Genomic DNA, 72,089 nt, shown 5'->3' with positions numbered 1-72,089 from the left:
TGTCTTACAAGGGCTTCTCTCTGGTTTGAACAAGTGATATGTTCTGATTTTCATAATATGAGCACAACGTGTGAAGACATCCATAAAAAAAATATATAAGAAAACAGTCTCAGTAGAAATCCCCTATATATATAGTATGAGGGCATAGCCATTGAAGTCAGTGGAGTCCTATTCAACATAAGCTGTAGATATTACTTATTATACAGTGTGAAACATCTAATTATCACATTTAGTCGCACCAGCTGTATTCATATCATGACCGAAACTAAACCCTGGCTTCTAGTTACAAGACAAATATTGCATGTTACATGGGTAAAACAGAGATATCATGATAAGGCCCGGGATAAGTTATTTGTGAAGCCATTAGTGGCCATATGGAAGCCATACCCTGCTGAGATCACTGGTGATCAATAGGTTTCACCCAGAATCCCCTCAGTAATGGTGAAAATAAGCAGGAGAAAGAGCAGGACCACAGGAGGCAAAGTAAACACAGTAATGGAAACATCAAATAGTGTTGACAACAAGCAGTGATTTATCCTGTACCCAAACAACAGAACACAGATCCACCAGAAAGTTATCAGGTCTGGGATCTAGTACAACTATTCATGACATAGTGTTGTCAGTCCGGATTATCCACCAGGAAACTGTTACCACCAGGATACTAATAAACTCATCAACACCTTGGCTGAGTTTCAGGTCTCACTTGGCCTTAGATTAGACGCATCATCCACTAACTAAATAAATAATTAAGCTTCATTTTGATCCTTTCTATAGATACACAAATCACTATTTCGTCAATGGACCTTTGGTCAGGAAATAAGATCTCTCCTTATGGAGACTTTGCCAATTGAGGCCGCCTTATAGGTGTGTGGAGTCTATTTGATGCCATTGATGCTTTACTTCAATGGACCTTGTAATGTACCTTTATGCAGAGGGGCAATTATCTAACTGCAACAAAAGTTGGTGAAGCATCTGCTGTCCTCAGGTTCCCTGATCTGGTTGCCTATTAGTGACGGTGCTTTCTTGACATGGATCAAAAGGTCAAATGGTATGAAAATTGAGCACCATGGTTAAGAAGAAGCTAGTAACTCAAAGGAGTTAAGCCAAATTTGAAGCTATCCTTTCTTGGCAGCGTAGAAGATGCAGTATATTGCTTATTGGTTTAAAGCTGCCCACACATGTGTGAATGTCAATTATGACCATTTTAGCCAACAATCAATAATAATAATAATATACAATAATAATATATACCAGAGTAATATTCTTGACGGTCAATGCCATATATTCCAAAAATGTCATGTGTTGGGTTGAGATTTTTCAACTAAAAAGGTACAAAATGATTTGGGTGAGATCACACTGTTTTCACTCTATCATTTTCGAAAATATGTTGTAAGAATCACCCTGTTCATAAACCCAGATTGTGTGGCGGCCTCATTCCACTGCCGTAGGGAAGGGACTCCAAACATCATAGTTATACATGATACCAGGAGACCCTGCACCTTCACAGGATTACCATAGTAATAACATGATTACAGCACTAGCTCCATGTATAACAATAATATGTGAATGTGTAGATACATTTTCAAAGTTCCGATCTCCAGGGTGGGTGCTGGACCACGTTCTTCCTCAGTGATGTATGAAGGCCCATCCTCAAGCTCATGTTTGGTCCGTTAAATGTGATCACCGAGTCTGTGTTTCAAGAACTGAACAGGTTTGTGTGAAACAGGCCTAAAACCCTCTCACTATAACGAAACACATTAAAACCATAGCATATATGCAAATACTATACTGACCATGGCAGATCAATACACACCAGCAGACAGAGCTCGCCGCTATCCTGGAGCATCAATAAGGATCTTCTGAGTATACCTCATGTCTTGATTAATGGATATTTAGACAGTGAATCTGTCCTCTGAGGCTAGCGTAGAAAAGAACAAGTTTCAGGTTAATCCTCCAGCACCGAGGAGTTTTAAATGACCTTTGGAAAGCGGATCAATATCTGAGGTCATACAGACATACAGGGGCAGAGGACACATGATCAACATTACTATTACAGCTTCACTTTTGCATAAATGAAATCAAGGTCCTGCATAGAAGTTCTTCATAATTAATAATTATGGATCAATGGGAGAGATTAACCAAGCAAAATGCACCTGAATTCTGGAACAAAGTGCGGCAGGATTTGGAATACAAGCTGTGCACCAAATGTATCTTCTGAATAGAGAGTTAAAAAAGTGTCTAGAAATGAGAGAATGGCTATGAGTCCTCTACTGCACCATATTTAATATATTCAATTCCTGTATTTGGAATAAAATACTGGTGTACAATAAGCCGGCCTAGAGGAAAGAAGGAAAAATAATTCTTAACAAGATGCAACAAATACTAGATACACATATGATGAGAGCCAACCCTCCAAGGGTTATGCCGCACCTACTTTTGTGCACTAAATCCCCATTAAAGGGGTATTCGCACAAGGACAAGTTTCTTAAATGTACTCAGGATAACAAAATAACACATTCTCTAATACACTGTTATTAACAAAAATACAGCATTTCACAGATACAAGTCCGACCCGTCTCTATTAATCCTGGTGTACACAATTTCAGGTGCCCCTAGACACAACCCTGTAACTTCTGACTTTAGGGTCAGGGAAGCCATCTTGGATTTCTGTGTCTCTCTCTGCTCCCTGCACTCTAGCCCCGCCCCCTGCAGTCCAGGATGGAGCTCACACTGATACATACACTGAGACACACTGAGACACAGACAATCAGTTCCTGCCGGCAGCAGCTGCAGCATGAGGAGAACTACAAGCTACAGACTGATAGTGTATCTGGGGAGGGGGAGGAAGGCACAGCAGTTGTAGTGTGTTGTGGAATAGCAGAGATGTAGGAGAGCTGACATTGTGTGTAATAGGCATCTAGTAGATCTTATCATCTAGTATCTGTCTCATCTCTGAGGGATAGGAGCGAAAACAGCAATAAAACTGGAGATTGAAATTTGAGAATTTTCTTTCATGTGAAAACCCCTTTAAAGGGAAGGTGTTAACAGGAAATGACTGTGGTATCTTTAGAGGAACAGGGGGATATTTTTTACGTGTGATAGCCCCGATGTGGCGCAGAGTCACTGATAAATATGCCCCACAGTGTGTATATCTACTACAAGGTACTACATTGACTGCTATAGTCTGTGCCAGTTTTCTTGCACATGTTATAGTAAATCTGGCTAACCATGGCATGCATGCACTAGCCCTCCTTGTTCCCCATCCCGTTCAACCTATTTTGAGAAAAAAGCCAGACTGTGTTTATCTTAGACCTTAGACCCTTTTTCTGGGCCTAGTAAAATTGCAAACTATCATAGTATCACAGTATCATAGTTTATATGGTTGCTAAAAGACACATGTCCATCAAGTTCAACCAAGGAAGTGAAGGGATTGGATGAGGAAGATATTTAGGGGAAACAATTCTATATCTATACAATTCTAACATAACCATCAATGTTATTTAGGTGTAAAAAGGCATCTAGACCCTTCTTAAAGCTCTCCGCTGTCCCTGCTGTGACCAGCGCCTGAGGCAGGCTATTCAACAGAGTGACAGTTCTCATAGTAAAAAACTATGATACAATGGTGTAAACCACAAGTATATGAGACCTTTTTTTGCAATATTCTGGAAAAGGTAAGCCAACTAATGAGCAGTGTAAATTTAGACCAGACAGTCTAAAGATGTATCAGATTTATCATCCAGCATCAGTCACTTTAATATATCTGTCACATTTTTAGACTGTCTCGTCTAAATGAATACTGTCTAAACACAAGAGAGGATTATTAAATCTCCCCCTTTATGTGAGAATGAATATCCCAAGTACAGTATGAAAAGAGCCTACTGACTATAAAACATATTATTACATAATTTAACAGTAATGTAGGTTTGGGCCAAGTTCCAAATGGCCTTGTTTGGTCTGGACGTGGCCTTCAAAAGCTTGTCCTGATGCTCTCACCATCTATAAAACCCTCCACAGACCTCTTCATCTAGACTGATTTTGTGATAGCAGTCATACAACATAATTACATTTACCACTATCCACAAACACGTAAATGAAGGAAGTTCCTGCAATGTAACCTGCGCGGTCACACCATGCAGATGTTGAGGCCCAGCTGTTTATAGAAGGCTTAGTTTTGCATGGATGAAAATAGACTAGCAAAGCGCATAAATCCAATGACTATGTGTGGTCTCTAAATAGGACCCCGGCTTCTGTTTCTTTGCCAGACAAACAAGTCGCTGATAAAGGGATAGAAATGAAAGACAAAATCCTTGTCCACATCTGAAAGAAATCAAGTCTCAGTAAGATGATACAAAATTTTATTGAAGATTAAATTTAGCATTTCTTTTGTCCCAGACTTTGTACAGCATTAACACAAAGGATTATAGAACAGGCGTCCTGACAATTGTCAGAACACATATGGAGAAACATCTGGCTGTCTATATATAGATGTATATGTGCTATGCATTAAATGTATGGGAGCTGATAACACCACAGTTTAATAAGGATGGAGTGTGTCAGGATCTGTCTTCCACGTGGACACCAGGATCACAAGTATCCGCGTCATATGGAGCAAATCCTTGCACAATATCAGATTATTTCAAGAGAGCAGAGAATACCACAGAAACCAGATGACTACGTTTTCATCTATTTTTGATCCATTTTTTGCTTTTAATGCAATTTACAAATGTGTAAGATCAGATAGAAAACAGATGAAATACACATTCAGATTAGGCTCCTGGAGGTCTTCAGGGGAATCATGAAAAATGAGATAGCAGCAAATGGGGTTGTCTTCTGCTCACCATCCTTTATGATGGAGCCTGGGTCCAACGTAAAGTCTTCTGGTATTCTTCGGGTCCATCAGGCCATTGTTTCAATTAATTCCCTCTGTTCAGAACCATAAGACTCAATTATGGAATTTTTTGTTGTGCCTTTTGCTTACATATTTATGCAGTTTATTTTTTGGTACACATTCCCATTATTCTGCAGATGGATACAAAGCTCTGAATAATGCTGCACCTCCCTATCTCTCTTCTCTCATCTCAGTCTATCGCCCTTCCCGTGCTCTTCGATCTGCCAGTGACATAAGATTAACCTCTACCTTAATACGAACCTCCCATGCACGTCTCCAGGACTTCTCCCGAGTTTCTCCAATTCTCTGGAATGCCCTTCCCCGGACTCTCAGACTAATACCCACCCTCCAAAGCTTCAAACGTGCTCTTAAAACCCATCCCTTTAGGCAAGCCTATCACACTCGCTAACTGCATGAAATGTCAACTCTCCTTTTACTAATCCATCCTATCTGTTATCTGGCAAACAGCTGATATATACCAAGCTCCAGGCTTCTCTGCAGTCTCATTCACCTAGGACCCTGTACATAAGATGGCTGCTGATGGCTGGTTCAAGCAGCAACATCGTTGTTTAGTAAATTATTTATTAAATTATTTTAGATTGTTCCCTTATAAAGAATGGCTGGACCATTATACACCCTCTTGTGTCACCCCCTCATCCTCATAGTCTGTAAGCTCTTGTGAGCAGGGCCCTCACTCCTATTGTTCCATATGACTGTTTGTTCTTTGTAATGTAATATAGTTGTATATGTCCCCTATGAGTTGTAAAGCCCTACGGAATTTGATGGCGCTATATAAATAAAGATTATTATTATTATTATTATTATTATTATACAACTACAACTACATTTTGTGAAGTTTTACAACTTCTGCACAAAAAAAAAACATTTAAAAAAATATATTTGTTTTAACGTCGCTGTATTCTGATAAATGTTTTATCAGTCACTAGCACTGTATGTTAATATTTCTATATTTTTTATACCCCTATTCTTGGAGATGGGATGGGGCTCATAGAATAGAAATTCTGATTTAGTTTTTTTCCTTCAGTACTTACTATTGGGTTGACATGATTGTATAACATGAATGGATATCCCTGGTTCTGTTGAGCATCCATACACAATCCTTACATCATATTACTGATGTGACTCTCCTGTTCATGACACCAGAATTGTGTTTCTAGGTGCCGGGTTCAGGAGATATAGGCATTTGAAGTACATGCATCCTCTGCATCTGTAGCTGAACCTGGGAAAGGGTGATGGAATAATGCAGTACATATTACTACGGTACTTACATGTTATATGTTAAACCTTTAATCAAAGAAATGACAAAAAACATATTTTTTCACATTTGTAGTCAACTATAAGGAAAAAATATATAAAAGTCTCACATGTCATGAAAAAAAAACTAAGTAAAAATGATATGTAAAGCTTTTCCAGAGATTTCTGGTGGTAGACTGTCCACATAATCACTCTCCTTACCTTAGGGGGTTGCCGGCACTCTTTTTCCCTTTTTCTCTCAGCTCCAAAATAAGTAGAAAATAACTTTCTAAAAATATGTTAATTAGTCTGAGGCGCTTATGCTTATGTCGTGATTATGTGGACAGTTTACCACCAGTAATCTGGTAGTAGATGTTCCGTAAAGAAGCACATAGTAGAGTGTCAATGATTGACTTGCACATTGAGAAACCATTGACCATCGGTCACGAAGTGGTTAAGCCATCATGCTCAGTCATATTATAAGTCCCGTGTAAAAGATTGTGGTAGTGCTGGCTAGTTTGTAAACTTAGCTAATTTAAATATAATATAACTTTAAAGAAATCAGAACTGTACTTTTTTCTTTAGTCTTGGAAAAAATGTTATACCCTGTAAGGACAATTCCAGCAGCTCAGATGCCACAGTTTTTACAATGAAGCACAAGAGGGAAAAATAGAAAGTGTTATCTAAAAGTTAACAACTCCAAAGTTCTGTTCTCCAGACTCATATAATAGATTGCTGTTTCAGACAGGGTCAGCTCCAGGTATCAGTAGGCGCCTGGGTGACAGAGCCCCTATGGGCCCCTTTGCAGTGAACTCTTATGGCGGCATTAAAAATTCAGAAACTAAATTCCCTAAAATATTCCCTAGTTTATTGTACCAAACAGCCTCCTGTCACGGGTGTCCTCGTGATCCATGTCACGGATCGCGGGCACACCCACGCTCCTCGCTGTGGCGACATGTATCCTCCATCCCGGACTTACCTATCCTGGCCCCAGGCTGCGCTCCGGGTCCCGGCGTGCAGGCCGCACACCTCCTGCCATCCAGGCCGCTCTCCGGGTCCCGGCGTGCAGGCCGCACACCTCCTGCCATCCAGGCCGCGCTCCGGGTCCAGGCATGCAGGTCGCACACCTCCTGCCATCCAGGCCGCTCTCCGGGTCCCGGCGTGCAGGCCGCACACCTCCTGCCATCCAGGCCGCGCTCCGGGTCCAGGCATGCAGGCCGCACACCTCCTGCCATCCAGGCCGCGCACTCCCGCTAGTAGGGCACGCGCGTGCTGACTTCTCAGAACTTAAAGGGCCACCATCCTTCCCATTGGCGCTGGTGACTTCCGGGTTTCCTATATAACCCGGCGGCTCCCTTCACTCCCGGCCGGATCTTCAAGTCGTCCCACTGAAGTGAAAGACTCCTGTGTGTATCCCGAGGTTCCATTCCTGTGTGTATCCCGGGGCCCTGTTCCTGTTTGTATCCTGTGGTCCATGTCCGGTAGTCCGTATCCTGTGGTCCGTATCTTGAGGTCCGTATCTTGTGGTTCGTATCCTGTGGTCCGTGTCCGGTGGTCCCTATCCTGTGGTTCTTTCCCCTGCTCCGTGCTTCCGAGTCTGGTGGTCCGTATCCTGTGGTCCGTGTCCGGTGGTCCATATCCTGTGTTTTGTGTCCGGTGGTCCATATCTTGTGGTCCCTATCCTGTGGTTCATTCCAGTGCTCCTGTCCTCCAGCCACCATCCTGTGCTCCTGCTGTGCCTTCCTGGGTTCCTGCACAGCGGTGTCTTCGCTCCGTACCAGCCTTACCAGTGTTTCTCTGTGTTCCTGCTGTCATTGCAGGTTGTGACTGTTGCATTTGTTACCTTGGCTGCCACCGCGAGTGGCCCAGAGGGTTCACAGACTCTTCCCAATGACAGTTCTACCCTCACAAACTGTGACACCTCCTTATGGTTATTTTATATAAGCCCCCCTCAACCCCATGGATTCCTTATGTACATATTTCTTATGTGGGCTTCCAGCAGCTCTGGGCCCCAGCACTTGCCCAGGTACAACCAGTGCTGGCACCGGCCCTGGGTGCAGAGGTAGCTAAAGGTAGAAAAGTAGACAGAAATATCAGGGACCTTCTTTTTATCGGTTCAGTAAGAATATTCACAAAACATCAAAGCAGGGATTTATTTTTCAAGATACAGAGATTGATGCATTCTCTCCAAAAGCATCTGGAGGGAGACCTCTGCCAAAATAATAAAACATTGCATACTATACATTAAAAAAAAAAAGTTTTTTTTCCACTCTTTGTAATATTGAAGGGATCGAAAATTTGTATTACCAAACCCTAGGATTTATCAAGCTGTCTGAAAGTCAGAATATTCTTAGTTGCCCATGGCATCCAATTACAGCTCCCCTTTAAAATATTCATGAGCACTGGTAAAAAGAAAGCTGAGCTGTAATTGGTTGCCATGTGCAACTAAGAATATTCTGACTTTCAGACAGCTTGATAACTCTGCCCCTATGTGTCAAGAACAGACTTGAACACCAAATTGTTCTATTATAGCGAGCGCACCGAAAGAAAAAGTTACCTTGGTCCACAAAACACTAAAAATGTCCAGCCATTAAAGCATTTCCAGGCCTGGTCATTAGGGGGTTAACTGTATGATAATAGTGACACCAATTATTACTGGCTGCTAAAGTAACAGAAAGGGACAACCATAAACTGAGCGTATGTTTGGCTCTTATCCAGTAGTCACTGGTCCTAGAGCGGAGAAAAGGATTTTTGTACTGTTTCTCATTTTTGCGCCCGATACTATAAATCTGCTTTCAGTTAACATATAACATCTGGTCTGCTTTTCTTTTCCAAGAAGAGCGCAGTGATTTTGTATATACGCTGTATATATTAACTGTGGCTGTTTACTTGCTAGAATTTCTATGTTACATATGGGATTATTTAGCTAAATAAAAACCACACACAATATGCCTCGTCCATTGCGTTTATTTCAACAAGACACCCTGACAGCTGGCCTTTAGAGTATGTGACCTGTGTGTTTGTAAAAGGCCATCACCAAGAATGCGGGTGTCCTCTTGTAGCATGTCAGCATCATGACACGGGCTCATACTGGGAGGCCACACTCACAATGCACTGTAGTCATTTTATGTGGGTGGGGGAGGGGGACATGGAAAGATATTTATGAAAAGAATATGCAATAAAAAAGACACTAATCAGATTCCAACCATCATTTCTCAATTACTACATAATGTTATTATCTCTAAAAGTTTTACTTACATAAGGTTGTATGTGAAAGATCTAAATAGCCTTGTTTCTAGAGTGTGCAATAGTTGTAGTAGCCAGCGGCGTAACTTGAAGCTGAAGGGCCCCAGTGCAAAGTGTGTACCAGGCTCCCGGACTATAATGTATGGTTTCTGGTACTAGTCTTCTCATATGGGAAAGTGACACCTTATGGGCCCCTTAGCCTCCAGGGCCCGGTTGTGATCACACTCTCTGCACCCCCTCAAGTTACGCCCCTGGTAGTAGCACTTGGGTCCAGGAGACTTGGGGTGGAAAGAGCTCTCTATGCCGTATGAGCAATATTGGACTGAAAGTTTGAACAAAGTGTCAAACTCTCCTTCAGATTTTGTATGGAGGTAAAACCAATCGGTCCACATTTCCTGTGGACTTTGTGCCAGTCTCTGGTAGACTTTGCACAATCTTTTATATACAAACTGCTTGCACATGTATTTAAGAAGGGTCCGCGCCACACATGTGTTGTATGCGACCCTTTTGTGTCGCAGCCGCACTGTTCTTAACGCGGCACAAATTTCATCACTGAAAAGGGCTTTCCGGTGCACAGTTGGATGGCATGCCACATTTTTTTCACCCGATAGAATTTTGTCGCACCAAAACAAAAAAGTTGGTGCACTATGTCGGAGCACTGCAGGGAGCGCCAGATTCGTGAAGAACGGGCGCCACAATTCGTGAATCTGGCGCCCACTGCACAATACACAGGCAAACTACACAGGGTACTGACTGCACTCTTTTTAGTAAATGTGCCCCTATGTATGTTACCTAAGACAAAGTGTAGTATAATATATGTACATGCAGTCCCCAAGTTTAGTACAAGATACGGAGCAGAGTCCCCAATTTGTCATCATACACTTCTTGCCCCCGTCTCTTCTTCTCTCTGAGCACAGCAAGTGGTCAGCACCTTCTTGTGGACATGTACAGTAGACATTGCCGGCTCCTCCCACTGCTATCTGAGGATGCGCCGCATCGTGCGCAGGGTTGCTAGGCAATGAATCGCAGGAAGGTACAAGTTGCATATGTGGATCACTGCCTAGCAACCCTGCCCATAATGGTTATGTTTAGATATATAGTACAGTGTTAAAATAGGTCTTGTCCAATCCATTGTCCTATTTAATGTTGAGAAACCCAAAACAAAGAAAAACCCAGAGCGCCGGCAATCTACAGCACAGGACCCCTAGCTGCATGACATCACTGGTTTATGCAGGTGTAGGAATGAGATCAACATTTGGAAAACAGGGAAAAGATTAAGTATACACGCCAGTGGACGTGGGATTGAGAAGAAAACAGGGGACTTTAATTTCCATAGGCTTAGGAACACTCAGGGATAAAAACCACAATCTTAAAACCTACAAAGAACAATAACAGAGCCTTTAAAGTCCAGATATACAAACCTGGAAGATGTTTATTTGGGTTTATTTTGCTTTAAGAACACTACTTACTTTATAGGAAGGCCCCCTTCTAGATCTGGTTAGCTTTGTTTACTGTAAAGTAATGCAGTCTGGTCTGCTATAAACTTTTATTCCAGAAAATGCCCCTTTCTACTTAAAAAACAAGATTTACAAATAATGGAATACGTGATTATTCCAGATTTTGTGCCCTCTGTTAATGTGGGCTACAGGGTAGATTTTCTTAAAAAGGATTTTCTGGGGCCCACAGGTAATTTTCATACTAATGTCCTATCCCCAGATCAGTGGGGGACAAAACTCGGACCCTGTACAGCTGCAGGTTGAATACGTTGAGTGCCCTCTGAGAGGGTGGGAATCGGGCAGTGAGGGCTGAAGTTGAAGCTCCAAAGCTCCAGTAATAGTGCACCCTGATTATAACTACTATCTTCTTTGGGACGTTCTTCTTCAAGATTTTTCTTCTTCATGACAGAGGCCTTCAATTTTCAGTATCAACAGAAGCCTAGCCATACATATTATCAGATAAAATGGGTATAAGATAATGATTTAGGACCTATAGATGTAACAGACTATGATAAGGATATAGAATCGTATAAACACTGCTTGGAAGCCGTATCACTTCCTGATATCCCTTTATTTTCTTTCGGCACAATGGAGTCTACAGCTGCCTGATATTATAGGTCACAGCGGGAGACGTCCCTCCAGGCAGGAATCGTGGCCTGTAAGCAATGAGCGTCAGTAGCTGAATTCCTGAAACCGACACAGATTCTCAAATGCTTTAAAATAGAGAATCTCATCGACCTATATACAGGCGGTCCCCTACTTAAGGACACCCGACTTACAGACAACCCATAGTTACAGACGGACCCCTCTGCCCACTGTGACCTCTGGTGAAGCTCTCTGGATGCTTTACTATAGTCCCAGACTGCAATGATCAGCTGTAAGATGTCTGTAATGAAGCTTTATTGATAATTATTGGTCCAATTACACCAAAAATTTTGAAACTCCAATTGTCACTGGGGCAAAAGAAAAAAAATTGTCTAGAACTTCCATTATAAAATATACAGTTTCGACTTACATACAAATTCAACTTAAGAACAAACCTCCAGACCCTATCTTGTATGTAACCCGGGGACTGCCTGTATATATATATAGGAGTGTAGCCACGTGGCGTTACATTACATTTCTATGCTTTCTGATTTCTCATAGGATGCAACAAGACATTGTCCTCATGCATATCATTGCATAGTGACACAGATTTGTGAAAAAGCTGAAAAGGTGCTTGTTATAAAGAAACTGAGGCACATGGGAATATAGCCGGAAGCTCTCCCAAGCCTCAAGTTTACCCCTGATCTTTGCAATAATAACCTCAAACCTCTTCCTTTTAGTCTGTGGCAATTTCCTCCCTGTATCTAACCTTGCTTGTAATGAACTCAACTTCAACTTGTTGTCAACCTCACCTTAAAGATATTCTCTGCATAAATGTGTTTGAAATTTCTTTGAAGCCTTGTCGCTCCACATCTGCCCTAAGCCGGGGCCTGATAGCATATGCGTTTACCAGGTACTGGTTACCGATTGCATGTGTTTTAATGGAAGCGCAGATGCAATCAGGCCAAACCCCGCCCCCAGATATTTGCATTGCCGTTATAAACGCTATATAAACACCACGTGTGTCCTAAATGACGTTCTGGAAGACACCCATATAGCTGAACTGAATAGTAAAGCAGGGAGCTATGGGTGATTCCAGCTCTGACATTATTTAAAATTGGCATTATTTGACCAAGGGCCTACTTGAATGTGTTCGCTCCCCCCATCTGGACCCTTATCTACCCCACTGCAGCAGAATGATGAACAAGTATTGAAAGCAACTATGTCATGTATGGAGATCACAGCAAGAGAGAACCTGCAACTGAAGATAATGCAATCAAACAAACTATATATTTTTTATTGATGCCATTTCATTAAAGTTGACCAAAATCCATGTATTTTTGATTAAGATACGCAGTGAAAATGTTTATTGAGAAATGTAATAAAAATGTTTATCAAGCAAAAAAAAAGCTTCTGTATGACACCACTGATGATACAACTTCTTCAAATTTGTGCATTCTGAATGGACGAAAAGAAGGTTTTCTCTAACCAGAGACGTTCCCTTGACCGCCCCCATGTCCATTGCCAAATTAAGCCTGTGTACATAGCCTGCAACATCTACTTATCCGAATAACATCCACCCCACCTAATGCCATTACACCAGCAGCAATGGAAGGAAGATTACTCTCATTAAGTCCGGCTTAATAATCCCCGTAATGTGGCGTTAACCTCCTTAAGTGTTAGTTAAACTTTAGAAAAATAACAGAGCCAACACTTTCCTGAAGACTTCCCTCCCCCCCCTCTCTGTTTACTTCAATGGTCGGTAGGGTCTAAATCCAGAATCACAAGCCTAATGCCACGAGGGCCATGTTTAAGTGCTTATCCTCAAGAAGCATTTCCCATGTGGTAGCCATAGGCTTAATACTTACAGGATCTGATCTGAAGAAGCAGTAAACATGTGATCCCCCATTATCCTCTTTAACTTGGGTTAATAAACAACATATTTTAGGCTTCTCCTATACATACTAATCTAATAGGATCACACCCCGCCTGCTATATAGAGTACAACAAACTTATAGAACTCTTATATTAACTCTTTGTTTTCTCATATAGATTTATGGCTGCAGCATTAGATCCCTGGGTCAAAATTCTACATTTGTACCATAAGCCCTATACTAAATATTATGATTTACTAATTATATATATAAGGGGTGGCATGGTGGCTGAGTGGGTAGCACTTCTGCCTTGTAGCACTGGGATCCTGGGTTCAAAACCCACCCAGGTCAACCTCTGCAAAGAGTTTGTATGTTCTCTCCATGTTTGTGTGGGTTTCCTCTGGGTACTCTGGTTTCCTCCCACACTCTAAAACATACTGTTAGGTTGATCAGATTGTGAGCCCCATGGGGACAGGGACCAATTTTCCATGCTTTGTTCAGCACTGCATAATCTGTAGCCGCCATATAAAGAATTATTATAAGTTTGCTAAACTTTAGGTAGAATGTTCCATATTTTTACAGTTCATACAGTATAGCAATGTCTCTGCGCTTTGTGATGGGTTGAAAAAGGACTAACCATAAGCAGTGACCCATGTTCTATGTTTGGTTCAACTTTGGTCCAGCTTATTGCAGTGGAATTTAAAAAGAAATATGTGCATATTATAATAATAATCTTTATTCACATAGCACCGTCATATTCCGTAGCGCTTTACACATTCACCTTAAGCGTATTCATGTATATACTTAATAGCAATGTCACACTTGCAAAATAATCATATTGAATCTATATAGAGCAAAATATAGCAAAAACCTTGAACAGAACAGATGCCATATGTCTGCCATGCATTTGTTTCCTTTAACCCCTCTGATGCTGTGAATGAACACTATGGAATGGAACACATCCCTATCATGACCACTAGGTGGCATAAACTGACCCTAATTATATAGAATAGCCTGGTGGTGCTGCACAAGGAATCAGTGAGACTTTCTGCATGTTCTGAACAAGCAAAGTATCTGATTAATGGTGACTTGTTTATTAATGACGCAGCAGCAGCACAAATATTTCTCTAATTGAAGTCTCTCATTGCCTATGTTCTCTGGTATTCATTCACTCAGCAGTTATTACAATACATGAGCCTAATGTAAACTAATCAAATAGTATAATTGTTTCTGGTTTATACTGGTTCAATAACCACAGGCTAATGCTAATCATAGTAAAATGGTCCGCAACACTATGCTGTCACGCCACATGCACAAGATATGTGCACATAGTCCTTCTAGCGGCACACAGAGTCTCTTTGGTGCTTATTAAGGAGTCAGGTCTCTAGGTGCCGCTATATACAACCAATCGACTATGAAATCACTATACAACCACTATGTATTCACTATGATGCCACTATATATCCACTACGATATGATGCCACTGTATAACCACTATGTATCCACTGTGATTCCACTATATATCCAGTCTGATGTCACTATATAACCACTATGTATCCACTATGATGACACTATATAACCACTATATATCCACAATGATGCCACTATAAAACCACTATGTATCCACTATATAACCACTATGTATCCACTATGATGACACTATATGACCACTACGATTCCACTCTATAACCACTATGTATCCACTATGATTCCACTATATATCCAGTATGATGTCACTATATAACCACTATGTATCCACTTTGATGACACTATATAACCACTATATATACACAATGATGCCACTATAAAACCACCATGTATCCACTATGATGACACTATATAACCACTATATAATCACTATGTATCCACTGTGATGCCACTATAGAACCACTATGATACCACTATACACCGCCACTTTATTAGGTACACCATGCTAGTAACAGGTTGGACCCCCTTTTGCCTTCAGAACTGCCTCAATTCTTCGTGGCATAGATTCAACAAGGTGCTGGAAGCATTCCTCAGAGATTTTGGTCCATATTGACATGATGGCATCACACAGTTGCCGCAGATTTGTCGGCTGCACATCCATGATGCGAATCTCCTGTTCCACCACATCCCAAAGATGCTCTATTGGATTGAGATCTGGTGACTGTGGAGGCCATTTGAGTACAGTGAACTCATTGTCATGTTCAAGAAACCAGTCTGAGATGATTCCAGCTTTATGACATGGCGCATTATCCTGCTGAAAGTAGCCATCAGATGTTGGGTACATTGTGGTCATAAAGGGATGGACATAGTCAGCAACAATACTCAGGTAGGCTGTGGCGTTGCAATGATGCTCAATTGGTACCAAGGGGCCCAAAGAGTGCCAAGAAAATATCCCCCACACCATGACACCACCACTACCAGCCTGAACCGTTGATACAAGGCAGGATGGATCCATGCTTTCATGTTGTTGACGCCAAATTCTGACCCTACCATCCGAATGTCGCAGCAGAAATCAAGACTCATCAGACCAGGCAACGTTTTTCCAATCTTCTAATGTCCAATTTCGATGAGCTTGTGCAAATTGTAGCCTCAGTTTCCTGTTCTTAGCTGAAAGGAGTGGCACCCGGTGTGGTCTTCTGCTGCTGTAGCCCATCTGCCTCAAAGTTCGAGGTACTGTGCGTTCAGAGATGCTCTTCTGTCTACCTTGGTTGTAACGGGTGGGATTTGAGTCACTGTTGCCTTTCTATCAGCTTGAACCAGTCTGCCCATTCTCCTCTGAACTCTGGCATCAACAAGGCATTTCCGCCCACAGAACTGACGCTCACTGGATGTTTTTTCTTTTTCGGACCATTCTCTGTAAACCCTAGAGATGGTTGTGCGTGAAAATCCCAGTAGATCAGCAGTTTCTGAAATACTCAGACCAGCCCTTCTGGCACCAACAACCATGCCACGTTCAAAGGCCACAAATCACCTTTCTTCCCCATACTGATGCTCGGTTTGAACTGCAGGAGATTGTCTTGATCATGTCTACATGCTTAAATGCACTGAGGAGCTGCCATGTGATTGGCTGATTAGAAATTAAGTGTTAACGAGCAGTTGGACAGGTGTACCTAATAAAGTGGCCGGTGAGTGTATAACGACTATGCCACTATATAACCCCTATGAATCCAGTATGATGCCACTTTCTAACTACTATGATGCCACTACATAACCACTATATAACCACTATATAACCACTATCTATCCACTATGTATCCACTATGATGCCACTATATGACCACTATGATGTCACTATATAACCACTATGTATCCACTATGATTCCACTATATATCCAGTATGATGTCACTATATAACCACTATGTATCCACTATATAACCACTATGTATCCACTTTGATGACACTATATAACCACTATATATACACAATGATGCCACTATAAAACCACCATGTATCCACTATGATGACACTATATAACCACTATATAATCACTATGTATCCACTGTGATGCCACTATAGAACCACTATGATACCACTATACACCGCCACTTTATTAGGTACACCATGCTAGTAACAGGTTGGACCCCCTTTTGCCTTCAGAACTGCCTCAATTCTTCGTGGCATAGATTCAACAAGGTGCTGGAAGCATTCCTCAGAGATTTTGGTCCATATTGACATGATGGCATCACACAGTTGCCGCAGATTTGTCGGCTGCACATCCATGATGCGAATCTCCTGTTCCACCACATCCCAAAGATGCTCTATTGGATTGAGATCTGGTGACTGTGGAGGCCATTTGAGTACAGTGAACTCATTGTCATGTTCAAGAAACCAGTCTGAGATGATTCCAGCTTTATGACATGGCGCATTATCCTGCTGAAAGTAGCCATCAGATGTTGGGTACATTGTGGTCATAAAGGGATGGACATAGTCAGCAACAATACTCAGGTAGGCTGTGGCGTTGCAACGATGCTCAATTGGTACCAAGGGGCCCAAAGAGTGCCAAGAAAATATCCCCCACACCATGACACCACCACCACCAGCCTGAACCGTTGATACAAGGCAGGATGGATCCATGCTTTCATGTTGTTGACGCCAAATTCTGACCCTACCATCCGAATGTCGCAGCAGAAATCAAGACTCATCAGACCAGGCAACGTTTTTCCAATCTTCTAATGTCCAATTTCGATGAGCTTGTGCAAATTGTAGCCTCAGTTTCCTGTTCTTAGCTGAAAGGAGTGGCACCCGGTGTGGTCTTCTGCTGCTGTAGCCCATCTGCCTCAAAGTTCGAGGTACTGTGCGTTCAGAGATGCTCTTCTGTCTACCTTGGTTGTAACGGGTGGGATTTGAGTCACTGTTGCCTTTCTATCAGCTCGAACCAGTCTGCCCATTCTCCTCTGAACTCTGGCATCAACAAGGCATTTCCGCCCACAGAACTGACGCTCACTGGATGTTTTTTCTTTTTCGGACCATTCTCTGTAAACCCTAGAGATGGTTGTGCGTGAAAATCCCAGTAGATCAGCAGTTTCTGAAATACTCAGACCAGCCCTTCTGGCACCAACAACCATGCCACGTTCAAAGGCCTCAAATCACCTTTCTTCCCCATACTGATGCTCGGTTTGAACTGCAGGAGATTGTCTTGATCATGTCTACATGCTTAAATGCACTGAGGAGCTGCCATGTGATTGGCTGATTAGAAATTAAGTGTTAACGAGCAGTTGGACAGGTGTACCTAATAAAGTGGCCGGTGAGTGTATAACGACTATGCCACTATATAACCCCTATGAATCCAGTATGATGCCACTTTCTAACTACTATGATGCCACTACATAACCACTATATAACCACTATATAACCACTATCTATCCACTATGTATCCACTATGATGCCACTATATGACCACTATGATGTCACTATATAACCACTATGTATCCACTATGATGCCGCTATATAACAACTATGACGCCACTGTGATGCCACTATATAACCTTAATGTATCTACTATGATGGCACTATATAACCCCTAAGATGCCACTATATACCCGCTAAGTATGCACCATGATGCTGAATGCTAGCACTTGCGATTATTTTCCCCAATCCGCCACCTTCACGCTAGTGGGGCATGAAGGGGGGGGGGGCAGGAGTGGGCCGGCATGCGGCGTTACTGTCCCCACGCCTGCACACTCACTATAGCCCGACGACTTTTTACATGTGAAAATCCGCCGGCTGCGATTATTTCTACACCAGGCAGGGCCTATTACATGATAAATAACCCCCTATGTAACCACTATGATGGCTCTATATAACAACTTTGATGTCACTGTGATGCTGCTATATAATCACTATGGGGCTACTATATAACTACTATGTATCCACTATGATGCCACAGTATAACCTCTATGTATTTAGTATGATGCCACTATATGACCACTATGTATCCACTATAATGCCACTATATAACTACTATGTATCCACTACGATGCCACTATATAACCACTATGTATCCAGTATGATGCCCCTATATAACCACTATGTAACCACTATCTATCCACTATGACGCCACTATAATTCTGCTGTGTAACCACTATACAACCACTATGTATTCACTATGACACCACTATATGACCACTATATATCCACTACGATATGATGCCACCATATAACCACTATGTATCTACTATGATGCCACTAAACAAACTCTATGATGCCAATGATCCTACTATAGAACCACTATAGAAAAAATGCCTAATTGAATAATCCTGCCGTAGGCTGGGGTACATATAAACCATTATTACATTTGATCAAGTCTTTCTGCATGAGAATTAAAACAAAAACTATTCTAAGTTTTTAATATTTTGCCATTTACTATGTGGCATGAATAATATGTCATCTTTATTTCATTGGTCAGTGCAATGTTTTTTGTTTTACTGCTTTTAGAGGCCAAGAATGAACTTTTGTAAAAATAACAAAAATAGTCTTCTATATATAGTGGTGTTTACTGGTGTGTGCTCTGTCTGGTAGGTCCTGCTCTTCTTTTGGCTTCTTATTCCCTGGTGGCTGAATGAGCCCCAGCTGCTCGGGCAGTAAGGGTAAGTTTAACAGGGTAAGTACAATATGCTTGACCCTATAAGGGCAGCACAGTGGCTTAGTGGTTAGCATTATAGCCTTGGAGTGCTGGGGTTCTGGGTTCAAGTCCCAGTGTCAACATCTGCAAAGAGTTTGTATGTTCTCTCCGTGTTTGCGTGGGTTTCCTCGGGGTCCTCTGGTTTCCTCCAAAACATAGTGGTAGGTTTATTAGATTGTGAGCCCCATGGGGACAGGGACTGATTTGCAAACTCTGTGCAGCGCTGCATAATCTGTGTGCGCTATATAAATAAAGAATTATAGAAAGAAAACTTTCTTAAATCTTGCCAATCCATTTAAGTTCTGTAATACTATATTTATGTATTTGATTTGCATTTAGTATTACATTAAATATTCTTTAAGTATGTAAAGCACAAAAAAAATCTAAAAAGTTTTTTCCGAATTTCTGACAGCTATAAAAACAAAATATTCTCTAAAATATACACATCAATAGAATATGAAGAAAAGAGAAGACATTGTGAAGAGGTGGAAGAGTTAATAGATAGGGCAGCTCTGAGCTGGATGTGGTGGGTGGTCTAGGCTCCGGGGGGCGCCCTCTTGCTACTTGGAGCTCCTTGCTGCAGCTGGAAGGAGAAGGCTAGAGCTCAGTACTAGCCCAGTCTTCATTACTCACTCGAGTGCCCTTCTTTAGTTTCCTTTCAACTGCCCACTTTATATCGGCTTCATTACACCAATGCTCCATTTGTGATGTAAATGCCCAAACTCAGGGAAGTTTTTCTTTTGGCCTTGTCTGCGGAAGAATACGGAGAGGTATTCAAAACGTATTAACACAAATCAATGGCACCAATAAAAGCAAAATCTCCTTAGCAACATAATCTTGATTGCAAAGGAAGAACTGAGAGCATTTAGGAGAACAGTAGCCAGCATGGTATAAGCATTTGCCTGGAAGAATTTAACACAATGCTAAGAGGAGATATTTGAAAAAGGAAAAAAAAGGAAAATGAGTGCACAATGAACAGTTACTTTTCTTCATACAAAAGTGGACAATTGCCTACATCAAATCTCTCGTGTGCGCCTTCACAAAGAACTGTGATACAATGTAGCTTACTAGAGTTAAATGACAATGCAGCCTGGACGGTGTCCTGCGATATACTGTACAGATAGACAGGCACAGGCCTGCACTCACTGCAATCTACACAAATAAGATACACTGCAACCATCAAAAGGACCATTAGATATCAAAGTAAGCGAGTGAATTATTATATCTAGCTAATGGCTGCTCCCTTTACTTATCACAACAGTCAATGGTCAATCATTACTTACCAGGTTTAATAATTGACACAAGATATCATATTTCTCTTCTTATGATTGCTCATACATGGGTTGTCGTTATTATTGGGTGCGAGTCATATGTTAACAATTAACATAATATGGATAAGCAGTATTTGTGGAAAAATACCCTGTCCCACCACCAGGGAAGGAACGTAAAGCATGTCTACCACCAGGATGAAAGATTGTAAACCAAGCACACTTACCGTATATATACTCGTGTATAAAATATGCTGAAAAACCTCACCTCGGCTTATACACGAGTCAATAAAAAAATAATAATACTCACCCTCAGGCACCCGGATCCTCGGCAGCGGCTCCCGGTCCTCAGCGGCGGCTTCCGCTTCTCTCTGCTTTCTTCACTAGCCGGCAGTCGCATCCATGCAATCTGCCGGCGGGCACACACTATGAAATGGCGGTGTCGCCGCTGATGACGTCATCGGCGGCGACACCGCCGCATCATTGTGCACGCCCGCCGGCAGATCGCATGGACGCGACTGCCGGCTAGTGAAGAAAGAAAAGAGAAGCCCCCGCCGAGGACCGGGAGCCGTGCCGAGTATCAAAGGTGAGTATCCTCGGAGGGTGAGTATTACGTTTTTTTTTTTTTTAATTAGCTTGGCATACTTGGGGCACGCTGTATACCACTTGGGGCAGGACAGGCTGTATACTACATCCTCGGCTTATACTTGAGTCAATAGGTTTTTTGGTGGTAAAATTAGGGGTGTCGGCTTATACTCGAGTATATACAGTACATGCTTCATCCTGGTGGTAGATGTCCTTTAAAGTGTTGCCTCCCCTTCTGACCACACACCCCTTTTTGTTCTCTCTCTTCCTTCTATATTTCCTTCTTTTAGGTTTCATTTACATACTTAAAATTGGGAGTCGGAGCATGTGTCCAGTGTCCATTGTGATGCAATCTGTTTGCCTTACTACCTGCACTTGTTCTATTTCATAAAGGGCTTTTCCATGAAAATGAAGACCCCAGGGTCCTTAGGAAATAAAAAACCCACATTCTTACCTGCTCTGGTTCCCAATTCCCATGTCACTTTAGTACTTCTGGGGGTTCCGTTTTCTTGGTGGACTTTACTTTCTGTGTTATCCTATGGTCTGAGGCAACCAATCATTGGATGCAATTGGTCCTGTGACCCGAAAGAACATATGTGCTGGGGAAGGAAAAAAAAACCCTTATCCTTACCCTGCTCTGGTTCCCAATTCCCATGTCACTTCAGTACTTCTGGGGGAGTCACAGGATCCACTTGATCCAAGGACTGGCCTCAGTTTTCTATGGGGCTTCCCTTTCCGTGTTGTTCTTTGGTCCGAGGCAGCCAGTCATTGGATGCAATTAGTTGTTTGACCCACCAGAACTTCTGTACTGGGGTAAGTAAAAAACCCTTATACTTACCCTGCTCAGGTTCCCAATTCCCATGTCACTTCAGTACTTCTGGGGGAGTCACAGGATCCACTTGACCTGAGGATTGGCCTCCGTTTTCTATGGGGCTTCCCTTTCTGTGTTGTCCTTTGGTCCAAGGCAGCCAGTCATTGGATGCAGTTGGCCCGAACCCTGACAACCCGGAACTGAACTGACTTGCTGTCACACAGTGTCCGGGCTGGACCTTCCTGTGATGCGAATTGGGCGCCACATACTCGCTAGTGTGTAAGGACCCTAAGCTAAAGAACACACACAGGTTCCACTGTGTTATTATTTACCAAATTGAAGCCAAAATGGAAAAGGCACTATTTTTATGAACAAAAATCTTCCTATTGAAATACAGAACAGTGGGTGCGGGTGAGAACAAAGCAAAATAAAAAATACAGAATACAGCAAAGAAAATATGGAAAAAGGCAATTAAAGGAAACCTACCACCACGGATCTACCTATTAAGGTAGATCCGGTGGTAGGTGCCTCTAATGTATGTAAGGATAGCCCTTTTAAGGGCTAATCCTTTAGTCCCCTTTATCTGTTTTAATCTTTAATTGTGATAATATGCTAATTTTCCTTAGAGGCTCCTGCGGCGCGGCGCTACTCCACACCCCAGTAGCCTCCTTGATCCTTCGACCCAGATATCTTCAGTGTGCCCTCATAAGCGTAGCCGGCGTTCTGCGCACGTACAGAATGCAGGCTGCTGGCCCCGTGGTCTTGGGTCTGAAGCTGGAGCTAGTGCGCATGCTACAAGGAGCTGCGCGCTGAAAATATCTGGGTAGGAGGATCAAGGAGGCTACTGGGGTGTGGAGTAGCCACACCGTGTAGCCTCAGCTCCAGCTACTCCATGACCCAGTAGCCTCTTTGGTAAATTAGCATATTACCATATTAAAGATTAAAAAAGATAAAGGGGACTAAAGGACTAGACCTTAAAAGGGCTATCCTTACATACATTAGAGGCACCCTTAATAGATAGATCCGTGGTGGTAGGTTTCCTTTAAAAAATTACAATGGAACTTTTTGTACATAGTAGTCAGTGCACAGACCATGCCCAAGGCTTCATACTGACTGATATTTGTCTCCATGTCCACAAGCTTTTTAGTGGAATGTGGTACAATGGAATGGATACATTATACTCAAGTAAGAAAACAACTCAACAATTGTAGAGAAAGAAGTAAAGAGATGAAGGAGCAAAGACGGGAAGGGAAAGAGGTGGTAATCCCAGGCGGGCGGTATGGGGAAGGCAACGGAGCCTAGAGGGAAAGTACCTTGGACATCAGATTGCTAAAAATGTATGTAGAGATAAGCTTATAATTGACCATGTACTAGTCCATCCTTCTCTTAAGATAGACCACCATATATCAGATATATCACTGAAGGGCAGCCCAAAACTCTAGTCATTGCATGTGGGATCCTGGTGCACACCAGATAGCAGCACATTATGGCTTTATGACCAGGCCCTTTTCAGATTTTGCATTTATGTTTTAAATTACTTGCTAAAGCCAGACCTTTTCCATACATACAGCCAAGGCATGTTATCTGAAGGGTTAATGGTGCTTCTTAGGGACATCATTTATTATTCAGTGCAATCTATTGGGAAGCTTAAAAAAAACAAATACATTAGAATTAACAATAAAAAATGAGGTTGCGCCATTTTCTAGCAGGTCTGCTTTAACCCCTTAAAGGAAACCTACCACTTAGAAAGGTAGGGGTAAGCTGTAAGTACCAAGCACCAGCTCAGGGTGAGCTGGTGCCGGTACTTACTTTCGTTAGTGTTATAAACCGCGGTATCGCGGTTTTAACACTTTTTAAACTTTAGAGCAGAGGACGCTTCGGCGCTGCGTGCGCACGATCGTGCACGCGCCTCCATAGGAAATAGCGGAGATGTTGCGTGCGCCTCCATAGGAAATAGCGGAGATGTTGCGTGCGCCTCCATAGGAAACAGCGGAGATGTTGCGCGCAGCGCCGAAGCCCCTTCTGCTGTAAAGTTTAAAAAGTGTTAAAACTGCAATACCGTGGTTTATAACACTAACGAAAGTAAGTACCGGCACCAGCTCACCCTGAGCTCACCCTGAGCTGGTGCTCGGTACTTACAGCTTCTAACTGGTAGGTTTCCTTTAAGGACGCAGGGTTTTTTCGCTCATTTCTTGCTCTCCACCTTCAAAATCCAGAACTTTTTCATGTTTCTGTGTACAGAGCTGTGTGTAGGCTTATTTTCTGCGTACCAAATTCTACTTCTCTGTGATGTTATTTATTATTCCATGCTATGTACTGGAAAGTTAGAAAAAAATTCCAAATGTGGTGAAATTGGGGGAAAAAAAACACATTTGCGTCATTTTCTTGTGGGCTCAGTTTTTACAACTTTCACTGTGCGCTCCTAATAACACCTGATGAAGACCCATGGCGGTCTTGGAAAACCAAATGCTAGCACCGAGCGGGTGTTACCATTAAGCCTTTGCTGCAATATGCAGCAAAGACTTACTGGCTATGGAAAGGGCTCGGCCCGTGAGCCCTCTCCATGCACCCGCACACGACATACGACGTACTATTATGTCACATGTCTTGAAGGGGTTAAGCAAAGCTGGCCTACAGTGATGGATTAGAACAATCTCAAGGAGAATCAGAAGGAGATGGAGTTAAATATTAGTGTCAAAGCAAAGGGTCTGAATATGACCTTATGATATTTCAGTTTTTCATGTTTAATAAATTAGCAAAAATATCTACATATCTGTTTTTTTCTGTCAAGATGGGTGCAGAAGGTACAATAATGAGCAAAAAAATTACTTTTTCATCTGCAGGGGCAGGATGCCTGGTTGCATTTGAAGGAAAGATAAATGGGGCCAAATACGGAAAGAACCTGCAAGGACCCTCTTGGCACGGTGAAGCAGCTATTCTGTTCAGCTGCTGGACTTCCTTTTCAGACCCAATCGCCGTCACCCTGCTCCCACAGTGCCATGTGCGCCATTTTTAGGAGGTCCAGGTGTTCAAGTTCCCACACCAATGCACCTGCAAACGTCTCTGCCTCCTGCAGCCATACCACCTCAGCTATCGGGTTTGGGCGCTCCATAAGGAATAATGGGGGTCGTGAAACATACTGTTTTTTTGTGAAACGTACTTTATTGTTAGTGGTTTATTTTGGTCCCAGTGACATTTGGAGCTTAAACATTTTTCGCTGTTATGGGACCAAGGATTATCAATAAAGCTTCATTACAGACACTTTACAGCTGATGATTGCAGTCTGGGACTATAGTAAAGCATCCAGAGAGCTTCACCAGAGGTCAGAGGGGTCTGTCTGTAACTATGGGTTGTCTGTAAGTTGGGTATCCTTAAGTAGGAGACTGCCTGTAATTAAAATAAAATGGAGGTGAAATTTAGATTTCACTATTTTTGTTGATAATACGTTAATGTAACCCTAGAATATACACAATCACAAAACATTATTCTATTTCTCCAGAGTACAGGGGCACCACACATATAGACATTACCTTTAGGCGCAAAAGGGAAGAAGGCTCATGCAGCAGCCGGTTATAGGATGTAATGGTTTTTAGTAAGCTAGAAGATATGTAGTTCAGTTAATGTGGCCATGTGAGGGGTTATATTTTTCAGTGATACTATTTTGGGGTGGATATGCCCCATTTATGAAAATTTATTAACTTTGTCAGTGAAACATCACTCTTTGGAGACTATACAGCCTAATTAAACATATTACCTTTATTCTATGGGTCAGTACGGATACCGCAAACCATATTTCTAGATATTTTCTTATGTTTTACAAATTTTGCAGAATAAAAACATAATGGGACAAATTTACTTATCCGCTTGCACCATTTTTTTGTGGACTTTGAACGTTCTTTTAAACTTGTTAATTTGCCCAATGGGTTTTCTTTAAGTTGAATTTGTATGCAAGTCGAAACAAGTAGATTTTATATTGGAACCTATTTTGGATTTTCAACATTTTGTGAACAAGGATTATCAATAAAGCTTCATTATAGCTGATCATTGCAGCCTGGGACTAGAGTTAAACATCCAGAGAGCTTCACTAGAGGTCACAGTGGGCAGAGGGGTCCGTCTGTAACTAGGGGCCATCTATAAGTCGGGTGTCCTTAAGTCAGGGTCCACTTGTATTCTCTAATACAGCAAAACAATAAACCTTGTAAGAACGTTTTAAACTCTTGGGCTCCTTTTTAGAGTGTTTTAACAACTGATCTTTATTAACGTTGTAGAAATCGGTCACTGGCAAATAAATACAATCCAAACGATTTTCCATTATTTATATATATATTTTTTCCATTTTAATAGTGTACAAATGGCAAAACATAACTAGAGCCAAGCATCTTACAGTAACAACATATGGACATCTGATCATTTGTACAACTGATTTTCCTTGATTAAAATAATTGGTGCACTCCGTTGCCAGCAGGGGTTATGCACCCAAAATAAAGAAAACAAACAAAAAAAAAAAAAACAACTGGAGCGAAAATCTTATAAAGGTTTTATACGTAAGGAAACTTCTGTAAACGGCTTCTTTCCATGCACTTTGTGTCAGTGCTGGCTACGCATCTGTTAATAGTGAAAAAGTGACAAAGTTGCAAGTAGTAATGCAGATAAATACATAGAGGGGTGATCCTGACATCTACATTAGACAAATGTATCACATACAAATATATTAGAGAAAAGAGACAAAAATGAGGAATCCAACGTGAAAGTGACTTCCTATAGTGGTAGCTAAACATGTCATTTGTTGACATTAAATCTGAGCAGTGGTAATAACCATTTCTTTATCGTCTGAACTGAAAATGCAGTACATTGTATACCACGGAGTAGAACTAGTCTAAGAACATAATGGTGTTAGGACAACATCATAGAAAAAGAAATATATGACTTCAGGTAAACGAAAAGACTAAATTATGATGATGTGTAGCTTATCACGTGACAAGGAGCATGTTCCTGGATTCTCTCTGACCTTGCTAAGCAACGTAAACCAAGTGGATACTTTAGTCATGAGTACATTTTTTTTTTTTTTTAACAAACTTTGCATAAAACCAATTGTACAAGTGACAACAAGGAACTTTGAATCTAAGAAAAGTGCTTCTTTCTTCACTTTATTTGCCACTTATCCTCCTTTCCCAAGTGTTTTCCATTCGTTGCTGGGATAGACAGAAGCTTTTTGTGCCGCTCCCCATGGAGAGGGGAGGGGTACAGTGACTCACAGCAGCTAGGTTTCTATCTAGAAGCTTCAAGAGTAGTAGCAATGCTCATGAGTAGCGTTGGGCGGTTCCAAAACACAAAGTTAATGTTCAGCTGACCCGCAATTTTAACAAGTGAGTGCAGCTTGAGAAAAACCCTCCGTGCGCTTTGGGGATTTCCTGGACCAAACCTCGCATTGCTGGACTGAACCGACAAGCGGAGTTCAGTCTAGTGATACGAGGTTCAGTCCGGGAGATCCCTCCAGTTCACAGAGTGTTTATTTTGGACTGCACCCGTTTGTGGGCAAGCTGTCTAAAACAAAGGCAGCTCACTCACAGAGACAGCAGTGACAAGAAAATGAAGATTACAAGTCACATAATGACCAGAGAAAATTACTCCCCAAACACTGTACAAATTGATTGCTGCAAAGTATGTTAAAAAGCGAGTTGTGCATGAAAATCATAAGGAATCTCAAAACTGTAGACCGCACTATACAAAGGAGGAGAGAAGAAAGTGAATATGCCTGCATTACCTGGAAATCAATGCTCTAATATCTAAAGGGGCCTAGAAGGACAGGGATTTGTGAACAGTGCCTAAGGTTCCCTGAGAAATCCCATCTTTACTCTAAGATGGCTCTAGGGGGGGTCTCCCAATTAGATGTTAGAGCCTATGAGGTGTGGAGTGCACAGAGTTCGAAGTACTGCACATGACTGAATCACTGCCTGAATCAACCCTGCATAGGTTTTCACTGCCCTCTCCGTCCTTTATAGAGTGCGGCTTATGTTGAAAGTACTGATAGACTATCTTTTAACAAGGTTTGACTGTAATATGCAGCCAACTAGTGGGTAACACAGGAAAATAAGGTGAGGTAATACGGATACAGAATATTACAACTTTTATACAGGCAATTAAAACAGTAAATTGGAAAGTTTCCCAAGCCAGAATTAAGACCAGGGTATGATGATATCATAACAACTCGATCCTGGGCTCCAGCAATATGTATCATGCATTCTAGATCAGTGAAGAAAGGGTAAGCTACAATTTCTTCCAGGACATCCTTATCAGGGCCAGCTGACAGGATCATCATCATAGGCAGACAAGGATGCTGAAGTCTTGGTTCCCAAATTTTGACATGGGAAAAAGGGAGATATTAGGGGTAACCATCAATATGCATCCACCTAATACAAGCTATGAATATCATCTATGGGAAAAATGAAGTCTAATATGTGACGAGGTGGTCACAGTATCTTTTTAATTGGTGAAAGTGAAGAAGTGGGTTTTTTTTTTTTTGTTTTTTTAAAGGGGAAAAACTTTCCTTCAAATAAGGAAAGAACCTCAAGATTCAGCAGAATCTTTGCTATGTCACCAATGGGAAAAATTACCAAGCAAGGCACCATTGGAAATACAGGGTAAATCGAACTAGTCCTTGTGGAAAGGAAAAAAAAAAAAAAAACACTAAAAAAAGAAAAGGAAAAGAAAAAAAAGGTAAAGAGACTGCTAATCTGGTCGAAAAATTGGCGTCTTTGGTAAAAATTCTATCAAGATGACCTGTGAAAAGAGAAAAAAAGGAAGAAAAAAAAAAGTCATCAACTTTCTGCCTCGTCCATCATATCAACAGCACAAAAATGTGACATTTATTGCCAGCTTAAAAGCAACACAACGCTGAATTTCAAGGAGAAAGGTCAGACCGAGCCAACGAAAAGTAAACTCTTTTCAGGGCCGGAGTTCATTAGAAGATGCTACACAGCGGGTGTCCCAGAGTAATAAACAACAACACTGCGAGCTATGAAAAGAGGCCTACAAACATATGCTGGAGAGGTCACTAAATCTGTTCATGTAAGCGCCAGCTAATTATTAACTGATGATCTAAGTGATACAGTTCATCACGTCAGGGTGGCAAGACAAAAGGACCAATTCCTTTAATAGCACCTTTACAATGAGAGTATGCCTTACCGCTAATCAGCTAATTAATGGCCCGGTGTCAAGGGTCCATTGTATGTGCCCCCCTTATGAATATTGATTCCCTTAAGCAGCATAATTAATTGAATGTAGAACGTAAGGGGTTAATCCACTGCAACAGAGGACGATGGAGCTGAACAGAAATGATGGAATAGCTCAGCAAGCGCTTGATTATTTGACATGTAATACAGATGACAGAAAATGAATTGCCTCCGATCTTTCATCATCATTGTAATTGTACATTTTTAACTGTAATGTCACCTTTGGATATGAATTTTATGGTGATATAGAATATCAAATTTTGATATCAAGCGAGTCCAATTATTATAATATTTTTATTATTATCTTTTGCTTTTCAATTTCCACGCAATTATTGTCGAATTGATTTAACTTTATCAACTTAAATATTTTACTATTCTTACTAAACTCAAAATGTATAAATAAAAACCTAACTATACTTTTATTTAGATTTCAAATGTACACAAAACTTATATGCAATACATAATATATCCCAAAGAAACATTCATTAATGACATGAAAATATCACTTTCCGAATGTCCAGTAAGAAAGATAGATAAAAAGAAAGCAAGGAGTAACAGTGGAGGAGGAGGGGAGGGGTAGTTTTGTTAGACCTCATCTTTGATATTTTATAAAGATTTTAGAGGTTTCCACACAGAGATATTAAATCTTTTGAGTTTTTTAATTCTCTTTTATACCTTCCTTCCGCCCTTTCCCTCTATTATCCTACACAACATTCTTGTGTATTCTTTGTATTTATATTTTATTATTATAATTCTATTTATAGACACACACACATATACAAACTAAATATAATTGGGCTACATTAGTTTTAACTTTGGCATTAAAAGTGAAAATGTGGTGGGGGGTTATGTATGTATGTATGTATGTATGTATGTATGTTTGTTTGTATGTAGTTTTTCTTTCTTGTGCCGTTTCAAAATAAAAAAAAGTTAGAAAATCTTAATAAAACTATAAAAATCTAAATGTATTTGACAATTAGGGTCATTTTGGTAACTTTAACCAAGCCCTTTAATTCATAATAACCCCATAACAGGGCTGACTCAAAGACAAAAGATGGAGAAATATTTGGATTCAGAAAATAACCATTAAAAGGCTAAGAAAAGTCTTTATGCCTCTGATGAATTATCCTACGAGCGGGGCCTTGAATATGGCTATTTAGTATAATGCTAATCGAGCCTCAGACTCGCTGTGCACCCAGAGGCGTTGCTTATCTTTCTTACAGAATCGGAAATTTCACACCCCATCAACGCCCGCCTCGGCTACTTTATTTTAGCAATTAATTTATTATTTTTTCTCCACGGCGCGCTGAAGCCTTGTCTCTGAGCCCTTCATAACTTTATAAATCAGCCCTACGCATGACTCTGTGCGATTGTGGAGCGTGGAAAATCCTTCCGCTCGGCTGATTGAGCTCCTGACACCTTTGCTGATTAATAATCGGGGAAAAGAATAAGATCAGAGGCAAAATAAATGATCATTTAATAGAGAGACTCACAAAACAGCCCTTTAACTTACATATTCCATCATGTTATTGGTTTCACATTTCCTTTTGCTCAGTCTCCAGTGCAAGCACAGCTGGAAGAGAGGGGTAGTAAAAGAAGAAAAATGAGCTCCGCTGGACTGCGGCACACACATTAGCCCATTTATCCACCTTTCATATTTTTTGCCTAACAAAAGCATCTGTTTCCATACTGTGCAATTCACACTCCAACACTGCGACGTTGCTCCCTGCGGTACTCACCTTGTGGTATAACCTATTGTTTTCCCATTCCAATAACTTCTCAATCGATCTTCGTGTCTGGAAGACAAATGAGGGATAATTTTACCCTTCAGTAGCTTTAAGGGGGATAAAGAAACAAAATAATAAGAAAAAAAACCCACATACACTCTGCAGCTGTGTATGGCATGAGACAATTCAAGCCATGGGACAGTGACTGGGTCTGGGGTGGTCTATGATGTTATCAAAGGGAAGCTGTTAAACAGTAACTCAAGCCAGAATAATATACTTACAGGGGGAGCAAAGGATTCACGCAAAACAACCTAATGTATCTTAATAGCCCATAAATGTGCCCCTAATTGTCCACATATTGACATTTCGGTAACAATATAATCTGTATAAGACAACTGCATCCAACATTATCACTAGAATAGTCTAACTATTGCAAACCTGTGTTAGAAAGTCAAATATATTGTCAGCCACTAGAATATACAGGCGGTCCCCTACTCAAGAACACTCGACTTACAGACGACCCATAGTTACAAACAGACCTCTGGATGTTGGTAATTTACTATAATTTAGCCCTGGACTACAATAAACAGCTGTAACAGTTATCACAGGTGCCACCAATTAAGATTTTTTTGTTAATACTGATTCTTATGACAATCCAAAATTTTTAAAATCCAATTGTCATTTGGCTGGCATTACAATAATAAAATATTTCCGACTTACATTCAAATTCTACTTAAGAACAAACCTACAGACCCCATCTTGTACGTAACCAGGGGACTGCCTGTATTATATAAAAAAAAGGATGTTTTGAGATTTAACCTTAGTAGTAATAACAATAATAATCTTTTTTTATATAGCGCCATAAAATTCCACAGCGCTTTACAAATCATAAATTGCAATCTCACCTTAAAGGAAATCCATCATGATAAACCAGGGACACTTACTCATGGATCCAAGCACCGTTAATCTTCGTATATTTGTTATTCATGGCTCCTTCATTCTACAATCAACTTTTAAATTATGCTAATGAACCATTAGTGCTATGAAGGGTGTAAGCAGAGCCTCTCCGTGCTGCAGCTTCCGAGCTGTTACAATGTCAGCCCCTCTCCCCTGCTCCCTCTTCATTTTCCCCTTACGCTGACTGATGTAATATCACACAGTGGGAGGGAAATGTGCTCCTGCACAGTGTAACAGCCGGTGAAGCTACAGCATGGAGGAGCTTTGATAACAGCCCTAGAGCCTTTCTGGTTCATTAGCATACAATTAATAGTTGATTTTAGAAGGAAAGGAGGCCATGGGTAACAAATATAAGAGGATTACCACAGTCACAGTGCTTGGATCAATGAGTAAATGTCCCTGGTTTATCACACTCGAATTTCATGGTTGATTTTCTGTAAAGAAAATCTACCACCAGGATCAGGGATTATAAACCAAGTAAACTTACATATGGGTGGGTGTGTGCCCTCTCTGTGAGGAAGAGCTCTTTTAGTTTCTTATGCCATTGTTTTTACTAAAAAAAAAAAAAAAAAAAAAAAATGGCATAAGATCAATAGATGTTAATTGAGCACAAAGCCACTCAGCTTCATTTGCTTTATTTTTAAATCTTGGGGTTTTTTTTGTAAAAACAAGGCCTTAAGACCTTTACATGTGCTTGGCTTACAATCCCTAGTAGTAGATTTCCTTTAAATGTCACATGAGGAAAGCTGCTTGTAAAAAAATCAACCATTTTAATTCATTTTAGTGCAAGAACAACGTTAGTTTTATTTTTGATGGAGACCCAAATTCTCTTATATTCTTTCAGCATTCCAAAAAAAGTATACCTACTAAAAAAAAAATAATAATAATCTCTTCCCTACAATACCTGAAGAATATAAGGAAGCAGATCTGTTTCTTTTCCATTCCTGAGTGACATATCTCCCATCACAAGAGTCGGGAGGATAAATCATGATGCCAGGTGTTAAAAGCAAGCGAAAAGCTGCAGGTGCAAAGTGACAGCCCGGTCCTGGGTGCAGCTGCCGTGCGACATGAGAAAGGACCTCACCACAAAAAAACCTCATGTAAAGCCGCGTTACTGCCACTAACTCAGATCGCCGCTCACATTTCCACATCAACAAGTTCATTTTCATATTCCCGTTGCCAGACACCAATATGCAATTAAATCCACCAAATAATTACTGTTCGCATGCAATAAAAACACAATCAGCGCAAGAACCAATTACAGCTCAATGGAACAGGACTTTTCGGCGCTCTCCCTCTCGAGAGATGGTTTGTTCGAGTGGGAACCTAAGAGTTTACTTTGGACACGAGTGACACTTTATAAATTTATTACATTCATTATCTGAGCATTTGGGGGGAAAAGTGAAACACTGCCCCAAGCTGACAAAGATCAGCAGACCCTGCTTGTTTTTTTGTAAAAGATCGTCTTTTTAGAGGCTGTTCCCCTTTTCAATGAAAACGGGGCTGCAGTTATGGTCACACTTTGTGTTAATTTAGTTGCCAGTCAGCTCCAAATCAAAAGAAAATAAGGCTGCGGAGTGTAATTAACATTCAGTTCAGTCGTTTTTTTGTCCCTTGTCTAGCCCCAAGCTTTGTTCACGTTGCCATCTGAATGCTGAAGGCTGGAGGGAAATCGATTTGATTCTAATCGCACCATGAAAAGAACATGATCTAACTGCTTTCAGCCCTCCGTAAATCTGTACTGGGTCTTTAGCACAATGCAACTTCCAATTTAGAAAGCACTGAATGTCTCGTCAATGACTTTGTGTAAGGGGAAAGAGAGCGAGAGAGAGAGAGAGAAGGGAGGAAAGAAAAAAAAAAAATAAAGGTTGGGTGGGGGTAAGAGGGGAGGAGGAAGAAAAAGAACAAGGAGCAGACATAAAAATTCCAATAGTTGTTTAAGCATTAAAGTTCATTTGCATCACAGCAAACCTGAAAAGGGCTGACCCCTTAAACCGCCTCTCGAGTCTATGAAGTTGTAGCCTTGACAAGCTTATATTGACAGAAGCTCATTGACTCTGAAAGGCTACTCTATCAATGGGGTAAAATGGCAATAGGTTCTACTACACTGAGCAGGCATCTGCCTGCCCTCCCGCTGCTACATCAAGGGACCGGCATGGGGTTTATATAGAGGAGACTACCTGCTTATGGATCATTAGGGTTTCTACATTTCCACACTCACATGGTCCAAAGTATTTTAGGGTAAGGGTACAGAAAAATCATAAACTTGTAAATAGACTAATATAAACTTGGTATCACTTCTTGATGGGTTGCAATTAGTGGGAGCCATTATAAATGACTATAGGTCATTGTAAAAATTCTACAAAATCCTATAAACATACATGGATGCCTCTGCCTTCCCTACATAGAACTAGAAGTGATGCGTAGAAGTGGCAAACAAACAATACAACTAAACCCGACTTCATAATTCCAGACTCAGCCCGCAGCGGACATCATTACCAGTTTCATTTTTCTCAGCTGTGACAGGTGAAAGTAAAAGGCTCCTGCACGTGCAGCCCCATCAATCTCTGCACGTGACGTCTTACTGGTTCCCATCGAAGGGCAGGTGACAGCACACAAAAACATAAAGGGACACTTGATTGGAGAGTAATATTTTTAGCTCACAACAATGGCACATTTAGAGTCACAAAGACAATGGAGAGAAAATCCTGCATAAAAGCATGAGTTAGGCAGAAAAGCCTCTTCAATGTGAACAAGGGCAAAATGAAAGTATCAACGTCCGCCTGGTCTGTCATACTAAAGAAACTTATTATAGCGGTTATTTGCAGAGATAAAAGATAATGTTTATATTAAAAAAAAAAAAAAAAAGAATTTAAGTGATGATGACCGTCCCCGGAAACACCCTCAGTATTATGTTATCGGCTTACTTTTTGTGGGGTAAGCTGTAGTTTTCAACAGCATTTACTATGCTGTTGATGATGAACTCTGCAGGCTGACTGGGAGCTGTTAAAAATAAATAAAGCTGTACTTATCGGTTCTCCTCCGCCACCGTCCCTCAGTGCTGCGCACCCCACCTCTGCTCCAACAACTTCCAGCCGTTTGGCAAAGCCAGCGGTCCCATCCCAGTGCTGCAGTCGGAGCAGAGGTGCCGTTGTAAACAAACAGGTACAAGGCACCAAGGGATGGCAATGTTTTAGAATGGGAGCACCAGATGAGGCAGGTACAGCTTTATTTTATTTTTTTTCTCTAACACAGTAAGTGTGCATGATGTATCCCACCAGCTGAGCATAATATGCTGTATTCTGCATTTCCTTACAATCTATCTGTTGGCTATTTGTTTAGTTTTCAGTTCTTCGGGAGCTGGTGGGTAGAGAACTAGCTTCTATCAATGACTCCCCCAAGTTTCTATGTAATCAGACGCATCAGTAAGCTTTGGTCTGCCTAACTAACAAGTTGGAATTCAGCAGAAATTTCAGGGTGAAAACCAAAGTGCAGAGAGACACTTTCCCCTGCAATGAAATATACATTTGTATCCCGGATTTATATCAAATTTTGTGGTTGTGTAAGATCACTAAATAACTTACTCTTTTACTTAGACACACAACGGGCCACATGCTACATCCCAAGGTGCAGCAACAACACAGACATCCACATAGCAGCCATCGAACATTAATCGGAAGGTTCTTCTTAAGACAACTGTTGACTCTGTTAATACTAGACTTAAATTCCTCCGGTGCTACCTGCAAGTAAATGGAGAGAATAAACATTACATCAGGAAACTACTAAAACTTCAAATTATTAAAACAAACATGAATAAATACATACTTTTCCAGTTAAAGATGATGGGAATTCTGCTTCAAACTTGTTGCTAAGACCAAATCTACACACAAAAACACAATAAAATAAGTTAGTCAATGCTTTATTTTTCCCAAAAGCTGATGAATTCTGATAGATAGTGAATGTGCCCCAGGGAATACAAGTCCTTTTTGACATTGCCCCACAATTTCAATCCAGGAAATTGTCGAAAAAGCTAGAAGGTAAGTGATACTGCGGCTGAAGAGATGCCAGCGATGTGAACCTGAGCAGGGACATTGACAACATCTCTTTAGAAAGCATTTGTGGCTGTGAAACCTAGCTAGAATAGTCTGAGCATTCGGGAAAGAAAGGAGACTGATCAAGCTCCAGTTTTCTGGCATGAAAAACCTTACATTTTGGAACTTTTTACTAGCCCAGATTGCGTTTTCTGGCACTTACAATGACTTGCCAAACTTTCTAAGAGGCCCTGGACGCCCACTAAATATGGCTTCAGCAAGCTAACTTCAGCACACTAGTTGTACCAAATTATCCCCTATGGGAATATGGGATGGCAATCTGATTGTTGAGTGTCTGACAGGTGGGACCCCCACTTATCACGCGATCAGGCTCCCCAGCAATCCAGTGAAATGGGATCCGGCTACTGGATGGAGCAGAAAGATGAGCACGTGCCCTCAGAATTGTGTGGGATCTCCGGCATGCGCACTGCTGTCTCGGTCAACGGTGTGATCGTCAATGTCTAACAGTCCCATACCATACTGGCACTGGGGACAATGGGACCCCGGTTCTCTGGATTGCTGGGTGTCCCGTTCCCATGATCTGTGGGATGCCAGCAGTTAGATCCTGTCCACATCAGAAGATGGCATTGCCTGTATGCAGTAGCAGTTCCCGGCCTCACCCCAGGCCTAGGGTATCATACTTACCCTGGTAAACTTTTGTATTCATGCTCAACTTGTTTAAAATTGATTGTACTGAACATGGAGTGTGATTGGTGGCACATTAACCCTTTCAAATAATAAGATTTTTTACTTTTGTTATGACATGTATAACTAACTTCATAGGACTGTTTTACTAATTACATGATTTATCCTTATGACAGATGTCATTAACCCTTTCAGCTTTCATTATCAATGGTCATTGGTGCCAGAAAGACCAGGTCAATTTCTCTGGCAAAGCTTTACCTTTTAACTTAAATTTAACTTTGTTTTTTTTTTCTTCAAGACATGCGAGACTTTATCTTGATATAATAGTTTTAATAACTTCATATTTAAAATATGCCAATATTTGACTACAAATGTGAAAAATGAGCCTTATAGAGGACCTGTCACCTATTAAAAAAAAGGCACTACCACATTTTTAGCAGTGATAAACGCCTTGCTTTATCGGAACACTCCTATAAAGCTAGCAAACACTGCCACACAGTACAATAGGAACGCCGGGCCGCGCTCAAAGTAGTCCGGCGTATACATGAGTGGGTGGTCCGAGGTGCTGCTTCTTCCCCAGAACGCCCCTCCCACTCCGTAGGCCGGCGGTGACTGCCAAGCTTCATGCGGCATCACCACCTCCTAGTCCCGCCGCTTCATGAATACGCAGGACTGCTTTCCTTTAGTACTGCATGGCAGCGTCTGCTAGCTTTATCGAAGGGTTCCGATAAAGCTAGCAGTTTATCACTGCGAAAAATGGGCTAGTGCTAGAAGCTGTTTACTTTAGTAAGCCCTGTGCTTTTTTTTTTTTTTTTTTTTTTTTTTTTTTTTTAGGGGTGACAGGTCCTCTTTAAAGTCAAAAGCGGCAATAAAAATAAACTTTTTTAGTGCAAATTTATGAGTGGCTATCCCCGTGTCTGTGAAGCATCCATACACAATGTATATATCATATTAAAGGGGATATTTTCTTGTTTAATTTGACACCACAAATGTGTTTCTAGATGATAGGGATAAGGAGGTATAGCCGTTTGAATATGCCCACCGTGATGTAAAAAAAAAAACTGTCCTTTCTGTGTCACAGTAAAAGCTGCCGTATAGTTTCATGGAGCAGTACTGAAGGGGTTAATCCCCCATAAAATGGAATACACATTTACCAAAATATTTAAACATTTGTACAGCTGAATCTGTCACCCTTCCCCAGGTTCCCAAAAGATGCAATGGTGCATGTACTGTTCCAAATTGTCAGCTCTGTCTCCCTGAACACTTCAAATGGTGATAGTTCTGGACCTTGAAACACATTTCTGAGACTATTCCCCTTTAATACCTCATCAGGATTGTGTTTCTAGGTGACACACAACTGGAAATATCCAAGCTAGTCAGTCAGGAATGGAAAGCTGTATAGAGAAATAACATTTTTACTGCAACTTTAACATATCACCTAGAACAGTGATGGCTAACCTATGGCACTGGTGCCAGAGGCGGCACTCAGAGCCCTTTCTGTGGGCACTCAGGCAATCAGCAGAGATGACTCCAGGTATCTTCCTGCAGTCCCAGACAGCCCAGGACTTGCTGCGCTCAGTGCTATTTTAAAGTGACAGCTGTACCTGGGACTATTTTCTGCTTTATCGGTGCCTCAGGGTGCTAGTATCAATGAAAACTGTGACAGAGAAGGGAGTATAAATCACAAATTAAATTTCTGTGTTGGCACTTTGCGATAACTAAGCGGGTCTTTGTTGAAGTTTGGGCACTCGGTCTCTAAAAGGTTTGCCATCACTGACCTAGAACAGTGATGGTGAACCTTTTAGAGACCGAGTGCCCAAACACCAACCAAAATCCACTTATTTACAGTGAAGTGCCAACATGGCATTTTAGCAGCAACTTATTGCTGCCTGTTCTTCCACATCTTTCAATTGTATCGGCCCCCTGAGACTACCAACACAGTTGAAAGAAAGAGGGCAAATTCACATTATCATTGTAGCTTCTCTCCTGGGTCTCTCTGTACAGGAAGAATTGGAGGTCCAGCAGGAGGAGCATTCCTTAAGTTGCCTGGGACTGCAGGAAGAATCTGTGGATTTGTCCTGCTTGGTAAACTATGTCCTGGGGTGATGGCCTGAGTGCCCAGAGAAGGGGCTCTGAGTGCTACCTCTGGCACCCGTGCCATAGGTTCCCCACCACTGACCTAGAAACACAATCCTGATGGGTTATTGAAAGAGAGATTTTTCTATTTAATATAACACCAGAACTTGGTTTCTAGATCCCAAGGTGCATAAGACATTCAGTTGAAATTTGCCATGGTCATGACATGGTATGGGAGTTCTGAAGGGGTTCTGTCAAGTTTGCCAATGTCATATGTATGGAAGTTGTGAAGGGGTTCTCATACACCTAAATAAAAGCACCAAGCCTGGAGGAGTATATAGCGTTAGAGTCTTCATAAGAACACTGTATCCTTCACACATTCTTTTTGCAGAAATACAAGTATAATCTCACATTAAATAAAGTATTGGGACGCCTGGCGCATATCCATTATTCACTAACATGAAGTATGCAGAAAGCATTAGTGGCTGCGAGAACCAGAAGTTTGTTTTCATTTCTCTTTTCCACATAGAGACGAAAAAATATTTTGCTTAAATAATTTGGCCTGGACAAGCCCAGCGTGCATGGTGAGAAGCTGCTAATGCCGGGACAGGAGCGAGAGCATCTCTGGAATGTTATGTCAGAGAGATTTCCAAATCAACAACCCTGCTCTTATAAACCCTGTCCTAGTGATGGAGGAGGTAAAATACAGAAACTGGGCTTGTCCTATAATCACAACTATGTATGGAATCTATAGATCCCTCAATGAAGTAACACACATGATAAGAGAAGAGAAGCAGCAACAATGGCACCTGCACATACCATAGGAAAGGTGAAGATAGCCGAGTATGGCGATAGGACAGCTGTCAGTCCTCCAGAAATGATCAAAGATGTTTCCAATGACCTGAAGCAATGGTCTTAAAGAAAACCTAGCATCAAAATCCACCATAATAAACCAGGGACACTTACTCATAGAACCAGGCACAGTGACTGCGGTAATCTTTTTATATTTGTTATCCATGGCCTCTGTCCTATTGAAATCAACTTTTAAAATTACGCTTCTGGGTGTGTAACCAGAACCCCTGCATGCCTTAGCTTTGCAGGCTGTTAGCATGTACAGGAGCACTTTCTCCCTCCCACCGTGTGTTGAATCTTTTGTTACTGCAGTGAGATTACATGGAATAGTCTAACAGCCTGTTAAGCCATAGTACGGAGGGGCTCTGGTTACACCAGCAGGAGCCCTTCAGTCTCATTAGCACAATTGTAAAGTTGATTTTAGAAGGAAGCAGGCCATGGATAAGTAACATAAGAAGATTACCACAGTCAATGTGCCTGGATCTAGAAGTAAGTGTCCCTGGTTTATTGTGCTGGGTTTTGTGCTCGATTTCATTTAAATGATACAAGGATCTGAAACTCAGTTCCCTTACAGCACATGAGAAATACACATATATACCAAAAGAAAGCAAGATGTGGGCCCTTACTGGAGAAACTCATCATACCTAGCTAACAGATTACAATGCAGGAAGGGGCTACAATTTATGCACCTGGCAGGCAGCCATGGGCATGGAGCAGCACTCTTGCACCCGGACTGACCTACATTAGCAGAACCTAATACAAGACAAAGTCTCAGGGCAAGCATTGCAGGTCAACAATTCACATTCATCTATATACATTTGCCTTGTCCGCTGATAACCTCCCCTGCATCTCTGGCGGTTCTTTTACTGAGCGACGCCCCAGAAGTCAATCAGTGATGACGCTATGAAATGCTCTGGCAATTACCTACCCCAAAACTCAACTGTCCAGCTTACAGCAATGGTTACCAAGAGCACCACAATGTAACACAGAAGCCAAGTTTTTCTGTAGTCTTAAAAGGACATCTACCACCAGGATGGAGTACTGTAAACCAAGCACACTGACATGTGTGTGTGTGTCCACTGACAGAATCTTCTCTTCTTAAAGCTTCTTATGTCCTTGTTTTTAAGAAAAAAGGCTTTAAAAATTAGGCAAATGACCCTAAGGGGCTCTAGGTTCCATTAACTCCTTCGGAGCCCAGAGCCCCTTGGGCTCATTTACATCATGTTAGAAGTCTTTTGTTGTAAAACCAGGGCATAAGATGCTAAAAGATCAAAACCTGCCAGAGGGGGGGACACACATCAGTAGGTCAGTGTGCTTGGTTTACAATCCTTCATCCTGGTGGTAGATGGTGGAGAATACCCGCTATCAGGTGGCAGAATTACATAACTTCACAATAATAGTGCTAGACCATTCTGGTTACAGGCCTCATACTCTTTATCTAATATCTTCCTCCTTATTATTGGTCTTATCTTATCAGTTGGCACTATACGGCCCAGATCTTGTAAAACTAAATATGTACTGCAACAGGAAGGGCGAGTGTGAGATTCTTATCCATGTCACTATTTTAGGTTTAAAGCTTGTTGCCCACAAGTGAGTTCAGTGTGAGAAAATACGGATTTCCTGTAGATTGCAGAATTTTCATGGTAAGTGCCATGAGAGATGACGCTTCATTATATGGTTGGTATATGGAACTTTTTACCTGCTTTCCTAAAAATGGGCCCTGTGTCCCTGAGCTCAGCGGTTAATGAGCGACACTGTGAACCCTAAACACCACACAAGAGGATTGTGTCTCACTAGAACATCATACAGGACTAACCCCACGTTGAGGATTCACGTGAAGTCATCTGGATGGGTTAGGCTTATGGTTTGACGAATGCGTTCTAAAAATAATTTTGGGCCTCTGTTCTCCTGTCATTTCATTCTGGGGACATACACTCTTCTCTATACTCCAGAATGGATACATATTGAAGGAATGCTCAAGTGTGGATTATGTCTGAAAATATGGTAATGTGCACAGCAGAGATATACAGGAGGGGGCCATGAAATATTCCCACATAGTGGCTGATGTACTGCTGTGTCCTTATAGTGTGGGCCCTATGTGACGTGACATAGAGCAGTGGCCCCAAAGGGGACTCCTTTATGGTGTGACATAAAGGGGCTCCTATGTGATGTGACATACTGCCGTGCCTGCACAGGGGTCCTATGTGATGTGACATACTGCTGTGCCTGCACAGGAGCTCCTATGTGATGTGACATACTGCTGTGCCCGCAGAGGGGCTCCTATGTGATGTGACATACTGCTGTGCCCGCAGAGGGGCTCCTATGTGATGTGACATACTGCTGTGCCCGCAGAGGGGCTCCTATGTGATGTGACATACTGCTGTGCCCGCACAGGGGCTCCTATGTGATGTGACATACTGCTGTGCCCGCACAGGGGCTCCTATGTGATATAATATACACTGCTGTGCCCGCACCGGGGCTCCTATGTGATGTGACATACTGCTGTGCCCGCACCGGGGCTCCTATGTGATGTGACACAGTGCTGTGCCCGCACCGGGGCTCCTATGTGATGTGACACAGTGCTGTGCCCGCACCGGGGCTCCTATGTGATGTGACATACAGCTGTGCCTGCACAGGGGTCCTATGTGATATAATATACTTCTATACCTGCACAGGGGCTCCTATGGGATATAATATACTGCAGTGCCTGCACAGGGGGGTGGGAGGGGGTCCTATGTGATGTGACACATTGGGGGGTACTCTTCCTGCCTGCCCCACATATAAGAGCAACCCCTCCCTACTGGCAGCCCTATCTCCAGCCTGTGCTCCTCCTGCGGCTCAGTACGAGCAGTGACTTCATGCCGTTTCCCCATCCCGTGCCCCCTCCTTACACTGTGACGTGCCCGCATCCCCGCACCACCACCGGGTCCGGGGCGTATTTCAGGAGCTGCTCCTCCAGCGCCCGCTCCTCGTCTTCCTCCTCCTCTTCATAAATCTCATCAAAATCCGCCATTCTTGTCGCTGGGCGCACAGCGGGGGGCGCCGCAGCCGTCTTCTACCTCGTCCCCGGTGCCGTTACCAGGAAGCAGAGGCCGCCATACCCAGCCGCTGCGTCACGTCGTCACCACGTCCGGGACGTCACAGGGCCGCGTGACAGAGGAGCCCTGGCGTCTGGTGGAGGTTTTTTTTTTGTCATTTAAAAAAAAAAACTTTATTGTTCTTTTCACGAGAGCGGTAAGCCCTGTGCCTAGTTCCTAGGCATAGATGTACACACAGGCGTGTATCTGTAATATTCGCTCCTACCAACTTGTAGAGGAAGGAAAGAGGGCAATTAAGACTCTTTTAGTGTCCACCACTGGGTATACTGCCACACCCAGTCAACCAACCTAGTATGTTGCCCCTACATTTACAATGACCCCCTATTGTGACCCCAACCTGTCTAGGGGGTCTCACATTGTATAAGTTTCCATCTGCAGAGCATAATGCTCCTTAACCCCTTAAGGACGCAGCCACTTTACAGCTTAAAGGGGTATTCTCACCTGGGCACTCACATTCAGTTTCATTAATCTTCCATTTATAAATATTTCTTCAATTGAATGTTATTAAAAAAAATGTTCCTGTGTGAAGATAATTTCTCATAAATGTAGTCATTCTGTCCCTTAGAAACGAGATGGCTTCCTCGGTTACGACCACGTCACACTCTGGCAGCGGTGGCCAGACATGAGCTATTGAGTCCTGTCTGACCTCCTGGATTCAGCAATCATTACCACAGGACGGCTGTGGGTCATGTAGTAAATCCCGGACATTTCATATACAAAAACCTTTTGTTTCTTTGGGCAATCCCTCCAGCAGACGTGGCCGTATCCGAGGAAGCCATCTCGTTTCTAAGGGACAAAATGACTACATTTATGAGAAATTATCTTCACACATAAACATATTTTTTAATAACATCTAATTGAAGAAATGTTTATATATGGCAGATTTATCAAACTGAATGTGAATGCCCAAACAAGAATACCCCTTTAAGGCTCAGCACGATTTTTTGGTTTCTGACTTGCGTCGCTTTATATGGTTATAACGTTTGAACACTGTTACTTATCAAAGAGATTCTGAGATTGTTTTTTCCCCACATGTTGTGCTTCATTTTAGTGGTAAATTTTGATAAGTTTTGCGTTTATTTACAAAAAAATGATGAATTTTTTTGAAAAATTTGCCATTTTTTAAATTAGAAATCATTGTGTTTTCAGGCAAATAGATTTACCACCTAAATAAGTTGCTGAATAACATTTCCCATGTGTCTACTTTACATTTTCAGCATTTTTTAAATGTCTAGATAATTTATTTTGACGTCCCGCGGCTTACAAATCGAATATCGCTTTTCCAGATTTTCAGAATTTACTATTTTGGGGATAAACACAGTTTTGAATGACATTTTACATATTTAGCATTAAAACCCCCAATATAATCAACCCATTTTCAAATCTGCAACCTTCACACTATCAGAAACAGCTTTTAGGAAGATTTTTAACTCCTTGAGATCTTCATAGTAATTGAATCAAAATAAAGGTGATATTTAGAATGGTCAAATTTTGTTGGTTATACGTCCATTTAGCCCTAAAATTTACACATTTCCAAAAGCGAAAACCCACCTTACAATTTGTTTTACAATTTCTCCTGAGTACAGAGACCCCCCCCCACATGTGGCCGTTACTTGTTTTATGGGGGCACAGCGAGGCGCAGAAGGGAAGGAGGGACCTGCAGCTGCCAGGATTTTAGTTTCCTCATTGGTCACTTTTGTAGGCTATAAAATTTTTGCTTTTTCGTTAATGGGGCCATGTGACGGCATTTTTTTTATTTGCGGGATGAGATGATTTTGCAGTGTTACCATTTTGGGGTTAATATCCTCTATTGTTGAAAATTTAGGAACTTTTTTTTGAGGGCAGGAGAAGAAAATAATCAATTCGGTACTGGAAATTTTACTTTTTAAATTTTTCGTGTTCACCATTTAGCCTAATAATCTTGTTATCTTTATTCTATGGGTCAATACGATTACGGGGATACCATACGTGAATATTTTTTCTTAAGTTTTACTAAATTTGTCAAAATAAACCCTAATGTTGGGAAAAATCTATAATTTTTGCATCACCGTTTTCCAAGTGGCATAACATTTTTCACTTTTTTGGCTTCGGAGCTGGTTGATGGCTTGTTTTTTGCGGGACATGTTGTGCTTTGCACCAGTATCATTCTGGAGTACATATGTTTTTTTGATCACTTTTTATTGCATTCTTTTGTGGGATTGAATAGGTAAAAATCATAATTTTTGGAGGGTTTATAACAGTTTTTTTTTTACGGCGTTCATCGTGCGGGTTCAATAATTATTTACTGTTATTCTACAGGTTGTTACGGACGTGGTGATACTATATATGTGGGGTTTGTGTTATAATTTAGACTTTCTTGCGTTATCTGTCTCTATATATGTTATGGGGTTTACGGGCATTTTTATTGATTTCTTACTTTATTTTTTATTGAATAACATTTTTTTTCACTTTTTTACAGTTTCCACCATGGGACATGAACAAGCAATCATCTGATTGCTTGTTCATTATAATACTCTGCAATACTGATATATTGCAGGGTATTAGCAGTGTCACATGCATAGGCTAACCCTCTGCCTGTAAAATGACGTCACTGACACTTAAATCATGCTGGGATCGCAGTAAAAAAAAAGGATTATAAAAAGCAGACCGGAGACGCAATGGCCGGAGCTCTGGGCTGTTAATTATTCAAGCCTCTCACGTAGCGCCAACATGGAAGAGGGAGGTGTCTATTGCCCCAGGTAGCGTAAATTCGTGTGACGTCATGAGGCTTGAAAAATTAACAGCTCAGAGCACCTGCCATCGCAACCCCGTGCTCCGAGCTGCTTTTTATGCAGCAACCCGGTGTCTCAACATTGAAGAAGACCAGTGCTGGGATCAAGGAGAAGAGGAGCGTAGGTGAGTATCTGTAGTTTATTTTACTTTGGATTAGTGGTAGTTTTCCTTGAATATGTATCACTCATAAAGAATCACTGGGATGCACTTATACATTGTGACTTTCTATTTTTCTTGTATTACTGGCTTTCATAAATCATATTGGAAATTTTAGATGCGTAAAATGTGGCAAAAACAACATGCAACAGCAATAATAACAATAATGCTAGTAAGAAAAGAGAAATAAATGATAATTCTGTTTCCCTCTCTTGTTCTGGAAATTGGTTGCAGAAATCAAATGCCATTTTACCCATAATAGGCAACTAAGAGGGCTTCACTGCCACCTGCACAGGATTTTAAGCTGAAACTGACCTGAAATACTTGGCATGTGCTTTTATTCATTCAGAAATGCTGAGGCTTACATAAAGAATAAAATACCAGCCAGGGAACAAACCGACTTCTCAATGAGGGTAATTGTGCCTCTTTCACTTGGAAGAAAGACCTTTACTCCAGAGGCTAATGCTCTTAAAACTGCAACTCTCTAATGAAATAAGCATGATTCTTCAGTCACTCGCTCTGAGCCTGTCGCTCACTAGCCTTTAAATATTTGTTTTCCTGATCATTTTATTTGGCACATTAAGCTTTTCATATGCTGCAGTGTTACTCTTTGGTAGCACAATGGGGCTTTGATTTTTATAAGTTAGATCATGCATACGTATGGTGGTAATGAAGCAAACATAAAAGGTATTACCTATATTATAATGATATTTTATATAAGGATGATTAATAAATCATATAAAATTAATACAGGGGCTTTCCAGGATTAGCAAATAGGGTTATGTATTTGGAGAAACGGCACCACTGTGACATAGGGGGATATTTATCAGGACCTCTGCGCACCGCCAGTGGCGCAGAGGCCCTGAAATAATCGCAAATGCTAGCTTTTGCGATTATTTTTCTCAATCCGCCACCTTCACGCCAGTGGGGCGTGAAGGGGGGGCGCGGGCGGCCGAGCGGGGGGCGCGGCCGGACTGGAGTGGGCAGGCGTGGGGCGTTACTGTCCCCGCGCCTGCGCACTCGCTGCTGCCGGCGACTTTTCATACGTGAAAAGTCGCCGGCTGCGTATTTTTCTACGCCAGGCCCTGCCTGGCGTGGGAAAAACGCTGCGCAACAGGCATCCCCCATAGTGTCTAAAATTCAAGCTCAGCCTCTTCCACAAAAATAGGCATAGCTCATAGACGAGTAGGGTGCTGTTATCGGGAACAAAGGATGGGGTCACGTAATAGTGGTACGGGATCCCTATCCCACAGCACCCTACAGTTCCATCAATGGGAGTGCAACCAAAACTTCTTGTGTGTGATAATGTAAGGTAGACATCCTGCCCAATCTGCATTTAGCATAGTAGTACAGAGAGAGGCTAACCCACAGCAATATTCATTTGCACAAAGTGTATGGGAATTATGGAAATTCCATTTAAAATATGAAAAACTGCAGTGTAAAATGTAAAACTAAATTTAAAAAAACTTGACATTGTTGTTATGTTCTTCAAAAACATCTACATGATATGAGCTATAAGCTACCAACAAAGAAACATGTTCTATTCTCAGTCCCCAAACAATGGGACATTTACTGAGAACAGTGCAGTCTGTACTAAGTGCAGTTTGCCTGTGTGATGTGCAGAGGGGGCCAGATTCCAGATTTCTGGCACCTGTTCTTCATGAATCTGCGCTCCCTGCACTGCCCCGACAGAGTGCACCTTTTTTTTTTTTTTTGGTGCACCTTTAACATGGGGCATGCGACACACTTCTGTCGGACTTTTCATGTTGAATCTGGCAAACGGTCCCAATGAGCACCGGAACGCCACCTTCAGTGCAGAAATGTTGACTGGTGCAGCTGCAACATGAAACGGTCACGTGCGACACAAATGTGGCACAGGCACTTTTTAAATACATGTGCAAAGTCCAACAGAAAACTATCCCTTGGTAAATGTGCCCCAATGGGTCTGTGGTCCATGTTTTCACCCTTCTGGCTCATTAGCATAATTTTCTAAGTTGATTTTAGAAGGAAGGAGGCCATGGATAACAAATATAAGAAGATTACAACCGTCACAGTTCTGGGGTCTACAAGTAAATGTCCCTGGTTTATCAAGATGGATTTTGATGATATATTTCCTTTAACCCCTTAGTGAGCAAGCTCATTTGCGCCTTGACGACCAAGGCCTATTTTTCAAAACCAGCATGTGTCACTTTATCTGGTCATAACTTTAGAAGGCTTTAACTTACCCAAGTGTTTTTGAGTTTGTTTTTCCATTACATTTTGTTTTTCAAACTGATAGTCTTACTACCCAGATTAGTTACTAACTAACATTTACTATATCTCAGCTTTGTGTTGGCGTCAAGTGTCCTTTTGTTTTATTACAACGCTAGAAAGATCACAAATCGAACAGCATTCCCTTACATTTTTAAGAAAATTTTAGAATAAATTATTTTAGGGGCCATTTCATTTCTATAGGGGTTTTGGAAGTTCTGTCAATAGAAACCCACCACATATCAGCCCGTTCTATTAACTTCACCCCTTTATGTATTTTACAGAAATTCTAACAAAATGAAGGTTTGATTTGGAATTCACTAATATTTATCATTAATACATTTATTAAGCCGCAAAATTTACTCACATAAACAGAATAAAAGTAGGAAATGCATCTAGGAATATATTGAGCCATTGAGCTTTTGTAGGGCAGGATAGTTTTCAGGTGCCATGACGTGTTTGTAGAGTGCCTGGGGCTGCGTTCACATGTGGCCTTTTGGTTGATTTTGAAACACAATCCAAAAGCTCCACTTGCGATCGCATGTTGATGTAAAGATTGTATTTACTTTGTGTTTAGTTAACGTGTTGTAAACACAATATTACCAAAATGTATGATCACAAGTGGAGCCTTTGAATTGCATTTCCAAACGTAACCAAAATGCCACGTGTGAACATGACCTCAGGTACCACAAACCTTTATCCCAGAGGATTTGTTAATTTTTTATCATGTGGTATAGGGGGCATTTTAACCCCTTGTCCCTGATGTGCTTTTTCCATTTCACTTATCGCTCCCTACTATCGAAAAACCCTGTATGAGGGCTTATTTTCTGCATAACAAATTCTACTTCCTAGTGACGGTATTTTATATTCCATCGCTTGTACTGGGTAGTGGAAATACAATTCAACATGCAGTAAAATTGACAAGAAACCACATTTTCAGCATTTTCTTGTGGACTCTGTTTTAATAATAATTGCTTTATTTATATAGCACACACAGATTACGCAGCGCTGCACAGAGCTTGTCCCTGTCCCCAATGGGGCTCACAATCTAATCAACCTACCAGTATGTTTTGGAGTGTGGTAGGAAACCGGAGGATTCGAAGGAAACCCACGCAAACACGGAGAGAACATACAAACTGCAGATGTTGACCTAGGACATAAACCCAGGTCCCCAGCGATGCAAGGCTGTAATACTAACCACTGAGCCACCATGCTGCCCTCTGTTTTTATGCCTTTCACTTTACACTCAAAATGGTATCTCAGCTAAGAAGACGGCACCCTGTGATCACATCGAGGGGGACATGGGAGTTTTTTTTAATTTAAAATTGACGCATGACAGAGCCGTTTCCCGAGGTTGGGAGTGGGGGAACAGTTCCTCACTGGCCGCTCCCTTGGCACTAGGGACACAGCTCTGCATACAGAAAGGTAAACTTTATAAAGTTTTTTTTTTTTAAAGCCAGTTTTACTATAAAACCTCTTGTGTTTTTATAGCAATGTTTTTTCATAGCATGAGGGAGCCAGAAAAAGGGCTCCTGATGACAGGTTCCCTTTAAACCACTGTAGCCAATGTTGATTACATTGTAAATGAAGAAGCTTTATTGTTCAATTATTAAAAGCACCAGAAATGTAAGTGCTAAATCCACCTTGCATAATAGAGAGATGGATTTCAAAGGAAAAACAATCTTATTAAAAAATAAACATTGCAAAAGTGTACCGTATATTCCGGCGTATAAGACGACCTGGTGTATAAGACGACCCCCCTACTTTCCTGTTTAAAATATAGAATTTAAGATATATTTGCCTTATAAGACTACCCCTTTTGCAACGCATACAAAACACCGGTAAAAATTAAAAAAAAACAGATTTGAATTTAACATGGTCCTTTTTTTAATGTAAATTCTTATGACATGCAGGTATATAGCAGGAAAACGGTCGCTCATAAACATAAGGCATACAACAACTACATTACCATTACAGCACAGCCCCCAGTAGTATACAGCACAGCCCCCAGTAGTATACAGCACAGCCCCCAGTAGTATACAGCACAGCCCCCAGTAGTATACAGCACAGCCCCCAGTAGTATACAGCACTGCCCCCAGTAGTATACAGCACTGCCCGGCATTAAAAAAAAAAACTTATATACTCACCCTCCAGTGGCCCTGATGTGCGGCGCTGCTCCCCCGATGTCCGCGCCGTCTTCTTTCTTCTGCTGGGTGCCGCCATTGATCTTCCCCGGCAGGCGCCTAGTATGAAGAAAGAAGACGGTGCGGAAGACAGCACAGCGCGGACATCGGGGCCAACGGAGGGTGAGTATTTTCCCCCCGATGTCTTTTTGAGGCTGCCAGCAGCTTTTTGAGGCTGCCGGCAGCCATCGCTGTGCAAACACCCGCGATCGGTGCTAGCACCGATCGCGGGTGTTACCGGTAAGCCTTTGCTGCAATATGCAGCAAAGACTTACCGGCTATGGAGAGGGCTCAGCCCCTGAGCCCTCTCCATGCCGCCGTATAAGACGATTACCGGCGTATAAGACGACCCCAGAGAAGACAGAAGATTTTTCTGTCTTCAAAAGTCGTCTTATACGCCGGTATATACGGTATTTAATAAATAAATATATAACCCATCACTGTGTATAAAAACTTGTTCAAAACTGTACAATTAATATAGCAGTTTTATGGTAAAGCATTTCCCCATAGCAAATATTAAAGTGGATACCCGGGAATGTCAATTGATGGCCTATCCTCAGGATTTGCCCTCACAACTTTCAGCTGTTGATGCCTTGTAAAAAGATGGCATGGAGCTGGCAATGTTCTGAGGATAGGCTATTAATAATTATTCCTGGCTAATCCTTTTAATATAAATTAATGGATCGTTTATCTATGCTCTAAATTTAGCCCTAACCACAAAAAAGAAACAATCCTGCAAAAAAGATAAAATTATCTTTAAAAACTTACTATTAAGTGTTTTACTTAAGACTATAAGCCTGAATACATGCCCCACATCCAGGCATGTCCACCACATATTTATTCATCAGTATATTCACCTGTATATTCCTACAACTGCACCCACCCCCATAAGATAAGCTCAAAACTTAGAAAACTATATCCTCCGTTTTATTACAGAAACACTCTGAAGACAATGATGATATTGTAAATCTTATGGGAGGTTACATATCTGTTAGTGTCATGGACTGAATGCATTTTTTTTTATGTAAATCTACACTTGATCTCAGTCTGATATTTTGTTCGGACCGGTGCTGCCATTGACTTAAAAGAAACCTACCATGAGGAATCTACCATCTGAAGTGGATCAGATGGAAGATTATTCCTTCCCGCCTTTGCCCTAATCTATCATTTAAGTTGCAGAGGCTACTGGGGCGTGTACTAGCCTGGCCGGGCACTGGGAGCTAAGGCTACTCCACGCTCCAGTAGCCTCTGCAGTTACTTTACATATTACTAAAATACAGTTTATAACAAGGATTATTAAGTTACAGATTAGGGCAGATGCAGGCAGGAGGAATCTACCATCACATCTTCTTCAGATAGTAGATTCCTTAATGGTTGGTTTCCTTTAAGTCACCAAAGATGGCTATTATACACCTTTAGCTCCTATCAATTCTGCAGTACATAAGCAATGAAAATGTTGCACATCACAATTAAACAAATATTTAATGACCCAATGGGCCTTTAAAGGGATCCTGTCAGTAGAAATTGACCTAATCACCCCCCATCCCCAATACCAATATGTTTTCTAGTTAATGTTTCTTTTATGATCCAGCATGGTGACATAATCCGGAAAATTAACATTGAATTGAGATATAAATTGGATGTTTAAAGTCAAGGGGGTAGAGAGTTTAGCACTGATGCCAAGTCCTCCTCACCTAAGAATGTCCCATTCACTGCAATTGAAGGCCCTGCAATCAAGGGACAGCACTAACCGTATCTCCTGAAGCCTATTCCATTACATCAACCACTGTAGAGGTGGCATTCTAAGGAGAGGAGAGCTTGACTTAAAGGAAACCTACCACTTGATGTGGCAGGTATAAGAGGGAACTACCGAGCACCAGCTCAGGGTGAGCTGGTGCCGGAGCTTATTTTTGTTAGTGTTTTAAACCGCTGTAAACTTTATAGCCGAAGCTGCTTCGGCGCAGGGAGGTACGCGCTCGGCGCACCATTCGCGCAACCGTGCCTGCGGCTCTCATTCACTTCCTATGTAGCCGCGTGCACGGTGGCGCACATGGTAAGCGCCGAGCGCGTACCTCCCTGCGCCGAAGCAGCTTTGGCTATAAAGTTTAAAAAGTGTTTTAAACCGCGATACCGCGGTTTAAAACACTAACAAAAATAAGCTCCGGCACCAGCTCACCCTGAGCTGGTGCTCGGTATTTCCATCTTAAACCTGCCACTTCAAGTGGTAGGTTTCCTTTAAGTGCTAACTCTCCGCCTCCATGACTTTATACAACCAGTTTACTTTTCCCATCAAAGTTAATATTCTAGATTATGTCACCACACTGGACCATGAAAGAAACATGATCCAGAAGGTAGCATCAATATTCACTGTTAACCCTTTCAACATAGGGAGAATTTAGGAGTAAAGGCTTTTGTCATCCTTGAATGACTTCTAGTTAGATGGGACTTTATATAATTTAATTTCCAGTTGTATGGAAGAATATTCATATTCACACCCAGAATCTCAAAACCTGACAATTACCTTGTATATACCATCTTTAGACTGCACATTTGTTTCAAATATGTAAACTTATCTCCATGAACCTTACTTAAATAGATGTGACATAAAACAGTCTATCAAAATGCAAATCTATGAGAAAAAGGTGTATCATAAATACAACAAACAGGCAAAAGATCAAAATGAGAAATAACTGACCAGAAATCGGATAGAAGCAATAATGAATGTTCCCTAAAATATATTACAAAATCTGAGAACTTTTCTTTGGCTCAGGCCCAAAACTTTACATAAAAATAGCTGTTTGGCGTATCTAATCCATTTCTCCTAGCTCCCCCATAAACATGCATTTTTACTTCAATGGGAAAAGAGGAATAAGCCCAATCACTCTTTCTAGACGTCAGATGTCAGGGAAGTGTCAGGCTGCCCCATACACATTAGGCGGTGGGCTGATCCTGCAGGAATTGATGGGTTTGGTCAACTTTTATGGGCAGTTTTCCTTTATTAAGTTGTGAATACTTGTAGTCTGAGGCGACATTACTGAGAAAACGTCTGATTTAGTCAGGTGCAGTGTTTTACCGGAGGTCTAGGCTTATATTCCTATCAGTATTTACACACAGTTATGTATATGCTGCCACTATTCAAGATAAGAAGAATGTTTTTTCATATATATTGGTTGAACGTGACGTAGATATGTCTAGTAACAGTACTAACTACATAACTGTGAAAGGTCACCTTCAAATACCATTGCTGACTGGATAGACTGCGCAGACAGACATTCCTCTACCCGAATTATATCTGCAATGTCACTTTTTCACCATTTATACTGCATGAACCTTGAATATAGTTTGTACAACAAAGTCACGTAAAACATGATAATGTAATAAGCCCTGCAGCTACTCACATAACACAATTGGGCACATTTATCATACGCTGGCGCTAAGTGCACCAGTACATGAAGTTGCCTCCTGGGGCTGTGATGGTGGTGGATTTCTGAGCTGGCCTAGGAGTAAAGTGCGCCACAGCCTGTTCAGCTATAGGCAGTTCGCAGGCACGAGGCAGGAATGCCCAGCACAGGCCCACGGGTGCGCCCGCTTTCCCCTCTGGTAACGTCCCCTAAAACTCCTATGGCTCATTACCATCATTTTAAAAGTTGATTTTAGAAGGAAGGAGCCCATGGATGACAAATATAAGAAGATTACCACAGTCACGGTGCCTGGATCTATCAGTTAGTGCCCCTGGTTTATGATACTTGATTTTGATGGTAGATTTCCATTAACAGTTTCTCTCTTCTTAAGAAAAATGTTATTGGTTCCTCCAGCTGCTTCTATTGTTCTATCATCAACAAAGAAGACGGCACAAACTTTCAGTGTGTGGCCCAGTTAGATATGTCACATTGTACATTTCGTGACCTGCTAGTCCCATCACACTCCACACAGTAATAGCGCTCTCAGACACCATTGAGTTATTAAGTATTGTTTTATTTAAGTTTTAAACATTTTACAATAGGAGTCAAGTCAATCACCTTTACCAAACAGGGAACATGAATAAAATGTTCTCATTCTACGTTCTCACAATTGTTGAAGATTCTGACATCTCAAAATGAGCTTTAAATAACGGATAATAATAAACCTCCATAAAGGACTTTTCTTGTCTGGATAAATGACAGACATTTAAATGGGCCCAAAATAGTCAATTCTATCTTTTGTTGTGTCATCTTAAAATTGTGTAACAGAAAGGAGCAGAACAACAGAAATAAACAACCCAGACATAACAACAGACACCTCATGGTTTTGTTGAACTTATAGGTTACAATGGTAAAGCTTTTAACTCAATGTAATGATACAATGGACAGGAATCTATATTTTCCAAAGCTCTAATATGTATGTACCTATACATGTATCCCTATATATTTATAGACACACCACATGTAATAATATTGATATTATTATTCCACAGAATTTTCATATCATGGGGTACATATAATGACAACATAAGACATTACAGAGCAATAACATGTTCAGATTGCTGAATAGAAAGATTATAGATATCTATCACTATACATTTAAGTATAGAGTATAGGGGGGCGCTTGAATACCCGCGGACAAGCCACGATTTAGTCGTAGTTTCATGAATTGCGACTTCTTCAGCCTCTTCACTGGCTGAGCAAGAACGGAGGCCAGGCTGCAGAGTGGGCCGGCAAGGGGCAAATTAACTATAGCCTGCTCCAGGTCCGTTTGCAGGCTATAGCGCAGTTCATCATGCATGTAATGCAACTGGCTATTGCCCGCATGCCACCGGATAACTATTAGGAGGCCGGAGCCTCCTGAAAGATCCGACAGGGTAGGGGTTTTCATCATACACTGGCAGATAATGTACCAGCGTATCATACATCCCCCCAAATGATTGCAGAAATATTTATATATAGATGTCTGTTATTCAATAAAAATATATTTCTAACCAAGGCATAACTCACAAAAAGATCAGCTCTCTGCATAGATTTTCTATATTTTTATATGTTGTATAAATGTTTCTATGAATATCTATCTATCTTAGTCCAATTAAGAGGCAGCACTCCCAGGTATCTTGGCACCCATTCACATTTGGCTGTGCTGCTCTGGACTTTCCTCTACTTTACTACATTTTTGGGGGGTACAGCTGTGCTGCTTAGAAGTTCTTCATCCATCTATCTATCTATCTATCTATCTATCTATCTATCTATCTATCTATCTATCATCTATCTAATATATATATATATATATATATATATACTTATCTATCCCATGTTTATCTATCTATCTACCTCCTTTATCTATCTATCATCAATCATTTATCATATATATATGCATTTATATATATATTATCTGTTTATTTATCTATCTTCCTCATATGAATCAATTATCTATCTGTCTCTAGAATGTTTATTAAAAATAGGAAAAGAAACTGTAAATGTCACCATTTACATACAATATCTCCATCATGTTACATTATATCTCATTGCTATGCCAAAATAATGAATAATGAATTTCTATATAAGATATAAAATTGAAAATAAACCTAGAAGGTTTCTAATCACTGAGTGACCTTCCAAGTGACGCCCGAGATGTGTTTATCTCTAATATATCTCTTTGTGTTCTTATTCATTGCTGTTAAGGACATGGAAATGGGACATTTCAATGGGCAGTGGAGGTGATTTCCCAGAATAGGCTCCTTTTCATTAGTACAACTCTTTTCTTCTTGCTGCCCGGCTTCTGTAATGAGATTCTTTTAAGCTCTACAAGCCCCTTCAAATATTGCATCCTCATCATTGGGAAAACCTTAGTTTTTAACCATTACTACATATCTGTTAGTATTCAAATCCTGGCTGTGTGAAAGGAGAAGCCTTGCACTATTCTTGCTCAATGCTCTCCTCAGTTCATATAATTCTCTGGCCTTTTGATGTGCCACAATGCACGTTACGCCCAAAGATTGTCTCTTTGGACTGATCTACAACGCTTGGCTTGATGTTTGAAAAGTAGACTTGACAGCAAGGATGTTGGTGCTCCCACGCCTGAGCCAGAGCAAGGACCTGAATCCATCCTCCAGCTCAGAAAACAACATATCCTTCAGACAAGGTCCATAAATGCAAATTGCTACTTAACACCAACCATTTGTGGTCAAGTTATAGCTGCAAAAACCTCCTCCATGTAGCATCCTCATCAAAGAAGGCTTCTCCCTTCTCCTCTAATCCCAGGGCTGGAGAAATTATTAATATTGCAGCTGTTCTTCTGATTAATGAGAGATAATTGCTCATGAAAAGTCACCCCTGTGGTATTTTGTTGTGTCCTGGATCTTTGTTCCTTTGCACTATTATTGAGGACTTTCTTGAAGGCTTCTTTTCAGTTTTTTGGTATTCACAAAGTGTTGCCTGGTAACAGATAATGGGGAGATCTCAGTCTATATTGGGTAAGATGTGACACAGACAGCAATATCACAATGACACTTTTAAACAAGGATAGATACAAGTTAACGATCCTCTCTCTATAATACATTAATAGGCTTGTTCACGCTTTCTATAATGACCTCATTAGTGCAAGGAAGGGCAACCCTGACTTCTAATACTTCAAGGAGCAGAGCAAAGTAAGTACATGTACATACAAGGACATGGATCCATAGATGTAGGGAGTGGGGACAGGCATAGATGTGTCAAGATAATTTGTGGATGGAAGGATGAAAATATACACATAGTATACAAGGGTAACTCTGCCTATACTATACAGGAACTCATACAATATTCAGAAGTATAAAAATGTTGAAAACAGAAAGAACAGTCTCTAAATCGTATATAGATAGATATTTCAGCAGTAGATAAAAGACTGAATTGAGATATAGGGTGTCTGTAAATCTAAGATAGATATTTCAAAAATTCTGCAGTATATAGATAGAACCTTGAATTATAGATATTGATATAATTATAATCATATAATTTAGCATTCTAGTCTAAAAAGGGCAGATATACAGATACAATTGTATCTCTGCATATGATATACATAGAATGTAGCAGTTTATAGACAGAAACCTAGACGTGTCTATATTGAAAACAGATCTCTCTTACATCTCGATCTCTCTTTTTTTCTCTCTCACTCTATATAATTCTACAGTAGATACGTATTGAGTTATCCATACATATAACCATATACAATTCTATGTCTAGATGTAGTATCAATAGATAGGAATTCTACTGGATATAAACATAAAAAGCAGAAATTGAGATACAATAGTATCTCTACCTACAAAATAAATAAACTTTTGCAATATATAGATAGAAAGCTAGCAATGTAAATATTCAATCAAAGGGCAGCCCTCCATAAAATGAAGCTACCTACAGTATACAGATCTATATCAATCCTCATATAAAACATAGATAAATGTACAGTATAGCGAAGTGTCTTTATGGTTACTCTGGGGAAAACACAGTATTTCCCTCTTTATTAGCCCTGGCTACTAATATGGGGCTATAAATGCTGCTTTGCTGTATTACAGGGGCTTCCTATTATCAACCCCTCCTGGTATTGCTGATTTGTTCATAGGATTGGAATTACTGTCACTTTAGGGACCAGTTCTTTCATTCACAATTTATTATGAATCATCATTATTATATGATCTATGGTCATTGTCACTACATAAATGCACTATTTTTATAGCACACGTGCTGTGTACTGTATTTTACTATCAATTAGAATTAAAATACTACAGGAAAATATTGCAATATATGCCCACCGTATTATACATATGCAAGTAAACCAGAATTTGTGTTTATGACTACAAAGAAAAATATTGTAATTCATAGCTACTGTATTTTACATATGCAAGTATTATACGTGTTGTACAGTCATACTGAATAATTTTTTTCTCGATATTTTAGATGTTTTCTACTTAGAAATATGTATTCCTATGTGCTGTATTTATGTAAAGGGTATTTGTAATTCTATTTTTTTTCCCACATATTGTTAGTACACATGTATATAAAGTTTGGTGTATACTTTCTCTGACTATTTCTATGCAAATATATGTATTTTTTAAATGTATGTTATTGTTTGTTTGTATAGACGTCTAAATAAGCTTATATAATAAAATAGACGTGTATATGCTTAGGAGTAATTCAGTGACAAGAGAGATATAGTATGGTTACTAGGAACTTCCTTAAAACTCATCAGTATCAGAATATATTATCAGAAAATACTATTAATATAGAGGTGTCCATCATTACATTGTTTCAATTTGTATCAATGTATTAATATACCATTGGTGTATTAATATGATGCTTTTCATGTTCCTCTAAGTATGGTATATGAGAGCCCTGGAATGGTCATCAACTAGGAGGATGCCTTTAAAGCATCCAATATGTATGAATGGTACCAGAAAAGTTGGGTATGGTGAGTGTTCAACCTTTAAGCTTCTGTAAAAGTTATTTTATTTTTATTATTGATAGTCCCAATGTGTCTGTACAGTATATATCAGTACTAGAATTGAGTATTATCAGAATACTTTCATCTATTGTATTTAAAGAATTGATGTACTAATAATATCCATTAAAGGACATCTACCACCAGGATGAAGTATTGTAAACCAAACACACTGACATACTGGTGTGTGCCCCCCTTCTTTTAGCTTCTCATGCCCTGGTTTTTACAAAAAAAAGGCTTTTAAAATTATGGAAATGAGCCTGAGAGGCTCTAGGTTCCATTAACATCTATGGAGCTACAGACTCATTTGCATAATTTTAAAGCCTTTTTGTCCTAAAAGCAAGGGCATAGGAAGCTTAAAGAAAAGATCCTGCCAAGTAGGGGCATACACCAGTATGTCAGTGTACTTGGTTTACAATCCTTCATCCTGGTGGTAGATGTCCTTTAAGTTAAACTACTATGCGTTGAAGTGCTGTAATGTGTGTATGTATTTTGAGAATTGAGGTTAGTTCTAATGATAATACTTGTACTATATACAGATGTCCTACCCTTCATTGCTGACATCACTATAAATAAAGACACCCTCGTATGTACCAGAAGTGATGCTGGCTACCATAAGTGTGCATCCTTACAATTCTCTATTATTTTATATATATATATTTTGTTTTCTTTTCTTCAACTGTGAAGGTGCATTACATTGACATACAACTATTGAAGTATGTGTATTATGTATAGAGAGAGAAAGACTAGTTTATGAGAGACATATGTGGGAATAAAAGTAAGTATTTTTTGAAGATGAATCTTGGAGTGCTGCCATTTTTTGCTTTATATATACTAATCTGATAACTTGAATTTTCTTAACTTATATTGCTATCATACTGACACCTTATTTATATATAATTGTACATACAGTTACTAAACATCGCTATTAGTTCCCATGTTGTATGTATAGCATCTATGTACTGTAAGCATATGGTAAGAAAACAACTTTGTACTTCATTTAAACTCATTTGATAACAATTCATCTATAATGATGTCATTAGCTGCACTGCAATTAGTTCTGGTTTGAAGTGACGTTGGATATGATATAATTTCTACTCTCTGGTAATTCTCCTTCTATTAGTGTGTCTTTAGCTGTATTACTACTAGTTCCTGTGTATATAAGAAGTGCATTTGGGTATAGGTTTGACCTCTCTCAGATCTAGAGACCGCCGAAAATACACACAAAGAGAAGAATACCATGTGGCAATAAAAATTCACTTCTATTATGCATTAAAATAATATACATATTCTAGATCGATTCTGACCGTCATCTTAATGGTGTCTTATCTATGCCAGTCCCTGTATATATAAAAAGTGAGTATAGTATGATAAGTTTTTACCCATCTAATCTCCTCTGAAATTCACCTAATAAAAGGTTGTCTTATCTATATTAGTCTCTGTGTGTGAAAATTGAGGTTGGGTCTGATCAGTTTACCCCATCTGATCTCTGACAATCCTGCTACTATGAGAGTGTCTTATCTTTATCAGACATTGTATATATAAGACATGAGTTTGGGTATTATACGTTTACCCCCTCTGATCTCTGACCATCCTATTTCTATAGTGTCTTTAGTTGTACTGACATCAGTTTCTGTATATACTAGGGAGGTTGGGGAGGATCAATTTGTACTTTTCTCATCTCCTCATAATCCTTCCTATTATCAGAGTGTCTTTCAGTCCCTGTATACAGTATATAAGAAGTGAGTTTGGTTATGATGACTTTGCACCCCTCTGATCTCCTCTGATCACTCTCTTTCTATAAGAGTATCTTTATCTGTACTGATATTAGTTTCTATATATATAAGAAGTGAGTTTGGTTATGATGACTTTGCACCCCTCTGATCTCCTCTGATCATCCTCCTACTATGAGGGTGCCTTTAGTTACCTTTCTATTAGTTCCAGTGCACTGAGCTCCAGGCAGACAGAACTCTACCCTCAGCATCCCCCTCACTAGAATGAAGAGAATCAAAGGCTTTTCCCTTAAAAGGCCTAATTTTCCCCTTGAATTATGAAAGTGATGGCTCTGTACCAGGCTGTGCTCTGTACCCAGCTGCTTAATACCTGCTAAACCCTTCCACGTGTGCCGACCAGGCCCAGCAATTACCGCTCATTATAGACTCATAAGAGCAGGGATTACTGCATGGCCAGAGACATTCTACCATCAGACAGAGGTATGGAGAAATAAGGACGAGAGAGAGACAGAGAGAGGGCTGTGGGCACACGTCCTGCATCATTCCGCCTGGCTGCCAGCATCTCCTCCTCACCCACTGATCACACTCCATTATCCCAATTACCCATCCACAGCCTGATGGGACAGCTCATACACTACATGACATCATGCTCTCATCTGTCCGATAGCACCACAAGTCCCAGGATACCCTGTGTATCTGTATCTACTAGATAGATAGATAGTATTCTATCTATCTATCTATCTATCTATCTATCTATCTATCTATCTATCTATCTATCTATCTATCTATCGTTCTATCATCTATATATGTACTAGCTATCTAACTATGTAATATCTATCTATATATCTTCTCCTCTCATACCAAGTTCTCTATTTATTTATTGATATATGTATCATATCATCTATATATTCAATATCTTTCTATAGCATAAGGTTTCAGTGTCACACCTTCTTTAAGCATTTAAGGACCTTGCAGTCATGGAATAAACTTCACAATTTTTTTACTTTATTTGTTGCCTCTTCTGTTGTTGTCTATCTATCTATCTATCAATTATATATATATATATATATATATATATATATATATATATATATATATATATATGTCTATCTATCTATCCATTATATATTTATATCTGTCTATCCAATGTCTATCTATATATCTCATATCTGTCTATCATATATCTATTATATATATATGTCAAGCAATATCTTACAGCAAGTCCCTCATTGTGATATTTGTGTAGTAATTGAGGAATAAACCACAATGTGCCCATGATAAAGTCCATGACTACACAATGTACCATGAATCAGGTAGCCTAGACCTGCCAGTAGAGAATAGTTCCCATTCTGTTGGCACTGCCCTCCTATGACTGCTAATTGTTGTCACAAGATGCCGGATTATCACATTTCTGGAATAACTCCCTGTTTACCCTGTACACATCCATCCACCTTCCAGTAAGTACTTTCTAATGGAATCCTAATCACATCCAAATAGCTCCATAACCACTCTCACACGTCTAATAGACGGGCAGCAATCCTAGGCTCAGGTCACTGCTATCTTACACTGCTTCATACACTCAGCTTTCCACAGTGCTGAAAGTACAGCCAGTGGGTAGCTAATAATGTTGTGTCAGAGCAATGTCGAGAGCAATGGCACTTACAATAATAATATCACTAGTTACAATAATAATGGTAAAATAATGTAAGAATACAGGCAGTGGTTAACTATGCCTAGTCACAACCATGGCATTCAGAAGAGTTGTAATACTTTGCCTCTTTACACCAGACAGAAGAAGAAAGAAATAAATGTAAATGTCGCTCACTGTAACCAGATAAGTTTCTGATCTCAGTCTTTTTTCTTCTTTGTTAGAACCTATACTGTGACATAAGTAAAAACCAATATGCAAAAATAACAACATAAATGAGTTAAATAACTGAATTGACACAAAGTCTGTCTTGCCTGTTCTTTTTATTTTGTGCTTGTTAAAATAGTAACAAAAACATGCAACAAGTCATTCAATATGTACAAATCATCACAACTATAGAATAAAATGGCAGAATTCAATTGAATTTAAAGCAAAATATAATTGAAATAATATCCTTTAATATTATGTAAAATAATACAGATTTAACTATTGCATATACATTTTTAATAAAATATTACTATATTAATTTTATTTGACTCTTTACCTCTTAATTGCACTACTATATATATTACTATTATTAACATTATTGTCCTTTAATTATGCTAATTAATGCATATTTCTCTTAAATTATATTATTTTATTTGATTGATTATTTTATTGATATTATGCTGTTGTTCATTAGTCTACCATCATATTTTTTCATCGTCTTCTTCTTCATCAATTTCTATTTTCTATTTGTATGTTCTGCACCATCCATACCAATAATACAATCATTGTGAGCTATAAAACACAAAGATGTCAGACGAGTATAGTACATAATCATTGGTACATTGCTATTAAATGACCATGACAATCCCAGCTATCCAGGTCCCTCTATGTGGTAAGAGCAGCTGCTCCTGCTTAAAAAAAAGTATTTTTTTTTTGGTAAAATTAACAAACCAAACACTTTGCAAAGTTTCCTCTCCCTTTTGTTGTGTTAACTCTTGGACAAGTAGGCTGGATGAAGTGGGTTAGAGTTGGCTGTGCACTTGTTCCTGTGTATAATCCCAGGCTGGGGGTACACGTGGGTGACTAGGACCAGCCCTCTCTGGGGACCCTTTTGTTTAGCTATTGAACATAAGCACCTTCTGAGCTACTGTGCTCTTCACAAGAAGTCTCCACTGCTGCTGAAGGAGCTGTCTGGCTGTCTCAAGGGATCTGACATGTCTAGGTCGTTCTATGTCGATTCATTGATAATTAAAGACTCTCCAAGACCTGCTCCATCTCTACCTGATCACCATCATCATCACCATCATGGACAAGACTTTCTCCTGCCCATCAGCATGCCATCACCAGCAGTTATGTCTGTTTCTGCACCAATGTGTCCTTCCAGGAAAAGTGGCAGCTTCTGTGTCTGTCCAATCTGTGTCACCTCTCACCTGCACTCCTCCAGGACTGGCATCCCTTTACTCAAGAGCCAATTCCAAAGTGGAGAAGCTCAGTACTGCCAGAGGATGAGCCAACAACCTGCACCAGCTGTGGTCCATACAGGGCACTCACCTGTCTGCAATCCCACATACAATGTGACAGATCCTAGAAGATTCCACTGCCTCTCAATGGGTAAGAGACTTCTCTATACTTACCTCTTAATGTGTCATAGAAACATTGTATAGCTGTATCCTGATGTTCTAAAGAAGGCTCCTCTACAACCTTATGTGTAAGTTAGAGCATTAGCATCAATGTGACATGTTCTTGACTGCATAAAACATGCCTATCCATGCAGAAGACACTCTGTAAAGCAGGAGCACAGTTTCCTACATAGAACTATTATAATAATGAAGCACTGATGGGGAATAATCCCTGGCCCTATATGGATCATTTAGAACAGAATGTCAGTTTAATACTAATTTAAGGAAGATTTTCTACATGAGATAAAACATTTATGTTGTCTTGTGACCTATTTAATGTTATCCTGACTTCATTGTGTAGCCATTTATTTATTATGGTCATTTAACCCTTTTCACGTTTCATCCTCAGGCAATGCAGAAAGTGGGCAGATGCAGAATGGTAAAAGAATGAGGACAGCATTCACCAGCACCCAGCTTCTGGAGTTAGAGAGGGAGTTCTCCTCCAATATGTACCTGTCCAGACTGAGAAGAATTGAGATTGCTACCTACTTGAACCTGTCGGAGAAACAAGTTAAGATCTGGTTCCAGAACAGGAGAGTGAAGCATAAGAAGGAGAATAAAGGGTCTCAGAGGAACACCCATGGAGGCTGTAAATGTGCAAGTGGCCAAGGGCACTACCCTGGCTCGGAAGATGAGGACTCCATGTCACCAGCATCTACCACTGAAGATAAGGAGATCTCTCCCTTATAGGAGTGACTGTCTACATAACTGACTATATGACCACTGCACTTGTGACCCACAAACAACCAGAGACACTTATGCTGCAGACTCCACATTTTGGGGGGTCCACAGCCATGTACACTAACATTCAATTTCATTCTTGGAAGTGAAGCGTAGTCATATGCATTGCTTGGCACTTGCTCGCTGTTGGACATTTTTGTTCTTCATTGTACAGTATATTTTGGTTTCTGGCCTGAATTTAGCTCAACCTGTAGATATGATGGAAGAGCATGTAAATAGTTTAATCTTTCAATGTGTGTAAACTCACCTGCATGTGAATAGTTTTATACAAAACTACAGTATATTTATATTTATTTAAATAAAAAAAAAGTGTTTCATTTCACTATCCTTTGTGCTAAGATGTGCTTGAATGGACCCAGACAACGGATGATTCCTCTAATGTGATTGCGTCTTACAGAGGCTAAACCCATAATATGGGGATTACAAAGGAAACACAAGCTTGTAGTGTGAGGTTAATGACAGATAGTACTACATTCATTGGAATTAGCCCAGCTTAAATCCTAAGTACAAAGAAGAGCGGAGACAATTTTAATTTGCAGCTCAAGTCTATAAGGTATAAGACAAAAGTTCTCTGCTTACATGGGTCTTAATGTTACCAATACAATGCAGGACAAAATAGACACTTTCCTAGATTTACCTTGTTAACAGAATCTTAAACCTTTATTTACATAGAGTCATCACATTCTGCAACACTTTACAAAGCATTATGTATTACAAATATATCAAAATCAATTAAATAAATATTGATAAACGTTAATAATAAATTATTACATTCAAAGCCCTGACATTGAGTAACAAGATACTTTATCTATTTATCGTTCTATCTACAATCTATCACATTACAAGATATCAGGGATGTAAGTCTTTTCCAATTAATCTTATTCATTACATTTAGAATTAATTTTTTATGTTCCTACGTGAAACTTAAAATGTGTTTGAGTATTTTAGTCACTTTAGATGTCAGACGTCTCTCAGTATTTAGTTTATTGCCTGCACATAAAGGCTAGATAAGTGCAATTATATAGGGAGAAGTGGTTCCCACTGTATCTATCACTCCCAGTCTCTTCTGGCTCTTTGAAGACTCACAGGACAGTCATTGATCTGAATAGGCCTGAGCAGTGTTACCAATAGTCTCTTTTCTAATAGAGGGCAAGGTTCAGGAGGGAGCAACAAAAAGGCCCTAGTCTTACAGGACATTATCTGGGCTGGAGGGAGCTTGCCTCAAATAAACAGCATTATGTAGGGTATTCAGAGGAAAAAAGTTTCAAGGTACAGCTGTTACAACAAAGCAATGCTGTGATATCACAACTCTATTTGCTTTCTCTCTTTTATTGCTATATACATGAAATGTGTTGTGGAAGCACATAGTTTTATCCTATCTCACATAACTTGTAAAGTTTAGAGGCTCTGACTATTTGTTCCACTGTATCAGCTGTCAGCTACTGTCCAATGCCACCAAAACCTCTTATATAACAAAAAATTTTTATTAAAATTACATGATAGTAATCGTGGATGACTGCAAATGAATCCCTATATTTATCGAAATGACCCAAGGTAGTGGTAAGTATTCAGATTGCAATAATATGATGATGCCTCTGCATTTTATACATTTAGTCTGGATGTGTTCTTATATTCATAAGGATATATAATGTATACTGCTCAGTACAATTAAAGTATATACTGAACATTTTTCTCACTATAGTTGATAGAATATTAACAATTGAACTTTGAAGACACTAAATAAGCTACTTTCACATTTCTCTATGGAAAGGTATAATTTTTTTTATATGCATTTATATACCTTGCCCTACTCTATTGGGTAATCGGGAAGCTCTAGTGGGTAAGAAGACATTAAATCACTATTCTTTTAATTTCAGCGTTAAACAAATGAATTTTCCTAATTAAAACTTTTTATACATCCAAGAAATAACTCTTGCATTTTACCGCTTTCATGAACACCATTTTATTAAGCAAATTAATTATGATCATCGTATAATACAAACCCCCTAATGTGACATCACCCCACAGACTGGAAGAAAGAAGAGCAGAGGATAAAAATAGGGAATATTTTTCACATTCTACCATATTGTAACATCATATTCCCCCCTGGCTGTTCCCGCACACATGATATCTTATACATGATCAATGTCTTAAGGTAAAGGTCCTCTATTAACTTTTTAAGAGGTTTGTCTTAATATTAGTTAGACTTCCCCCCTTATCAATTTCTAACAAGTTTGCACATTATTTGCACATAGTTACCTTTCATTTGTTCTATATATAGTTAATAGATACCAAAAATAAGGAAATATCAAAGAACACAACAGATAACATGACAAAAACATAAGAGAAAATATTAAATATAAGTAATAGAGGGCAATAAGTCTGTAATAGTTGATACCTAGGACCTAAGTTTTACATGATTTACATCAATAATTCATTGATACAAGCAACTCTACTACTTTGTTAATTGCAGTCATTGAGTTGTGGGTAGGCCAGCCCCGGCAGTCACCAGAATGGTATTAATGATATTAATCCCTCTACCTGTCCAGCCAATGGTCATGTGAAAAGAACAGCTTGCTATAGTGAGGAACATACAATGGGTGCAGGGAGAAATAGTTTCATTACATGAATACTGGCTCTGTGTATCTTACAATTGTTTCTTTTGCAGCATTGTCCTTATGCCTTGGGAATATTTAAATGACTGCTCCCCTTTGTACAGTTAGCAATCCTTTCCCAGATGTATACCATTTACATAGCATATGTTTGACAGGCTCCAGTTGAACTCCCTTTTGGATCTAAGACTAAACCTTTGCACAGTATAAAATTGTGTCCGTGATTCCAGGTTGTCAATAGGCTGTTCACAGGGGATAACAAGAAACCAGTCTCTTAATCCTTTCACTTCTATGACACCCAGTGCTAAAACTCATGGGAAGTGGACGATGCATTGCTAACTAACTTTGTGTAGATCAATGAAGCGATGACAATTTCAGTCTGTTCATGGCTTAAAGTTGGCACTGCCAAGCGCTAGGCATAGGGAGCTGGCCAGTCTTGGTTTTATATACCCCCCCTCAGACCCTCCTCTTCTGAAGAGGAGACAAAGATTTATAGAAGGACACTGAATTGAAAAGCTTATTTCCAACAATTCAATAAAAGGCCTGTCACTTGGGCACAAGGACTACGCAGCTTTGATGACTTTGTATTAGATACAGGGTTACAATGTGAAGTCTTTCAATGCTCTACCTTGAATTGAAACATTTAGGGACATTTTCATCTGTTTTAATATTGTTATTTATTACAGAATGATACAAGGTCCTTCCTCTTTTTATGTACTACTTGGAGGCTGAAAGTTATATATATAATATTGCACATTATAATGATTTTGCCAATTTGCTAAAAAAAATTAAGATGGATTTGTTGGCAAAAGATCTTAAATACTTGTGGCCTATAGTCATCAAACATGTAAGTTCGGAAATGTCATTCTAAATTAGATTTCCTAAAAGAAATGTATCCATCTATTCATTATTTATCTGCACTTTAAACTAAATGACCTGAAATTTGACATTAATTACTTGTGTTCTGTGTTATCAACATCAAAACTACCAAGACAATGGGGAGATTCATCTTAGTTGGATTAAGGTTTGTTGGTTGTATTTTAGTGACTTTTTAGAAGCATTAAGGTATTTGCACAATTTTTTTGGCTTTTCAAGCAGTGCGCCGAAGTTTGCTGCATACCAGTACCAGTAATTTCAAATAGGATAGTGAACGCTCACCGTTCCAAAATCTCTAATAACCCGGACAATTCAGAGGCTATCAGAAACCAAAATGAAGAGAAATAGATCCAGCACTCCACAAGCTACTAGGAATTCTTCAGTAAACTTTATTCCGAAAAATCAAAATATAGATCCATATACATGGGTGGACATCAGTTGATCTATGCATTTCGGCTTAGCCAGCCATGGCTGTGCCTTAATGGTTTTCACCTAATTTTCCTTTGAATTTGTCCTGCTTCCAGAGGTTGGCACGTGATGTACCATTGTTTTGCATCTAAAAAGTCACAAATAACAGTGCAAAAACATTCCACTCCCTATCAGGCATAGGAAAGACTGTGGTATGAAAAAAATTGTGCATTTTTGAAAATGTGCTCCTAAAAATTATCAAAAAGACCATGCATGACAAAATGAACCTGAAATGTAAAGAATGCAAAAAAAATTGCAACAAAGTGCAAATATGAGGGCTCTCATCTTTGAGGTCCTTAGTATAAAAAAACAGAAAATGGTAGGGTTTATAAAGGAAGGAAAACATATTTTACCTCATGCAGCGCTACGGCAAGAATTGCAAGTATTTCAGGGGCACATTTATTAGGGGTTGAGCACCTGAAAACTGACATACAAGCCCTGAAATAGGTGCAGTTGCTGGCGCATGACCAGGAACTGTACCTATTACCCCCTTACACCACCTCCACGCCAAGTGGGCATGGCGGCTGAGTTGGATGGTGTAGGGCATTCCTACCCTGCACGTGTTTACAAGCTGGCAGAGAACGGTTGTAGAAATGCCTTTCCGGCACAGCACATTGCAGCCGCCCGGCAGAGTTATCAGGAGGCCGGAGCCGCTTAATAAATCTAGTGGGTACCTGTTGGCAGGGAGAACATCATACGCTGCCGCTCTTGGTGCCGGCATATGATAAATGTGCCTCATAGTTTGATAAATATGTGTTATGCATGTGATGAAAAGTAAATTCGCATAAATCACCTTTTATCTTATATTACCATCAGAGGGGGGATTGTCTTGTTGAGCCGGCCCCTCCCATCTACTCCTCCCGTGCCTAATGTCTCCTTACTGGTCACAGTCCATGTCATGTGACCAGAGTGACATAATCTCAGGAACTTTAGCCTCTTAATAATAGCAAACTGTACCCCATTCATGTATCTGACCACATGAGTCACAGCAGCATCCATGGATTATACTCCTCTCCATCCTCCATGGAGTCTGCTGTGATTTCATGTAATCACAACCATGGTGTACAGTTTTCTATTATTAGAAGTCTGAAGGACCTGCGATGATGTCACTGGCCACATGTCATGAATGTAACACAAGGCACCATGTGAATATTATTGACATAATATTTCCCATCTGTACATAGAGCTTTTTTTGTCTGTAGTTGAATATTAGCAGACGGTCCCTAAGTACAAGGAGGTGGAGTAGGGATTTGAAGAGACACAGAGCTGTCAGTCACAATAAGGGGGTGTGGTTCACTGGTATCTCTGACTCTTCTCTCTCAGGAGAGTCAGAAAAGCTAATTTGCATATCAGAAAAATGGCTGTTATTAAGGTACAGGGCCCCACTGGCAGCTAGTTTTAGGTCATATAGGAAGGACTTGTAACCCTTTATCAGCAGACATTGTTAGTTGGGGGGGGGACAGGTTCTCTTTAACTCTGTCAATGAATTAAAAAATTGTGATCAACAAGCTATTATGAACTCATAATAGAGCTTATCAAACTACAGTTCTGTAAAAAATTACCCTTAAACACTGGAAATTATGTTCTGCACTGTCATGTGCTTACCTAGAAGAACTTTTATTTATTGGGGGTCATTTACTAAGGGCCCGAATCGCGTTTTACCAGCGGGTTACGCAAATTTTTCCGTTTGGCGCCGATTTTCCCTGTATTGCCCCGGAATTTTGGCGCACGCGATCGGATTGTGGCGCATCGGCGCCAGCATGCACGCGACGGAAATCGGGGGGCGTGTCCGAACGAAAACCCGACGTATTCGGAAAAACCGGCGCATTTAAAAAAAAAAGGGTCGCGGGACACGCGCTTACCTTTACCAAGTATAGGATCGTGCACTCCGGAGGGCCTCAGCGGACTTCAGCGCAGCAGCGACACCTGGTGGACGTCGGAGGAACTGCCTTAGTGAATCACCGGAAGACCCAAATCCACCGCAGAGAACGCACCGCTGGATCGCGAATGGACCGGGTAAGTAAATGTGCCCCATTGTGTCTGTTTAAAATTTAACTATGCAAAAAGCATTTTTCAAAATTATTATAATTTCTAAATATTAAAGTGAAAAAAGACTATACATTTGGTTTTTCTATACTTTTACTGACAAGACCAGATCACATTACATAACATTACATTGAACACACAAAGTAGGCACACATTTTTTTTTTTACATTCTGCAACACATTACATGCAAAACTGAAGATGGCCATAAACTGGAGTGTATGGACCATGGAACACGGTTGGGAAAACCCCCAAAAAAGGAAGATGTTCTTTCTTCTGTAGTTTGTGGTCAAAGTTTTGGAATTAATGTTTTTTCTTGACCAATCAGATAACTAACACAAACATAAAACTGGTTGCTTATTGTCCATACATCTTTGTACACAAGGTACGTAAAGCAGATAATTATGGAAGTCACTGGTTGGACGTTAATATGCATATTATGCTACACAATTACCCCATGTCATCTTAAAGAGTACAGATCAACATAAACATCTGTAATCAATGCATATGGACTGGAAGGCATCTACATAAACAAGTTATTGGGAACAAGTATCCGTAGCTGTAAACCCCCAGAAATCATGGCCCTAAGTACACTAGATAGAAAAAGAAAAAATGTATGGTTTTTGAAAGATAAATATTGGAAAAAACTGAAAAGTATTGCTACATACTTAAAAGGGTATTCAAGTATTTATTATTGATCACCGATCATTTGGAGATCCACCAACTCTGATTAACCCCTTAATGACCGCCGTATCGGCTTTTTACGGCGGTCATTAAGGGTACTTCTTTTGACACGTCCGCCTTTCTATGGTGGCGCGTCAGAAGAAGATTTCGGGACATCGGGTCTCGCTGGTGCCGGTGTCGGGCTGTGATATCACAGCCCAGACCCGGCACTAACACCCGGGATCGGAAAAACACCGGGATCGGTGTGCTTACCGGGGGATCCGATCCCTCCTGCCGCTGCCCCAGGTCCCGATGAGTGACCCGAGGATGCAGGCTTCTCTCCCCTGCCTTCCTGGCAGGACCCGGCTGTAAGTAACTGAGCATGCGCGGCATGCTCAGTTACTTACACTATACACTGCAATACAAGGGTATTGCAGTGTAAAGGCTTGAATAAGCGATCGGATGATTCAAGCCAAGAAGTAGAAAATGTAAAAAAGTTAAAAAAAAAAAAATTAAATCTTTTTATAATATAATTAAATAAATAAATAAAATAAAAGTCCCATAATCTCCCCAGTAACACATAAAATGCAAATAAAGTAAATAAAACACAAAAACACGTACATATTTGGTATCACCGCGTCCGTATTAATCTGTACAATAAATCAAAATCAATATTGAACCCGCTCGGTGAACGACGTAAAAAATTACTCGAAAAACTTCCCATAATATACAATTTTTCATCAAACACCATCATTAAAAAATGTTCTAAAAAGTGATCAAAAAAAGTTACGTTCCCTAATATGATATGACTGAAAAGAACAACTGTTTTCGCAAAAAATAAGCCCTCAACCAGATCTGACAACAGAAAAATACAGAAGTTATGGCCCTGAAAAGTTGTCAACAGTAAAAACAATGCGATTTTCTCCAATATTGGTTTTGCTCAGGAAAATTGAACAAAAATACGAAAAACTAAATTAAATAAGGTATCACCGCAATCGTAGTGAACCAGAGAATAAAGATAAAATATTATTTTTACATTACGG

At 40.3% G+C, this 72,089-nt stretch overlaps 2 protein-coding genes across 3 annotated transcripts; one reads left to right on the top strand and one right to left on the bottom strand.

Annotated features, from left to right (window-relative positions):
• Nucleotides 1-19,918: 19,918 nt before the first annotated feature.
• Nucleotides 19,919-42,862, bottom strand: CHIC2 (cysteine rich hydrophobic domain 2). 2 transcript variants are annotated; one of them, XM_072124293.1, is made up of 6 exons: nucleotides 42,589-42,862; nucleotides 35,859-35,913; nucleotides 35,618-35,773; nucleotides 31,089-31,145; nucleotides 30,863-30,922; nucleotides 19,919-20,203 (listed from the first exon to the last, which is right to left on the bottom strand). In XM_072124293.1, exons 1-6 carry the CDS (start codon nucleotides 42,708-42,710, stop codon nucleotides 20,177-20,179), a joined length of 477 nt encoding a protein of 158 aa, XP_071980394.1. In that variant the 5' UTR covers nucleotides 42,711-42,862; the 3' UTR covers nucleotides 19,919-20,176. The 2 variants fall into 2 exon arrangements, with proteins under 2 accessions (XP_071980394.1, XP_071980389.1); XM_072124288.1 differs by lacking the exon at nucleotides 19,919-20,203 and adding an exon at nucleotides 28,458-28,897 and having other exon boundaries at nucleotides 42,589-42,860.
• Nucleotides 42,863-62,979: 20,117 nt separating this feature from the next.
• Nucleotides 62,980-65,009, top strand: GSX2 (GS homeobox 2). The gene is made up of 2 exons (XM_072132124.1): nucleotides 62,980-63,575; nucleotides 63,993-65,009. Exons 1-2 carry the CDS (start codon nucleotides 63,179-63,181, stop codon nucleotides 64,331-64,333), a joined length of 738 nt encoding a protein of 245 aa, XP_071988225.1. The 5' UTR covers nucleotides 62,980-63,178; the 3' UTR covers nucleotides 64,334-65,009.
• Nucleotides 65,010-72,089: the final 7,080 nt, after the last annotated feature.

Source organism: Engystomops pustulosus, chromosome 1 (genome assembly GCF_040894005.1).
Source record: "Engystomops pustulosus chromosome 1, aEngPut4.maternal, whole genome shotgun sequence".
Taxonomy (NCBI): Eukaryota; Metazoa; Chordata; class Amphibia; order Anura; family Leptodactylidae; genus Engystomops; species Engystomops pustulosus.
The sequence above is the reverse complement of the archived record's forward strand: the minus strand, read 5'-3'. Positions and strand labels throughout refer to the sequence as shown.

Bases quoted from the DNA above. Each gene is read 5' to 3' on its own strand.
- CHIC2 (XM_072124288.1), bottom strand. From the start codon at position 42,710: ATGGCGGATTTTGATGAGATTTATGAAGAGGAGGAGGAAGACGAGGAG. The intron at 35,914-42,588 runs GTAAGGAGGGGG...TTTTGTGTGTAG, and splicing joins GGATGCGGGCACGTCACAGT to ATTTGGTCTTAGCAACAAGT. The intron at 31,146-35,617 runs GTAAGTTATTTA...TTTGTCTTCCAG, and splicing joins TTGTGTGTCTAAGTAAAAGA to ACACGAAGATCGATTGAGAA.
- GSX2 (XM_072132124.1), top strand. From the start codon at position 63,179: ATGTCTAGGTCGTTCTATGTCGATTCATTGATAATTAAAGACTCTCCA. The intron at 63,576-63,992 runs GTAAGAGACTTC...TTTCATCCTCAG, and splicing joins ATTCCACTGCCTCTCAATGG to GCAATGCAGAAAGTGGGCAG.